General features: G+C 43.0%; 2 protein-coding genes across 2 annotated transcripts in view; one reads left to right on the top strand and one right to left on the bottom strand.

Moving 5' to 3' along the window:
• Window positions 1-1,015: 1,015 nt before the first annotated feature.
• iqsec3a (IQ motif and Sec7 domain ArfGEF 3a) lies at window positions 1,016-54,170 on the top strand (the record flags this gene model as incomplete). Its single annotated transcript, XM_083757506.1, has 12 exons — window positions 1,016-1,357; window positions 2,183-3,153; window positions 13,522-13,683; window positions 17,160-17,282; window positions 25,258-25,424; window positions 27,116-27,255; window positions 37,522-37,647; window positions 40,073-40,172; window positions 42,435-42,593; window positions 46,497-46,589; window positions 46,959-47,002; window positions 54,035-54,170. The coding sequence occupies 12 exons, from the start codon at window positions 1,016-1,018 to the stop codon at window positions 54,068-54,070; spliced, it is 2,463 nt and encodes an 820-aa protein (XP_083613632.1). The 3' UTR covers window positions 54,071-54,170.
• Window positions 54,171-67,504: 13,334 nt separating this feature from the next.
• The window catches only part of LOC310853606 (sodium- and chloride-dependent GABA transporter 1-like), a gene marked incomplete at both ends in the record, with an annotated part of 22,589 nt that continues 18,004 nt past the window's right edge, over window positions 67,505-72,089 (bottom strand). The window contains 2 exons of the mRNA XM_083757999.1: window positions 67,505-67,606; window positions 69,785-69,952. Of these exons, the coding sequence (XP_083614125.1) occupies window positions 67,505-67,606; window positions 69,785-69,952 (270 nt within the window). The remainder of the gene's footprint in view (window positions 67,607-69,784; window positions 69,953-72,089) is intronic.

The following is a 72,089-nucleotide window of genomic DNA, read 5'->3' on the forward strand; positions in this document are numbered from 1 at the left end:
TTTTTTTTTTTTTTTTTTTTTAAGTTAATAATATAAATAACATCAGATGGTACATTTCTCATGTGAAATTGCTGCAAAGGCCCCCAAAATGTCCCCCAAGGTCCTCCAAAATTCTGGCGCGCGCTATTGCGCGCGCGCAGTGTGGCCTGCCAAGGGCGTATAACTCCCGGCCTGATTTGGAGTTCCACTCCGGGCCTGCACTCTGCACCCCATTATTGGTTGGGTGGAAGGGGATCTGATTTGTATAAGCTTGGCTTGACCATACTAAACGGGCATAGAGCCCCGCTCTCCGAAGGACGCCGCGCATGGGACCGGACCTCAGTCTTATTCCAAAAAAAATTGTGGACCTTCATCATTTCTAGTTGAGGACCCCTGCTCTATAACATTTGACAAATTAGACCCTTCCTCACCCAGGAGTCAGCCCAGTTCCTTATCCAGACATCAGTCATATTGAAACTTATACCTTATGTAACTCTCTCCTTACTGGCCTACCCACGTGCGCACTTAAGCCTCTCCAATTGATCCAAAATGCCGCAGCTCGCTTGGTCTTCAACCAGCCAAAATTCTAACATGTGTGTCCCCTTCTCTGCTCCCTCCATTGGCTCCTGGTCGCCGCCCGACATTCAAAGCAACCAAAGGTATGGCAACCCCATATCTTGCAAGTCTGATCGGACCCTACAAACCCTCCCGCGCACTCAGATCAGCCGACGCAGGGAGGCTCATGGAAGTATCTTCGCTAAAAACGCTGGGACAACGCTCCACATGTCCCAAACTCTTCTCCCTTCTCGCTCCAAAACTATGGAATGCACTTCCCATTACAATCAGAACTGCAGACTCACTCCCAACCTTCCGTCGTAATCTGAAAACCCACCTCTTCAAACTCCATTTTAGCCTGTAGGCAACTTTCATATATTTGTTTTTGTTTATGTTTTCTCTCTCTCTCTCTCTCTCTCTCTCTCTCTCTCTCTCTCTCTCTCTCTGTCTCTCTCTCTGTATCTCTCTCTCTCAGATCGAAATGTTAGAGCACAAGTACGGCGGCCACCTCATCTCCCGGCGCGCCGCCTGCAAGATCCAGACCGCCTTCCGCCAGTACCAGCTCAGCCGGAACTTCGAGAAGATCCGCAACTCGCTGCTGGAGAGCCGGCTGCCGCGGCGCATCTCGCTGCGCAGGGCGGTCCGCGCGCCCAACGCCGAGGGCTTCTCGGCCGAGCGAGCGCTGGCGGAAGGCTGCAGCAGCGGTGGGGGTGGCGGCTCCTTGGCGGGCGGCGGGGGGGGCATCCCCCTGGTGCGCTCGCCGTCGCTGCCCGCCACGGTGGGCGGCAGCCTCACCGACCTGGAGGATTCCTTCACCGAGCAGGTGCGGTGCGGGCGGTGTCCATTTAGTCTACAGATGCACGTCTTGCGTGATATTGAAATTGTGGCCGATAATTATCACTGTCCGATCATATGCAGGGTCAAATCGTCCCATATACAGACGCCGATATATTATATTATTATTAGGGGTGTAACGATACATTTGAACAGCGATACGATATGTATTATGAAACATGGTCGACGATACGATACATGAATATTGGTTCATTATGGCGATATGATACCATTCAATGATTTGAAATCGACACAGTAACTATTTAGGAAATACATAAAATGTGTGTGAAACTTGTGGATAGAGCAGATTTTAGTACTAAGATTTAGTATTATGGATTTAAATTGGAAGTAAACACAGTGATTCTCTGGCAAATGGATGGACATTGTATTTGAACACATGGACAAACCCACGCCTTGAACACAGAGAATACACACATTTTCGACAGACCAATTGTACCAATATGGAATGGAAAAGTATTTAAACCCATCTTTTTATTTTTTCTCCTTAAAATTGCTATATCCAATGCACTAGTACATAGTATTTATTATACTGTATGTATTATTTGCATTGCAAAATGATTCGATACGGATTACAAAACGATACAAAGTCAAACGATACGATATTTCTGTTTACATACGCTGTGACGCGTTGTGAGCTTGTAGCTCAGCTATTTTCAGCATGCAACCATGCAAGCGTAAAATCAGGTATTATACGACGCCCCACGCCAATAAAATATATATTTTTTAAACATTTCAGATGACTAAAGTACGACGAAAAAATAAAATGTCTGTTTGTCAAAATTGAACACTGCAGGTGCAGTCTCTGGCCAAGTCCATCGACGATGCGCTGAGCAACTGGAGCCTGAAGACCATGTGCTCTCTGCAAGACGCCGGCGCCTACCAGTTCAGCGCAGAGGCTTTCGGAGCTGCCGCCGCCGCAGCGGCAGCGGCGGCAGAAAGAGAAGGAGGCGGAGCTACAGAGCCGACGCCGCCGGTCCTCCAGAGCACGGCGGCGGTGGACCCCGGCGAGCTGTCACGGAGCGCCAGCAAGCTGATGATGGCGTTCCGCGACGTGACTGCGGTGCAGCTGGACGGCCAAAACTTCTCCGTGTCGTCGTCCTCTGTGTCGTCGGTCATCCTCAGCGGTTGTGTCCCGCAGGGCGGAGCCTCCGCCGTCCCCGCTCCGTCGTCCTCCGCCTACGTCACGACGGAGCCCCCCGCTGAAGCCCCCCCTCCCCCTCCTCCCCACCCGGCTGCGGAGGAAGTCCCGGCGGAGGAAGTGCCGCCGCTCCCCCCGCGAGAACCCCCGCCGGCCCCGCCCGAAACCAACGAAGGAGGAGGAGGAGGAGACGAGCCGGAGGCTGACTTCCCCGCTCCGCCTCCCTGCGAGGAAGAAGAGCCCGTTGAAGAAGAAGGACAACCTCCTCCGACTCCTCTGGACAAGATGGCCACTCCTCCGCAAGAGGAGTTACCGCCGCCACCGCCTCCTGCTTCCGAGCCCCGAGAGGCCCCCCCCCTCCTGGAGGCCCTGGAGGCCAAGCGGAGCGCCTCGGAGACGGCCAGCTCGGAGCAGATGAGCAGCAGCAGCGTGGCGTCCACGGAGGCGCGCTCGGCGGCCTCGGAGGCCTCGTCGTCCAACAAGGAGGCGTCGGCCTCGCTGCAGGCCATGATCCTGAGCCTGCCGCGCTACCACTGCGAGAACCCGGCCAGCTGCAAGTCGCCCACGCTGTCCACGGACGTCATGCGCAAGCGGCTCTATCGCATCGGCCTCAACCTCTTCAACGTGTGAGTGTGCTTTTTGTTTGGTTTTTGTTAACCCGCTTTAACCCATTTAGGACTGAGACCAGATTCTACCAAAAGTGTCTTCTAAACCCTTTCATTATCAGTGGTGCTCAAACTTTCGTGTCAAGGACGTGCAGAATTATATGTAATTGGCCGCCGACCCCCTGAAAATATGTTGTTCCAGGGACCCGCCAGACGCAAAGATTTGAGTTAAAAACTAGAAGCTCGTAGCGCGACACTCGGTGAGCTTGTAGATCTGCTATTTTAAGTATAACACAATGCTTAAAACACCAAAAGGAGTTCCTGTCCTGAATGGCTTGAGACCTGTGAATGCGGCTGTGCCACCTTATAGTTTTTAACCCCTTTTAACCATTATTAAAAAACTTTAGCGGTTGAAAAATATCAAATCTACAAGCTCGTATAGCGCGGCTATTTTTTTTAATTTGCCCCTTGGAAATGCAGGTTCCACACATACAGTACACACTCTCTGCATAAGGTCGTGAGTGACCAGGCTTTTCTCCTCGCAGATGAGGAACGACCGTGGAACGGGGCTACGCCGTGACAGCACATATACACAAGCTTGCTTTCACAAGCTGGTAGAAATACTCTCCGACTCAGCCTTTTATACGGCAAGTTCGACGCCGTGTTTGGAGGTGATGATAGCGACAAAGTCGTGCTGATCCTAAAATAGCTAGCCAAAGAAGTACAGTACACATTGTGCAGGGCACAACGTTAGCACGCATGCATGCAGCCTTTTGTATCCCGAGTGAAGACGGAGAGAATAGAGTACAATAGATTACTTGGAGAGCCCACCCCCTCGCACACACACACACACACACACACACACACACACACACACACACGCACGCACGCACACACACACTCATCTGCCCAGAGATCATTGAAGTTTAATGGCTCTCTCTGGACGCAGCAAAGAGCTTGGACACGCACTTTTTCACACCATTGTGTGAGCCGAGGAAGGGCCGAGGCTGTCAGTGGCTCCGTCTTTCTGCGCAGAGAGAGACATGAGTACAAGCAGTGTTGCCAAGTCTGCTTATTATAAGCGTCTTTGGGCTTTTCTGTAAAGTTGCGTGTAAATATTGGTAATGTAGTTGCGGGTTGCGTTTTATTACTATTTTTGAGGGGCGCTAGCCCCGCCTATATTAGGCTATAGTGTAGATTTTCGTCTTACAGAAACATTAGATTTCCATTGACAATGAATGGAGAATTTACGTAATTATGTAGACGAGCAAATTGGCTATTTTAGTTCTACACAATGATTTAATTCCCATTGACAATGAATGGATGATGTACGATGATAAGAGCCCCCTCACTTCACACGTCTGTGATTTTTCTATTTATTTACTTGTTTCTAGTGTAGTTGCTTATTTGGGCTGATTTTCTAAAGTGTAGTTGCTTATTTGGGCTTGTTTCTAAAGTGTAGTTGTTAATTTGGTCTTGCTTCCTGAATGTGGTTTAACTTTAAACAATTCGTTCTAAAGCATTTTCATGTCAAGGACACCCATATTGTGGACAAAATGTATTTGTCCACAGCCCCCCCCCCCCCCCCCCCACCTGACAATATTTTGTGACAGGGACCCCCGTACCAGATTTGTGGGGTTAAAATATTTCAAAAACATTCTAAATGTTTCACTTATTTTCCTTTTTTTTTAAATCAAGATTTTAATCAAGATTTTCTTTTGAAAATATCAGATCTACAAGCTCCCAACGAGTTGCTTCGCAACGTGTTGTGTCGTGTCGTGTGTTTTCAAATAGCCGATTTTTAAGCGCTCATATGTGGCCTATAGTCTCTTTTGGCCTCGCTGCTCAGATCTTTCGCAAAATCTGGCAACAGTGAGTACAAGAGAGCAGAGAGTGGAGGGGTGGAGATGGAGTGCAAGGAAGAGGAGATGAATTATTGAGGCAAAGAAGAGTGTCGAGATTGTGAGTGAAAGAGGGATAAATAAAGCCATGAGAGTGAAAGGGTGGAGAATAATCTCGTCTAGACGAGTGAGAAAAACACAGCATCATTGCTCGCTTAACCACTCAAGCCAGTGGTTTTCAACCAGTGGTCCAGGGACCACTAGTGGCTCTTGAGGGGGTTCTGGGTGAGCCCGCGGCGCCTGCGGGACCCAACGTATATGTTGGCGGGCGGGCGGGCGGGGTTAAAATAAATGCGGGCGGTCACGGGCGGTCAACATAAAACCCGCGAATCCCGCATCCTCCTGCAATTAACCAGATACAGACTAGAGCTTATATACAAGCACCGTGAAGTCTCACTCTCTCCAACAGACATCTTCAGGCACGCTCCCAAAGCGGCCACAACTGTCAGTCATTAGTAATCACTGTAATCACCTGTCAATCATTAGTAATCACTCTGTGAGAAGGGTGTGTTTTTCCGACTGAGGAGTTTATTTTCTCGCTTCTAAACCCCTTTTTGCTTTTCCCTGGGTGCGTCACTCAGCAATAACGTGAAACAGAACACAAAGATGATTAGCCTACAATTTGTTTTATAACCAGTAACCTCTCTCTCTCTCTCTCTCTCTCTCTCTCTCTCTCTGTCTCTCCACCCATTGTGTGCGCACTGCTGTGCAGTGTCCGTGACACAATATAATATTATTTATAGCATAATAGGCCTAATATAACACTTTGCCTCTATCTGTGACTGTGATCAGCTCCTCACACAAATGCATAACTCCTCTCTCACCTGCTCAATCTCAGCAATGGTGTACATGTAGTGTTGAACATCAGGTGTTGTTTGATAGATTCGAGAGAGCAAAGTGTATGTATGAGATTTTGAATGAATAAATGTGAAGACGGATGTCTTGCATTGCAACTTAAAGAGGGAAGACGATCTTACAAAACTATAGAAATTGTGCATTTTCTGTCAGAAAGAATTATTTATCCATATTAGGAGAGGTTAGCTTGGTAGAAACTTTTGAAATGTTGACAGCAGTATTTCAATGTTTTGCATTCGCAGCAATTTATATAAAAAAATAATTAAAGGTAGTTCCTCTGTTCATATGTACTATATGTATTATATATATGTAGGTCTTTTGGTGTAAACAGGGCAGAAATAACACAATGATTTATAGTCCTTACTGTATATCTAGAAATATGTCTGCCTCCTCCCTAATTGGTCCTGAAGGATTTTAGTGGATAGATCTTCTATAGCGCGGGATTAAATCTGCTGACTTGCATTGAATACATAGTTTTATTTCGGTCTTAAGCCATGTACAGATTTCTTTTTTAAACATATGTTTATTGATTTATTTTACAGTACAAAGAAGTATTTTCAAAACAATTTACATATATTCCCCCCCCCCCCACATCCCCATGGCAGCACAAATACAAATAAAATATTATCACGAAATGTTTTGACAATAATAAATACAGAACACAAAAATAAATAAATAATGACAAAACGAAAAATAAAACGAAAATAAAACACATTACATACAGTTAACCAAACAAATACACAATCCATGTACAGATTTAGTCACAACAAACATTACAAAAACAATACGGTAGCTGCCTCACAGCTAGAAGGTCCTGGGTCCGATTCCCGCTGGGGATGCTGTGGGCGCTGGGGGTGTGTTCTCTCCTCTGCGTCATCAGTGCCCATACAGTAACATAGGTGGGGTTGGCAAAAGGGCCGTTACGCTACGTCCAACCGAGGAAACTCCCCCCTGTCAGGTGAAAAGTATCAGCTTGGCTAGACTGAAGCCGTAGCTTATAATGCCTACCCTTTATCTGTATACCTTATAATATAGGCATATGTACATAAAACAGAAACAATCAGAATAGCAATACAAAAGTGTAAGGTGTAATTGGGCAGGTTCTCGGGTACTGTCTGTAATTGGTGCGTGCGTTAGGGATGTGTAAATGTGTCAAAATGAAAATCGATTTGTATAATTCAATATTAACGATTAATCGATTAATCGTTTTTGGGGGGGGGGGGTTTACTTTTTTTTAAATTTCCTTTTTTTTTTTTTTTTTTTTTATGAACCCTACAAATAAAAATCTTCCCCCAAGGGGTACCTAAGTCAAAAAAGTTTGGGAACCCCTGATGTAGTTGATTAACAATAATTGTAACTCTTGAGAGTTAATAAGGGTCCATTTGGTTACTAACTCCATCTTTTAAATGAGGACCACTGGTGGTCCCTGGACCACTGTTGATCCAATTGATCACCATAGCAACCTCAGCCTAGGCCTGATTAGGTAAATTCCCAACACCTGCTAAATCCTCCAAACCTGTATCTTGATTGGAATCAATCTCCACTCACACTCCTCTCAGTCATGCAGCTACACAGACACATCCCAGGCACACTTTGGTAGGCCTATAGACCTGTCCTGTTTGGATGAAAATATTGCCTTTCCAACAGATTTTCATAAAATAAAATAAAAAGATTATCGATTATTAATTTTCATAATCGATTTCGGGTCCTATCAACGATAATCGATTAATCGATTAATCGGACCCATCCCTAGCGTGCGTGCTTGCATGCGTGCATGCGTGTGTGCGTGCGTGCGTGCACAAGTCCCTATAGTTCACCCCTCAGCATGTCTCCCCGAGTGGCACTTAGTTTAGCCAACAGAAAATAATTATTAAACGCCGGAATACGCCGGAATAATGTGCTCAATTAGCTTTTTCACCCTCAGAACCCTGCATGTCCTCATGGGGCCACTCCCCACTGTGAAAGTAAACTGTGGAGCATTTTCTGCTTAAACACATGAAACACATTAAGAGGTGAGTTCAACCACCGTCAGAGCAAACACAAAACCATCCGTTGGAATATACACAGGCGGAGGGAATCCAATAGAATGATGGCGCCGATCCACAAAGCCTGAAATTCTCATTAGTTATTCCGTTGCAAGTTGGCGGGTGTGTAATTAAGAGTTCCTCCAGTGATGCAGGAGCTCCTTGGGAAATATGGGAAGAAAAGTTTGTGAACATTTCAATCCAAAACGCTTTCTCTTTTTTCCCCACTTAATTTTGTTCTTTTTCAAGAAAATAAAATAAAATATAATAGCCTATTTCCTGCATTCCAAAACATATTGAGACTTAGAAATACAACAAGTAGATATTCATTTCCCTAGGGGAAGAAAACTCTAAAATAATTTATTTATATATTTCACCCAATTAAGCTGTCTCACACAAAGTCAGAACATTGATGCGGCTATAAACCAATATATTTTTACTCGCTGCCTGGCCTCGGTGACAACACATCAACATGAAATGTGAAATGGCTGGATGCGAATGAGAGAATGCTGTGCAGTCACTGAATACCAGTAATAAAGTACATAACCCCTTTTGGTGTTTTACCCCTTCAGGACGGGAACCCCCTTTGGGGTTCTTGTTGCTATGCACAGTATATTGGCAGCATAACATTTTTGGAATTCTTTAATTAATATTTGATTTATTTCTGAAAACTTAGGCCAGTATTTAGAAGGCATGTTTAGAATCGGAAAAGTCCTAAATGAAATGTAATGTAATTAATATAGGCTACCTTAGAGTTGAAGTACATCTTTGTGAGTTGTCACTGAGATGTACTTCATAATGTTACAGATATTTTTCAGACCTTCTAGGCAACACAGAACTCTAAGTAGTACATAGTAAAATGTTGAAAATGTACCGTAACATTGTACTGTAGACAGAACTTGAGGAAATGTACTTACTTACTTTTCATCACTGAGAATGACAACGCTGTGCAGTCACTGAATACAGTTGAGGTGCCGTAGTCTCGTCACCAGGGGAAATTGCATGTCGCTTTTTCCCCTCTTTGTAGTTGTTTATGGTGTGTTGTTGTGTAATATGTAAGCTCTCATCAGCTGTAAGTATTTCTAGTGAGTATCTTGACGAGTAATGGGAGCGTAAAGTAGGTCCGGGAGGCAGTTGTGACTTGAAGACTAGAAGAGGGTATGTGCGCATGCTTAAAGTGAATGGTACTGTACATCGAGTGGCAAATCGAGTGACAAAGCAACATGCAAAGTGAGTTTAACATTGTTTAACGTTGTTTAATGCAATCAGATATGACTTTTATGTTTGGATGTATGGGCTGTCAAGGCCAGAAAGTAGTTTTTTGCCACTCAGTAGGCATTCCTGCATAACTTCCGGGTTTGGTGATGATGTCACACGCATACCCTCTATTTTCACATAGAGTATAATGCCGCCATTAAAATGTCAGTGTACTGTAACTGTAATGAGACCGGCCACGGATGTTTTCAAGAGTACCGAAACATGATACTGTTATAGTTTTTAAGTGAACCGTTACTCTGTAGTACCGACGTGATGTGGTCAAGTGTCACGGACCCTGATGGAGGTCCCTGATGTAGACCCTAATGTAAACAAGTCTTAGTGCTTTTTCTGTTTTATCCTCGTAGCGGTTTTTGTATATTCATTGAAACGTACGCATTCTACATTTATTATTAGCATTTAGTCTTCTAAATGTAGCATTTAGCAGACTTACAGTAAGCAATGTAAACACAATGTAATTCATCAAATCCATAAACCAGTAAGACGCCTGAGGGCCAAAACTAAGCGTGCACGCATCCGCCTTGTTGACGGCAGACTGCTGGGCTGGCGCTTTGGCATCGGGGGTCAGATCAACATGGAATGAATTCTGTACTGGCCATAGGAGCATGTCTTGAGTGTACAGGGTTTGATGAGGTCAGATCAAAATATGGAATGTCAGAACAGGCCAGCTATGGAGATCTAAGGGTGGTAGCGGGGACATTCTCTTGAGTGTACAGCGTTTGATGAGGGCCCAGGTAGGGCCGAGCCTTAATTTTCGGGCCTGTTGAGAATAACTTTGGGGCAGGCCCATCTAGAGTTTGAATGGACAGGTGGGCCTGTTGAGACCGGCTGCCGGGCACGGCTGCACTAATAACAGGTATAAGTCAAAAGGGAGACATCGAAGAGGAAGGATGGATGGGAAAAGATCAACATATGGAATATCAGGTTCTGACATATAACCATATATGGAGATCTAAGGGTTTGAGGTTTGAGGTCAGATGTAGAGTTGCTGGCCAATAGTGATGACACCAGGGATCTATATGGGCTTACTATGACATCAGGGTCTCCACATCTCCATCCCTGATGATGTCACATGATGTCACGAGACCTGGGCACCATATATGGTGCTTGACACACTGACGGGAAATGCTTGATTCCATAGTTAACTGCGACCTTCGGTCGCAATACATAATCTGTACATTGAAACTATACACAGCACTACAGGATGCCAGGTCTACATAATTAACCTGGCATCTGTCCACATAACATGCTAATCTAAATTATATTTCAACCTTTACCTTTACATTTAACCTCTGTTTATGGTTTACTAGTTCCAATATGTCCCTCTAATACCTGGGCCTGTGTGTAGCATCTTAAACAGGACTATTTCTCTGCATGAATGCGCGCGTGCTGTGTGCTTATGTGCTGTGTGCGTACGTGCTCATGCTGCAGGCACGGGGGTACGTCAACATTAATTAAAACAATATATCAGCCAAACCTGTCCCAACTGTTCCACCGGGAGGACCCGAGGCTGTGAAGAAGAGCTCACTATGAGTGCATGTGGACACGTGTGTGTGTGTGTGTGTGTGTGTGTGTGTGTGTGTGTGTGTGTGTGTGTGTGTGTGCGTGTGTGCGTGTGTGCGTGCGTGTGTTTGAGAGAGAGAGAGAGAGAAGCAGTAATTTCTGCTTTAGTAGCAAAGTAACCCAACGACAAATTGCTGATGGCAGACGGGGTGGGTCGTTTATCACACCTCTCACTAAACCACCTCTAACCCCTCCCGTATACCACGTTATCTTATCCTCTCTTATTTAACCACTGAAATCTGCCACCCGTAGCTTCTTTCAGCGACTAAAACCCTACTTTAACCTTGAATCTCTGTCGGGTGGAAACCTCACATGTCCAACAGGAATCAAATTCAAATAGAAAAACAATCTAGCTTGTGGATCCGTCACTTCTGATGCTTTTGTGTGACACTGTACTGTAGGATGTTAATTTAAGAAAGAAAGAAAGAAAGAACAAACTCAAAAAGTTTGAAATTATGGAGATAGGAGGTTTTTGCCCGCATTTCCGTACATACATACACGCCTAGAAAACCCATGGACTGTGACGGAGTGGCGCCGTCTCTACCGCACGAGCCACGAGAGACACCACTGAGCGCGGCCAAAGCGTGTGAGTTGCCGTGTCGAGTTCGGTAGAGCCGACTCAGCCGACCCAATAGCACAGAATCGTAAGTAATGTCAAACCCGATCTCACCCAGTCACGGTGAAATAGCACAGATTGGGCAATTTCGTACATACAGTACTGTACTATACTAGTTAAAACCACGACTTCTGTCGCGGTCAACACAGTAGTCGTGTAATACAGTATGTACGTATTTTGGTGTTTTCAAGGTGTGTACGGAATTGCCTGTGTGTGCATGCGTGCGTCTTAATCACCCCATTCTCCTCTGCATCCGTCTTGTCTGTTACTCCCTCCATCTCTCTCTAACTCCTCCTCATCTCCTGTCACTAGAGAGAGAGAGAGGAGCAGAGTCTTCTATTATCACCAGCTGCTAATAGGACTAGAAATAGGGAGTACTGCAAGTAAAGGAATAATACATAGATGAGTAAAGTCTCTGCAAAGTGTGTGCGTGCGTGCGTGCGTGCGTGCGTGCGTGTGTGTGAACATTCCATTAGTGATACACAATAGTATTGGTAGCGTATCGATAAAAAAAAAATTCACAGATATTTTACAGATATGGACTGATAATAATAATAACTTGAACTGCACTCTGTCGAGTTCCTACTTGCTTGTTGCACCCAAGTAAACCATAAATGGCCTACTAGTGCGCAAGCAGAGCGTGCAAGTACTGGTATAACTGGCTCTCAATGGTGACGTAATAAAGATATTTTTCTGTGTCGGGTGGATTAAGGGAAATGCCTCTGTAATTTGTAAGTTGATTAGCGGTATACTGTGGTTACTTGGGTCGTTTGATGCGTATGTCCCGTAGCAGCATATGACGTGATGAAGATATGTACCAATGCCAGGGTATAACTGGTATAACTGGCTCCCAATGGTGACGTAATAAAGATATGTTTCAGTGTCGGGTGGATTAAAGGTAATGCCGCTATGTATATATTTCTATGTAATTTGTAAGTTGATTAGTGGTATACTGTGGTTACTTGGGTCTTTTGATGCGCATGTCATAATGACATAATGATGAATTTTTTTATTGATATGGCAGTGGTGTCATATTACATACATAGGGGCATTATACCTTTAATTCAGACACTGAAACATCATTACGTCACCATCGAAAGCCAATTATACCCTGGCATTGGTACATATCTTCATCACGTCATATCATATGCTGCTACGGGACATACCTGCACCTGACGAAAAACATTACTTGCACGCTCTGCTTGCGCAAGTAATAATATGTCAGTATTGACCGATTTGACCCTGCATATTATCGGATATCGGCCAAAAGTTCAATATTGTGCATCTCTACATTCCATAGTTTCTATTTGGCCTACTCTGCAATTCAGTCCAGTTCACTTTTGAAGAAAGCTTCTGCCAGCCCAAGAGTGCCATAGCTTGGAAGTAAAACAAATGATATTCACATTGCAATTCTCGGACAGCTCAAAGAGTGTTGAGCTGTTTACAAGTTGTTAATGAACGTCATAACTCAGCCTGCTCAGTATCCTGTCTGTTTTATGACTCCACCTTCAAACGGTCTGTTTTTGTTCTATAAGTGCTCGGTCTCCAGCTTTTTTATTCTTTTTCTTTTTCATTTGAGGAACCTCATTACAGCCATGCATCATTTTTATTGTTTATTTTTATGAGCCCTTAATGTGCTCTCACTGTGGTTATTAACAGAAATATAATTGCTCCACTCCATGTGTCCCCCTCCAAATGATAGTGTTCCACCGGGGAAACTACACTCAAACATCTATTCTGTATGTAACCCCTGAGATTCAATGGTGATTGATTGATTGATTGATTGATTGATTGATTGATTGATTGATTGATTGAATTAGACTGAAATGTTACTGCACATGGTACAGTAAGACATTAAGGCCTAAAGGATATCACAAAACAGCCCTGGGGACATAATTGCTTCCATTTTGGTCTTATGTATTCAATTCATCAACATAGCATAACATATTTTACACAATGTATTGTATTGTAGCTGTTCTGAGTTTTAAAGTAAAATGTTCTAACCAATATATGCATTTTTTTTAATAGCAGATCTACAAGCTGACAACTATTTTTGTCATGGTTAAGTGGTTAATAGCTGTACCTCAGCAAATGATCATCTCATTCTGTTCTCCTCCATCCATTCATTCCATTCTCTCTCTTCATCTCTTCTCAGGAACCCCGACAAGGGTCTTCAGTTCCTCATCTCGCGAGGGTTCATCCCGGACACGCCCATAGGCGTGGCTCACTTCCTGCTGCAGAGGAAGGGCCTGAGTCGGCAGATGATCGGAGAGTTCTTGGGCAACAGCAAGAAGCCCTTCAACAGAGACGTCCTAGAGTGAGTCTCTGTCAATATTTGACACATTATCTTAGAGCATGACGTGTTCCCAAACATTTCTCAGGCCAAGGACCCCTCAGCTGAGAGAGATCTGAAGCAGGGACCCCTATTCCATTATCGCTGTTGTCGGGCAGAAACCTACCGGTATCTCCATATTCTAACTTGTTGTGGTTTTTCATTAATGCCCTTGCCCTACTTCACGCAGCATCACTCAAAAGCTGATTTTTTTTTGCAGATTAATGCCCTTGCCCTACTTCATGCAGCGACAAAAGCGTCAATTTTCTTTTCTTTTTTTTTTCACCATCACATCACATGCAAGCCATTTGCATGTGATTAGTTGACTGGTGCTTTTATTTTGTGCTTTTAAGTAGCAGATCTGCTACTTCTTCTTCTTTTTTGCAGATTAAACTGTTTCATAGATTTCATGGATAGACAGACTTGCTTGACACCACTATCATCAGGGTTGTGTAAATTAATTTACACAATGCCTTGGCCCCACCGGCCCAGTGGCTAATCCTATAAAATATATATATACTTGCTTGTAGATCGGCTATTTTCAAATATCCGACGTTCACGTTCTAAAGTTTTTTGGGCTTGTTTTCATAGACTTTCCTGTTCATGTTACCTCATTAATTGTCCCATTTTAATCATTGACTGCAAGGTGACATCATCTTTCCACTTCCCAGCCGTGCCGATAACCACCATAAAGATAAAGCACCACCTTCAATCATTCTGTGTTAAATCTTTAGTTTTATTTTTACGACGTGGCTCTGCCGGAGACTTGCCATCTATAAGTGGGTATTATCAGAATATAGAGCTATTCAACACTTATTTTAACCATAGAGAATCACTTACCCGATATTTAAAGTTCACCTCTCTATATTATGTTGGCAGTGAATATGAATGGACGGATGCTTGTGACTTCAAATGTATTACCGAGGGAGATTTAATCCGGTATTAGTGCTTGCATAATCCACTTCCTGCTTCTGGTTACTATTTTTGGGTTTGTTTAATTTAATAAATTATCCAATAATGACAACCACGTTCATTTAGTAAACACCTTTTCAAGGTTTCAAAGTCAGTCAAATCTTTTTTTTTAAAGATATGTTTTTGGCTTTTTATGCCTTTATTGATAGGTTGAAAGTAATCTGACAGGAAATGAGGAGAGAGATGGGGGGGGGGGGGGGAAGACACACGGCAAAGGCTGTTGGGATCGGGAGTGGAGCCCGAGGCACGCCGCCATGCCGGCTCAGCAGCCTACAGTAGGTGCCCAGACGGTTGAGCTAACCGTCTGGGCCGGTTCTAACTAATTAGACTATACTTCTCGGCCTGGGGCCCATGCCATGAGCCACCTTTTTCCTGACCCATTTAGTCTAGCCTACGTTGGCTCTGGGTAGAAGACGGGGCTAAGCAATTGAAAATGGGATTGACATTCAGAATTGTAAATGCGGCTTTACCCTCAATGCTAATCATTCTTTGTACTAGCACCTGAATAAAAAAGGCTTAACCCATTTCGCGCGGGAACACCTTTTGGTGTTTTAACCATTATTATAAACTTTAGCTATTGAAAAATAGCAGATCTACAAGCTCGTACAGAGTGCCACGCTACAAGCTCGTACAGAGTGACGCGCTACGAGCTTGTAGATTTGCTATTTTTGAAAAATTGTGAAAACGTGTGCACATCTTTGAATGTATATTCTTTCACAGGGAATGTTTTAAACTCATACGTATGTTTGCTTCTGGGGGGTCCCTGGAACAACATATTTTCAGATGGGGGTCGCCCTACACATACCATATAATTCTGTGGGTCCTTGACATGAAATAGTTTGAGAACCACTGACATAGAAACATGAGGTTTTTCAGAAAACTATCAGGATTTAGAAGGCATTTGTAGAATCGTCCTCATGTCTAAATGGGTTAAACTGCCCGAGCTGCTCCAGTGTCTATCCCTTCTTCTGCAACTGTTGTCCCTGCTCCTGTGGCGCATTAGGCTGAGGCGCGCTGGTAGACTCCCTTTGCTCACATATACATTAACCACTTCAGCCCTGTGTACATTTCGGCCATTTGAAAATAGCTGATCTACAAGCTCACAATGTGTATTTTATACATTGTAAACATTTGAAAACTTGTGAAACGGGACATCCTGCATAATGAGTACTATCTACTTTTGCTACTTTAAGTACATTTTGACGGCAATACCATTGTACTTTTACTCAAGTACATTTTGAATTCCAGAAATGTACTTGTAAGTATTTCTACATTGCAGTATTGATATTTTTACTTAAGTAAGAAATGTGAGTACCTTATCATCACTGCTGAATTTCACAGTGTAGCTCATGTTTTATTCATAAAATACATTATACATTTGCATTAAAATAGTAGTACTGTTAAATAAAAAAGGAATTTGGTGAATCTTTAAACTGAGCCTGCCTGGATAATATTAGTTTACATTATTAATTTCAGAAACACTGACTATCATTCCATATTTAAATGTAACGAACACATTAAAGCAAGGAAAACTTTCAAAATCCCTCAACTCAATTTCAAAGTCATCTGTTCATTTTATAGGAATCCCATCCTCAATTTAAATAAATTCCAAAGTTCTAATTATCCTCCCAAATCTCATTGGAGTGGATTTTTTTCCTCCTTCTTTAATTAAAGCCACTACTAAGCTTGGCCCAGTATTATCCCTGGTGTGCGTGTGTGCACCCGCCGTCTCTGAGCGTGTGTTCATGCGTGGATAATAACTGCGTGATACTACATTTCTCTATCTTTAATTAACCCATTTAGACCTGAGGACGATTCTACAAATGTCTCCTAAATTCTGTTTGTATATCAGTCGTTCTCAAACATTTTCATGACAAGGACCCCAAAAACTATTACTATGTAATTGGCCGCCGACCCTCATCTGAAAATATGTTGTTTCAGAGACCCACCAGAAGCAAATATTTGAGTTAAAAACGTTCGCTCAATACGTACAGGTTTAGTTCATGTGGCTGACCTGGTTCTACAGAAATTGCGGACACACAGGTTCAGTATTCGTCTCAGGGGTCTTGCTGAGTTGCCGTGTAGTGACAAGGGACAGGGAGTGCAATAGAAATAGTATTGACAATCGTAAATCTAATCGGTATCAGTATTGGTGAAACATTGACAAAACTAGAAAAAGTGCCCTTCTGGGCACAGGTCTCCACCAGGATAGGAATGTAGGACATTGCAGCTTGCCTTCATCTGGTGGTTGGATAAAAGGGCAACAAAAGTAATTTGTGTTGGGACGATATAGTAATTGACTTAATCGGATAAGTCAATACCAATGCTAAAATATATCTTTATCTTTGGGCCATCTCTCTCTCTCTCTCTCTCTCTCTCTCTCTCTCTCTCTCTCGTTCCTTCCTTCCCATCCTTCACTTCACACTCCCCACCAATCTTGCATCTCCATCTGACATCTTCTTTTCACTGTGTGCCTTTCTGCCGAGCAGCTGTGTGGTGGACGAGATGGACTTCTCTGGCATGGAGCTGGACGAGGCTCTGAGGAAGTTCCAGGCTCACATCCGCGTCCAGGGAGAAGCTCAGAAGGTGGAGCGCCTCATTGAGGCTTTTAGGTGAGTATTATGAGAAGAAAGACTGTTTTGTTCTGGGTGTCATTAGACCAGAAAAGAATATGGATAAAGGGAGCCCCATTGGGGATTCAAATTCAGCGGAGCTTACTTGGCGCCTGCATTAGACCCAATAAACAACACCCACGTATGGTGAACACAAATGTAGACCCTGGACAATGTAATTCAGCTTAAAGGCAACTGTTGTATTTGTGGGCGGTAGTGGCTCAGGAGGTTGAGCGGTTGTCTGTTTGATCGGTTTGATGCTGTCTTTGTGGTATAGTGCCCTTGGGCAAGACACTGAACCCCTGAAGGCTCCCGATGAGCAGGCTGGTGCCTTGCATGATGTGTGTGCGTGCGTGCGTGCATGCGTGGGAATGGGGTGATTGTAAGTTAACACACTTTCTGAAAGGCTTTGGATGAAGGAGCAAGTGCACCATTTAATGGGAAGCTACACAGTAATTGGTAGTTATTCACATCAGAGAGTGACAGCCCACACATTAACTACTAATGAGTGTCTGGGAAAATTATTGTGGAGAGAAAGTAAGAGAGAAGGTGTGGTTAGGTTGGATGTAAATATTTGATATCTCAATGTTTCACGCCAACTAGGTTATCCGATGTCGTTGTATACCGACAAAAAAATCAAGTCTGTGCATGCTTACCTTTTAGCGGTTTTGAGCGGGTTATCCATGCCTTTATTTCTACGCGGTTGGACTACTGTAATGCACTTTATGTTGGTTTAAATTAAGCCTCCCTTGCTCGACTCCAGCTAGTCCAGAACTCTGCCGCACGTCTACTAACAGCAACTCGCAGACGTGAGCATATCACACCTGTTTTGGCCTCCCTTCACTGGCTCCCTGTCCGCTTTAGAGTTGATTTTAAAATTCTATTGTTTGTTTTTAAATCAATTAATGGTTTGGCTCCTCTATATCTGTCTGACCTTATTGAGGTTTATACTCCAAGGTCACTGCGGTCACAAAGAAGACCCGCTTAAAGTCGAGAGGCGACCAAGCCTTCTCTGTTGTAGCCCCCAAATTATGGAACGCGCTCCCCTCCCACGTCAAGTTGGCCCCTTCCATCGAGATTTTTAAATCTCGCCTTAAGACCCACCTTTATACCCTCGTTTTTAACCCCCCGAGAGTTTCTTCGGTCCTTGTAAATGTTTTGTTTCACTGTCTGACGTTGTTACGTCTTTTCTGTGATGTGTCTCAGTTGTTTCACTGTTTGTACTTTCTTGCTGTATAGTTTGTTCTGCGTGGTAGCTATAGTGTATTTGATTTTATTTTCTCCTGTACAGCACTTTGTAAACCCTGAGTTTTGAAACGTGCTATATAAATAAAGTGGATTGGATTGGACATAAAATGTGTCTATTAAAAATGGTGTCAATATTCCATGAGAGCCACGTCACCCATTTTAGGAACTATAGAGTAGTTAGAGAAAGTTAGCGAAATGTGTGGCAAACAAAAAAAATGCACTAGCTTTCTTCACAAATGTGTTCATAAAGGTGTCTACTATTACATATCAATTTGTTCGACAATTACTTCTTTTTTTTCGACCAATGACAAAGCTTCTAGGAAAATCTTTGAATGCAGATTGCAGACCCTAGTTGTGTCACAGAAACAAATTTTTTGGGTTGCGTTTTACCCATTGCTGGTTGAATGAATACCAAAAAAAGGTCATTACAATTTTGACATATTATTGCTTAAAGCAGCTTTAAGTAGCATGTGACGTGTCAAACTAGGGGATTTTTCATTCTGAATCCATTGCAAACATTAGTTTTGCACGGAAAACACTTCTTGGGTTAAATTCGGCCATAGCCACTTGCCCAAATGTTCCCAAATGGGCTGACCTCATCACATTTGTGATGACTGGCCATTTTTAGGCGAAGTGTTTTTCGTGAAAAACTAATGCTTGTAATGGATTCAGAATCATGAAAACCCCCTTTGACACGTCACATGCTATTTAAATAGCTATAGCTATGAAATGGCATATAAGCTATAAATATCATCATTGATGTTAATTGTTTAGTCTTGCAATGCCATTGGTCAAAATATCATCTAAATCTCTGGACTCTACCATTTTTAACCTTTCACCTTTAACCCTGAAAAAAGTAAGTAAAAGGCCTGTAATATATTTATTGTGATCATTAGAATGTCTAGAACATGTACATTTATTATTGTGAAAGATATCCCCCAAATGTAAATTATTAATTTATTATTATTATTTTAATAAGTATTATAAATGTTAAGTTTTTATTTCGTTTTTTTTAACATAATTTCCTCTGCAAATCCTAGTAGTACAAAGTAGTAGTGAGGTTGAAATCTCTTTTTTTGCAAGTAGAAATAGATCCGGGTCTTGCAGGGTTAACATTGATCCGGTTGCTAAGCAACGCCTCCGTCACCACCAGCTATGGGATCTTACAACTACTGTAGTTTCAATTTAGTCTCGGTTCAAAGCAGGATTTTCAAAGCTCCATAACTCAAAATCTATACGAGTGCTGTCCTTGGTGATCGTCATCCATCCACATCCAAAGTTTGGATGTCATTTGTGACTTTGTCCCAGCATGTAAACGTTTCTGGCGACAAGTAAACAGTGTGCGCTAATGCTAATGATATAGCCAATGGTTACAGTGAGTGTGGGGGGGCTACAGCGGGGAGGAAACTGATTCTCTTAAAGGGAACGCAGGTTCTGGCACAGCTTAACTACATTTATGCTACAAGCTAGCAGCACAGAAATAATTTCTTCTTCCACACACACGCACACAGACACTGTTTTCTGGCTGGCTATGTGCTCCACCGTCCCATTAAACATTAGACAGCATGCTATTTCCCGGTCATAATTTGTGACGGGGAAACGATTTGTGCTGCAGCAGCTGTGGCTCCATATGTGTTAACGTTAGTGGTTCTCCCCAGACCCTCTGCTGTGTAAAACAACCACCTGTCATATTTGTCAAGGTGCCCGGGCCGGCGTTGGAGAGAGGAAAAGTCGCAGCCAGCGGGCAGAGAGAGGGCGCTTTGGCACCGGTATTACTTGCCCATGGATGGTGTGTTGGCACAAAAGGGTGGAAATGCTGGGCGGATGAGAGGTTACTGAGTTAAAGGGACACTTCACCCTTTTTGCTAAAATATATATGTTGATGATGTTTAGAAGATTTAGAACACTTTCCTGGGGGTCTTTATGTGCGTAATATGTGGTTTTAGATATTTTTGATTTTAGCAGTGAGCCTAGTGTCTCTGATGTCATCGAGAGTGAGCTCACTTCCTTACTGGACTACAATTCCTATAATGCTTTGGTGCACTGCTCCTCCTTGTGAATAGGGGGAGGGCTGTCTTACTGAGACAACATGTAGTCCATGAAGTAAGTGAGCCCAGTGTCCATGACATCAGAGACACTGGGCTCACTGCTAACATCTAAAATATCTAAAACCACATATTACACACAAAAAGACACCCAGGAAAGTGTTCTAAATCTTCTAAACGTCGCTCTTTCACATATATATCTTTTTGCAAAAAGGGTGAAGTTTCCCTTTAAGGAGAGGAGAGGAGAGGAGAGGAGAGGAGAGGAGAGGAGAGGAGAGGAGAGGAGAGGAGAGGAGAGGAGAGGAGTGCAAAAGGAAGGAGTGTGGAACATTTATAAATAACCACCATTGCGTAACCACCCCCACACACACACACACACACACACTCTCTCTCTCTCTCTCTCTCTCTCTCTCTCTCTCTCTCTCTCTCTCTCTGCCTGCAACGGCGCTTCAATAAACAAACATTCTCTGAAGGGGAATTTGAGGATGGAGAGAGAGAGAGAGAGCATCCTGGAACAAAACAAACTAGATAAAGTGCCAATCGGCACAGGTCTCCACCAGGATTCTTCCTCAGCCTAGTGGGAATATGCGTGCACAGTTTCATCGCAATCGGACGCTGCGTTGAGGAGTTGTGGCCATTTGCTACTCCTGAAAACTGTAGGAGCCAATCGTGGCCAATCAGGATGGAATATGAGAAATCAAACAAACCCGTTTTGATCACATGACTATGGAGATCATGTGTACCGATTTGCGTGAAATTTGGATAAAATGTGAAGGAGTAATAATAGAAAATGTGTTTTACATATGTCGGCCTCCTGGTGGCGCTATAAAGAGCAGATGTGAAAAATTCCAGGCAAAGGTTTTTCCTTGGCCTCTAGGGAGTTGGCATACAAAGTTATCCACAGATCTGTGCAGTTAGAGGTAAAACACTTTTGGGCCAGTTATAGCGCCACCTTGAGGCTGAGTTGAAATTGTTCATGTGGCATTTCGTCCTCGGCCTAGTGGGAATGTGGGTGCACAATTTCAGGGAAATCACGCGATGTGTTCATGATTTGCAGCATTTTGTTTGAAACTGAGCACTCCTGTGAATTTTGGAAGCCAATCTTAACCAATCAGGATGGAGTCTGAGAAATCTGAAATACCGGTTTGGTTGAATGGCTCTAGAGAGACTGTGTACCAATTTGCGTGATGTTTGGACAAAATCTGTAGGTGTACTGTGCAAAAACTTGTTTTGCACAAAGCGGCCTCCTGGTGGCACTATAACAGGCCGTTCTGGAAAGTTTGGGGCAGAGGTTCATGGTTGGCATCCAGGGAGTGTGTGTGCAAAATTTGGCATCGACCGGGTTAACGGTGGCCGAGATTAGCTGCTCACGGACGGACGGACGGACACACGGACACACGGACGGACGGACACACGGACGGACAGAGTGCAAAACATACTCTCCCCCATGCCTTCGGCTGGTGGAGACAATAAGTGAGGAGAGATGTAACATATAAAATAAGCAGGTGGCTGCCTCACTGCCTCAGCATCTGCTGTGTCAGGACTCATGGATCTTAATGGAGGGACAAACACACTCAGCCTGTTCTTCATGACTCGTGGATCTTAATGAAGGGACAAACACACTCAGCCTGTTCTTCACTGGGAACCATGCAGCCACCATTACAAGCTGTATGGCTGCTACGCTGTATTTTATACACTTTTTATCCAGCAGATGTAAAAATCAGATCTAAAATGTTAGGAAGGGACTAGTGGAGCGTCTGCTTGAAATGTCACTTGTGACTTTTTGTTGTTGTTAAGAAGTTGTAATTAGTGTAATTTCATTTGTATCTGTTATTTACTTTACATTTCCTAATATTTTTCCCAAGGACAGCTGTTAATTCCACAATATTAGAATATTACCCCCGACACGAGGATGTAATTATGTTGACTCAAGGCGTTCAGATGGGAGGCTCTGAATGTGCGTGTGCGTGTGTGTGTGTGTGTGTGTGTGTGTGTGTGTGTGTGTGTGTGTGTGTGTGTGTGTGTGTGTGTGTGTGTGTGTGTGTGTGTGTGTGTGTGTGTGTGTGTGTGTGTGTGTGTGTGTGTGTGTGTGTGTGTGTGTGTGTGTGTGTGTGTGTGTGTGTGTGTGTGTGTGTGTGTGTGTGTGTGTGTGTGTGTGTGTGTGTGTGTGTGTGTGTGCGTGCGCGCGGACGAGCGTGCCCCTTTGTGCGATGTAGCTTCCAATCATGCGGCTCAATGGGCTCATGACTCGGGGGAATAAGGCCCCCACCCCCTGCTGTACCCAGAAATGATGACTCATTAATGTAAAAATTACAGTTCACACTTCAGCAGAGGGCCTATGCACACACACACACACACACACACACACATACACACACATTTCCCATTTAGTTGACACTGTTAATTCAAAGCAAGAGTGATGTGTGTGGGGGTAAGGGATCAGTTGCTCGAGGGCACGTTGGCAGCTCATGTAGTGTAGTAATGGAACCTGTGACCCTCTGGTTCCACTGTTGTCTGTTTGGTATGAAATCCTCTCCCTGATGAATATGTTTTTGCTATTCAGACAGCCAGCAATGAGTAAAACACTCCCAAAAAATGTAGACTCTGTGACACATAGGGGCCACAATCTGCATCCATGATGTTCCTAGAAGCTTTGTCATTGGTCAAAAAAAAAAGAAAAAATGGTCGAAATGGCTAACCAATCAGGAAGTAGACAGGCAAATCGACCAATGACAAAGCTTCTAGGAAAATATTTGAATGCAGATTGCGGCCCCTAGATGTGTCACAGAGACTAAATTATTTTTGGGAGCCTTTTACCCATTGCTGGCTGGCAAAAAAAAACATTTTGACATATTATTGCTTATAGCAGTTTTTAAACTGACTGGTGTTCCCCAGACAAACAAATGTCTTTGTCGAAAATATGTGGTTCAACTACTTTCAACCCGAGTGGAATAGTAAGAGAGTGGCGACACGCTTTGATCTCGCCGGCGCTAAGCGGGTGCCTATGGGCTATAGTTCCAAACATTGGAACTATCCCATTGAGATGGAAGGAGCACTAGGAGTCAACGCTAGTCGTCGTCGTCACTATGCCTGTGTATGCGTGTGCGTTCTTGTGGTACTGTATGCTATGCTCTAGGTTTCTCTACATATTTCATAACAATAGCCATGGTTTATTTATTGGAATAGCAGGGCTCCCAAGATACACACTCACACACACACACAGTGAGACACCTGGGTGTTTGTGTGTGTTTAGATGCATAATTGCATATGGGTCTGGTGTTTCCTGCTTCCCCAGCAGTTTTTCTCCCACCTGCTCTCCTTAGATTTAGAACGACGGCTCTTTGGGATTTGTCCATCGGCGTGCGTGGGTCACATTCTGAGCTGCTCATATAGTGCTTTCAGATTCCACTGCCTGTATGGAAGTTTGATAGCCCAAAGGAGGAGTGGACATACTGTAGCAGGAGTCTGCTGCTAGTCAGGAGTGTTGGCCAGTTGGCCTAGACTTAGTTATAGCAAAGTGCTCCACACAACAAACACAAGTACCAACAACAGAACAGTTCCAACTGTATGTAATGTGTTTTATTTTCGTTTTGTCATTATTTATTTATTTTTGTGTTCTGTATTTATTATTGTCAAAACATTTTGTGATAATATTTCAATCAATTGTCAATTGTGTCAATTGTTTTGAAAATACTTCTTTGTAAATAAATCAATAAACATATGTTTTAAAAAAAACAGAACAGTTCCACTACTCCAGTGAACATTGTATGTGCCGATAGCTGCTCTTACTATCATGGTGGCAATCTGCGTCTGGATTAATCAAATCCTGTTTTGAGGATCACACAAGAACGGCATGCACTTATAAACAAAGTCCAAACCCAGACACGTTAATGTGACACATTCACGTTGTGACAGCTTGTAGATCAGCTTTTAATTTCCCCCGTAGCATCAGCAGTTTTTTGGAGAAGAATGAAAACAGGAGAGGGTCAACTAAGGGTTGAAGTGGTAACTATAGTGAAAAGGAACGAAAAATATGGATTGAGAAATATGAGGAGGATAAAGAGGATTAGGGAGAGCGTGTGATACATGAAACACTAATCCACAAACACAAGCACATACCAGAGCACAGTTGTCACCCAGCATGAGTTTATTGCACTGATGAGCTGGCAACTAGCGATGTTATTGGACATACTGTATGAATATGATATCCTAAAAGGCGAGTTGTAGCACAATATAAGCTCTCTAAATAAATAAATGTGCTCCCATTAACTGTTGTGGTATTTGACAAGGAGGAGCAGTGATTCAAGTCATTCTAATTAACTCCTCTTGGGCAAGCCAAGACCTTGACCTTTGCTCCCATGCCGTCACTATAGTACGGCTTGAGAGGGAGCATTTCGGCCTCTAGTGGCTCCAATTGGGGTGGTCTACACTGCGTGAAAAGAGGAGTTAACGGGCAATTATGGCCACTAGACTTGCCCGTAAACCTCAAGTTTAGCAGGCATATACAGTAATATACGGTAATATACAGGTGTGATGGTACAATTCCAGAGTTTCCCGGAGTTTGTTGGAAAGTTTAACGGGAGTTTCCTGTAATATACACATATAACCATCTTTGCTCTTGCTTGTCCTCTCTCTCCCTCCACCCCACCTCCCCCCCATGCATTGTTGCGCCGTGTGGTCAGTCAGAGGTACTGCATGTGCAACCCGGACGTGGTTCAGCAGTTCCACAACCCGGACACCATCTTCATCCTGGCGTTCGCCATCATCCTCCTCAACACGGACATGTACAGCCCCAACATCAAGCCCGACCGCAAGATGATGCTGGAGGACTTCATACGGAACCTCCGAGGTATGTGCACTCGCTCTCGCGCGTGTTACTGTCATTCCGTTACCGCCCAAACAGCGATTTCGGTGAAAAAATAAACAGGAAGTGGATCAGGGTCTTATTTTGCGATGATGTCATGTTACGTTTCCTGTGGGACTGCGAAGTCTCCGGTGTTTGCACAGTAGATGGTGCTGTTCACTGACATTATGAAACCACCCCCCACAAAAAGATGCTCTTCTTTTGAGTTGAAGGGCTCCAATTTTGTCGCCGCCTTTACCCGCAACGCGGCCCGCAATTCAGCCGCTACCTGAAAATTATATAGGAGCTTTCTCTGTCCCTTAATGGTATTTTCACCCGCTATCTTTTTTGCAGACACCAGTATTTGCGCCTAGAGGTGTGTTCATGGGCGTGCTGGCACGCTTTCCCTTAAATTGCTATTTTGGTCACACACATAGAGGCAGGCTGCGTCATTTCTCTCTCAAGTAATTTAGGCATAAGGTGTTTAGCATGGATGAAAATGGAGCCCTTAGTCCAATGTTGTATTGCACTTTCACTAGCAGCGGAAATTAAGCTAGACGGACAGAAAGGGACTATATGGAGGAGACCTCTCTGAAGTAGGCCTACACTTCATTTTATTGTCCGTTTTCCTCTGCGTAAATGTATATGTAAGCAACAGTTTGCATTGCGTGGCCTACCCGTTGGAACCGCAGCAGGTGTTTGTATTTGAACGTGACGTGGCATGCTGCCGCTCATCGTGCCGCTGGTGTATCTGAGCAGCTCTTTCGCAAAGTTCGACACGAAACCTTTTCTCATCATCCGTCTTTGTGAAATGGTCCCAATCCGAGCTACCGCCTGTGCGTTTCATTCGCTATCTCTCTCACTTTCCAGTGTGGTAATTATTATGCAAATGAACCAATGAGCCGATAAGAATATTCAGGCAATATTTAATAAACGGGTTAACCCGAATAACTCTCTCTGAGGTGGATGCAGAACGACTTCAATAGCCTTCGTCCGTACACTTCCCCACGTTTCAATTAAGTTGAAAAATCAATACTGGCATCCCATGCAAATGATAATATGCCACTCCCTGTGTGTTTGCATTTCATCTCTCTCTCTCTCTCTCTCTCTCTCTCTCTCTCTCTCTCCAGAAATAGTTAGGAAAGTTAGGAAAGTTTGGTATAAACGTTTGAAACAGTTAACTGCAATATTTATATCTATATGTTTTGCATTCATTTGCTATAAGACCAAGAAGTACTCTGCACACATGACAGGCCATGTAACTTGTGATGCAGTGTTGATTTCGTTCTCTAATACTATGACCATGACATGATCGTCGACTACCTTTTTTCGAATTTATGATGACTAAACTAAGGCTAAATATATTGACAATTTTGACAACAAATCAAAACTAGACAAACATGTTAGGGAGGGACTAGTGGACAACAGGTACAGTATAAGTCATATTATACTTGGTGCATGCTGAAAATTGACGATCGGCCATTTTCAGCCAGCGTAAAATCAATCATTACGATGGCATCAAGGCCAAAATGCATTTTAGTCGACAAAATCAACTGTGGATTGTCGACTAAAATCTTATGATATTTAGTCGACACTAAAACATTCCAGGTGACAAAAATGTGACTCAAACTAAATTAAAACTATTCAAGAGACCGTGACTTAAAACAAGACATGTGATGCCGCCGCTTTCCTTGCAGGTGTGGACGACGGCGCCGACATCCCGCGGGACACGGTGGCGGGCATCTACGAGAGGATCCAGCTGCGGGAGCTGCGCTCCAACGAGGACCACGTTACCTACGTGTCCAAGGTGGAGCAGTCCATCGTAGGCATGAAGACGGTGAGAAGAAAATGTAGATTTTAGTTTTTGGTCAGTCTTTTTTTGTATAGTTTTCATTTCATTTTTAGTCACATTTTAGTCGCCCGGAATGTTTTAGTGCTAGTCTGGTTTTAGTCGACTAAATGTGACTCTTGTTGATACAGAGACAGTCATGGCCGCAAGACTGTCTGTTCAGGGGCGCCCGCTGGCCTAGTGGTCCAGGCACATGCCACATATGGGCTTTGTCCTGACAGCGCGTTGTGTGTTTGAGTCCCGTTCATGACGACCTTTGCTGCGTGTCTCTCCCCTTCTCTCTCTCCCTCTTTCATGTCTATCTTCACGTGATACTATCAAGTGAAGATAACTTGATACTTCTACCCCGGATTTGAGTTGAGTTTGGAAGCGCTCGTTGGAAATCACTCAACCGTCCTGCGTACCACCTGTTTCTAAATGTCACATAATGCAGGAGGCAGCAAAATGTTGTGTTATTGAAAACAAGCACTTCCAAACTCTATATAAATATACTCTATATAAAAATAATAAAATGCATGGCATTTCTTGACAGAAAGTAGCTCATAACGTTTCTATGGTGGATTTTTATGAAACAAAGACTTTGCAGATAGAAAGAGGATAATTCAAGCTTTTCGTACAGCTGCAATGTTGGTGCGTTTACCATTGTTTAATGCAATCAGACAGGACTTTTCTGTTTGGACGAATGGGCTGTCAAGGCCAGAAAGTAGTTTTTTGCCACTCAGTGGGCGTTCCCGCATAACTTCCAGGTACGATGATGTCATGTGCATACCCTCTATAGAGCCTGCCTGCTTGCTCAGGGGATAAATGTCCTTTGTCTAGGTGAGACGTGACCTTTGACATGATCTAAATATCTCAATAGAATACAGATTGGACCAAATTACATTTTATTCATTGGGAAAAGGTTACATAGAGGCAGGCACGGATTGAACATGCAGCTCCACTGTACTGGAGGGGGCTGGAGGAAATTGTAAGGGGGCGACTTCCACAACAATGTTTGGACAGCCGAAATGTATAGAAAACGATCAGTAACTACTTTGAATGAGGGACGTTGTGGGAGACACAACACATACTGTAGGTGCAGACTACAGAGAGCAGTCTGACTGAACTGTTTTGGATGACGAAATGGTGTTGGTTTCATGGTGCGACAGTTGTAGTTACTTAGTAGCGTAGTGTTTCAAGTAGTTTTAAATACTGAAATCTGGGATTTTTTTTTTTAATGTTTTTTTGTGGCTTTCGCCTTTATTTTATATTTTTTATAGAGGGACAGACAGTAGGCTGACAGGAAATGGGGAGAGAGATGGGGTGGTGACATGCAGTAAAGGCCGTCGGGATCGGGAGTCGAACCCGCAGCACACTGCCAGACTTGGGCTACCGGCCAAGGTGCCTGGACCGCTGAGCCACGGCCCAGGCCTGTAATCTGGGATTTTGCATGCCGTCATGTTTGATGGGGCAGTCGGGGCATTTAGGGGGGCATTGCCGCTGGGGGCGTGTTCTCTCCTCTGCGTCATGAGCACCCAGAGGGGTTAGTGAAATGGCCTTTCTGTGTGGAGTCTGCATGTTCTCCCCGTGTCCCCTAGGGTAGGTACCCTCACAAAAAACATGCAGTAATCCTGGTCACTATACTGCATCCCCCTGGTTAGCTGGAGTGTATGATGGAGGGGAAATGAACTGGTTGGAATAACGTGTTCCTTCCACGCTCTACGTACAACCGGGGAAATTCCCCCCTGTCAGGAGAAAAGAAGCGGTCCTGTTCACTCCTTTCTTTCAATCATTTTATTTTTGGTACATAGACCTATACCTATACATACATTATACATGCATACGTCCATACATCATCTTCTTCGTACTACTTATATATTCATATACTGTAGTCTTCGAAATCATAAAACCTTTGTACTGAACAGGAACCTGCTCACTCCTGATGCATTGAAGGAAGCATGAGATCAGTTCGGGGCTCTCCCCAGGTTGGCAGAGGGAGAGCAGCGTCCATGCAGGATTACAGCTTAGGCAATTGGCACTGGGCGAAAAATGGGTTACACAGATCGTGGGATGAAAATGTATTTAACACTAGGAAGTCTGAGCAGCCGTTCTGACCGAATTTGAAATTTCAACGTTTATTTTCTTAGCCCATGGAGTCCAGAGAAAGTTCCCCTTGCATGACTTTGTCTAAATATTCGGTTGAAATCATCTCTGTTTTTTTTTCCATTTGAAACATTTTGTAAATATGATTTTAGGCATATATCTCTTACTCAGTCTGACTATAATCGGCCCAATCGACGGCCGTCACCCTTTCTCCCCCTCTCGTCTTTTGTTTGCGCTGCTTGATAATGGTGTTAATGGTGATTCCCCGACATTTCCTTTTCACTTGATATCGTTTCGTAGAGAGCGCCTACACAACCGATTTATATACCAAATGAAAGCCCCAATTCCATAGTTTACATGGTATTTTGATTTTTTTTAAATGAGCAAAAAATGAGCGAGTTATGGTGGTTATGGTGGTAGGGGTGGAGAAAAAAAAAGAACACACAAAAGACAGCTGGAGACGGCATTGTTGTTGTTCAAGCCTGCATTCCATGTCCAACGAATTAAATCATATACGTTTGGCTGGTTAATTAACTTGGAATTTGTTTATTATTTTGATAAGATAATAGGAATATGAATAGCCTACAATGATTATTATCATTGTTATTATTATTATTATTATTATTATTGAATGCTCGGTTAGACTCGACCCGACATTTACTTTCCATGAAGCGAGAACGCTTGCCGATGCGCGATACAAAATAAAAAGTGTTTGAATAATTCCAACCAGATAGACCTCCCGAACCGCTAAATGTTTTGTCAGTCAAAAGAACAGTTCTTTCTGCAAGCGACGTGGAATTTATGTAGGCATGCTGCTGTGGATTAATTTGTTCTGGCATATAGGCTCAATATCGCCAGCTCTTTGTCAGTCAAAAGAGTTCAGCTTGTCCGTCCTTCTTTATCTGTAATCTTTTTCTCTCTCTCTCTCCCTCTCAGGGAAGCATGCAAATGTTCATGAATTCAATAACTGCACGATGTTTTATAAACAGCAGCTGAGCTGGTGTTTCTCCTCAACATGCAGTGCATTTCACGTGTGGAGTTTATTTTTTGTATCACCAGGCTGCAGGCTTTCTATTTAGTGTCTATTTAGTGTGCAAGGCTTACATCCGGTAAGCCACTGTATGCGCTGAGTTCCATACACAACACATACACGAACCGTATCCTCTCCTCACCGGATGTTGAATTCACAGTGCTAACGGCCGTATTCTGAACAATGTTTTTTTATTAATTAAACTGATATAACAACATAACGTGGCTAATAATTGTTTATTTGGAATGTACTTTGGCTGGTAATTTAGGTAAATATAACGCGACTCACTTGTATAAGTAATTTACCGCGGACAGGCCGCATTTAATGCAATACATTGGCTTTAGTAATGTTGTTAGCTTATAATATTAGCAACTGTAAGCTAACGGCTGGAGGACTACGGACAATCCGGTCAATAACATCATTACACTTAAACATTAATACAATTATGTCATGTTTACATGCCTAGTCAAGCAGTCTGTACATCGCGTGGGGTGACATATATTAATTACATCGATAACACACAAGAAAAGACAAGTGATCTTGCTCTTTTGGAAGGAAAAAAATAACAACAAAAGGCAGCAACGTGACACTCTTCCATGGCTATGTTGCAATATAGTACTAACGGGCAACGGCAAAATATATATTTTTCACATGTAGGCCTATTATTAGTTTTATACATTTTAGGAGTGAAAACATGTGTTAAGAAACATATTATGATTTAATTCGTTGGAAATGGGATGCAGGCTTGAACAATGTCTTCTCCAGCTGGAGAGGGACGTGTGGGGGAGAGAGTGGCCAATCAAATCGCACCAAAAACACGGTCCCCCTGACCGTTCAGCCGACTGAGTAGTAGTGATTTTTTTTCAGACTTCGTAGTGTTAAAGAAATAAAGAAAAGGTTACATAGTGAAAATAAATGATGATAAATGCACTCACTTGTGTAAAGAGTGGCTCATTAAATCTCATAAGCTTCAATGGCACATTTGCATTTTTTGTTGCATTTCGTTCCGGCAAATTTGAGCAATAGAGTAATAGACTTGAGAGGCCCTCGACTTATTTGTGCTCGCCAACACTAGACAGGAAGAGAAACCAATTTCTGCATGCTTTGACTGAGAAGATGTCTGGTTTCTTCTCAACTGCAATCTATTATTCCCCCCAGACTGACTGAATTGAAATCCAACCAACGTAGTCAGTGGCTTGCTTGCTTATTTATTGATTTATTTGTTTGTTTGTTTATTTCACTGTTGCTTGTGATTTTTTTAGAGCGATCGGGAGCAGCCAAATACATGTAATGGACCCTGACATGAGAAGGTTTTTTTTTTAGAAAACGTTTAAGATGTGTGATGTGATGTGTGACATGTTTAGGATGTGTGACATGTTTAGAATCAGCCTCAAGTCTTAATGGGTTAAGTGTCTGTGAGAGATAAACGAGTGTGAGACGTCGTTGTCACGCTGATAGATGGTTTTAGAGACGACCATCTGCACTGTCTGGGTGAAGAGACGCTCTGATAAGTGCTGCGCTAACTATGTTTTCTATTATACAAAAAGAAAAGAAGAAAAAAAGAATTTCATGGAAAAGTCTGCTGACTGTGGCTTAGAGAGTCTGCACCACTTTAACTCATTGGTTCCCCCCCCCCCCCATAAATTAACACCCTACTTGGATCGCACTACACTGCATCGTCGCACAAAAGCATCTAGGTAGCAGATCTACAAACTCAAAAAGCGTCACAAACCGAGCTTGTGGATCTGCTACTTTTGAATTAGAATCCTGAAAAGTAACAGTTTTTGACATCATGAGGTTTCCACCACAGAGATGATAATGTGATAACAAAATGGTACTTATTTGGACTATAGCGACTGAACTGTAATAGCGGTGTTCCTCACAAGATGGCGCCACACGCCCATTGAACTCTATCCTAATTCTCATCACCTTCTCAATTGCAACCGAGCGCATTTATAACATTTATAAAGTAGCAATGGTTATAGCAAGGTCTTGCTATATACAGTTATATTCAAATTGGTGATATGTTGATTTGATTGTGTATAGCTTTTGTCCTGAAACACTTCTGTTCACAAGTCTGTGCAGCGTTTTAGTCTCGGATTGGGAAGGTCAAACGGAGACCATCCATCTTCTATCCACCAACCGCTTATCCGGAATCGGGTCGCGGGGCAACGCCTCCAGCGGAGAGCTCCAGGCTTCCTTTTCATTAGCCACTTTCTGCTGGGGAATCCTGAGATAATCCCCCCCATCTGGTCCTTGGTCTGCCAGTGGATCTCCACCTAGGGCGTCTCACTCTCCACCTAGGGCGTCTCCACCTACTGTAGGGGGCCTCTTCCCAGGACCTCCCAAATAGGGAGACGTTCAGGAGGCATCCGTACTAGATGTCCGAACCACCTGAGCTGTCTCCTTTCCAAGTGAAGGAGCAGTGGCTCTACTCTATATAGCACTATAATAAATCCCAGATATTATTATCTCCAAGGAGATTATCATCAAAGGAATGTCAACTCATTCCAGCCGCTTGTATCCGCAACCTTATTCTTCCGGTCATGACCCACACTTCATGACGATAGGCTTAGAGTAGGAACGGAGATCACTCAGTACATCGAGAGATTTGCCTTCTCTCTTTTCGTCACAATGGTGCGGTACAGCGACTGCAAACGCTTCTTTCATTTTTTTCCCCCGGAGTAACATTACATTCAGTGTGCAAATGGTTCCCCTTGATTTCTCTGTAGACACAGCCGTTAGGCTATTATCACATAATCATTATGAGCACTGACATTGTCCTGCAGAAGAGGGGACCCAGCTGCCAAATCACATCCCAGCCCGGCAGGGACGGCATTTTGGCAAAGCAAGACGGAGCGGTTGTCTCCCTCAATCACTCGTCCAGACCTTACAGACACATCATTGGACGTTAAGTGAAATGATTTCCCCATTTCTTAAAACATCTGGAGCTCAGCTGTTGTTACTGCAGTGCAGTGGTGGGAAAAGTATGCACTGTTTATTTTACTTAAAGTATTAAAAGTAGAAAGTAGGGTAGAAGTTTTCAAATAATTGTAGTGGAGTAAAAATTGGCTATAATATTTGCCTCTGATAATGTAGTGGAAAAAGCATTGAAAATTGGACATACTCCGGTAAAGATCAGTACTTCAGTGTAAATTATTGGTGGTTGCTGGTTGTGTGTTTTTGGGCTTGTTTCCTAATGTTGTTTAAACCAGTGTTTCTGAAATATTCATGTCAAGAACCCCCCAAATTAAATTGTATAAATATATTTACCCTTCTAAAAATATTTATGCCAGGGACCCCCACGTACCAGATTTCTGTTGTTAAAATATTTCCAAAGTAAAATAAAATTAGATTTTTTTTTAGCAGCTCTATAAGCTCACTGTGACAAGTTGTGAGCTTGTAGATCAGCTATTTTAGCATATAGTTTTAAACTGCTCATGTGGCCTATAGCCACATGAGCAGTGTTGTTTTAGGTAGCAAATTTTAATTTTAGTCATAGTCTTTTGAATAGTAATTTTAGTCACATTTGAGTCACATGGAATGATTTAGTGTTAGTCTAGTTTTAAATAAATATCATAAGATTTTAGTCGACTAAATCTACAGTTGATTTAGTCGAGTACTGAAAATAGATATACTAGATCGGCTATTTTCAGCATGCAACAAATATTGTAAAATTACCTATACTGGATCTCTTGTACACTAGTCTCTATCTAACATTTTAATCTAGTTTTTATTTGTTGACGAAATTGTCAGTATATTTTGTCTTAGTTTTAGTCATCATAGCTTAGTTTGTATATAGTTTCCATTTAGTTTTCGTCAGTGGAAAAAGGTAGTAGCCGAAAAAATCAACACCACTATAGTATAGTCGCTTCTTTTGGGCTTGTTTTCATTGACCTGGTTGCTTATTTCTCTTGCACGATCTGGCAACACTGAGCAAGAGCAGAGTCGTTGTGGGGGCGAGCGCAGTTCAGGGCTGGTGATGTCTGTGCGTGTGTTTGTGACATTAGCCTAATGAGAGAGTGGAGCGCCATGCAGTAGTGCGCCTACAGAGATAAAGAACTAGTGGGCGATATGGGATCAAAACAGCTATATGGAGGTGAGAAGAGACCCTTTTGAGAAGAAAAACAAGAGCAAAAGTTTCCAGCTTGAGGGAGGTGAACTGTAATGATTTTCAGCAAGCAGTTGACAGTGGGTGGAAAACGGTACTCAACCCCAGTATTGTGTCAAAGTGCTGACATCAGGCCAGTGCTTAACTCAATAAGCGTCTATAGCTGCCCTTGCCAGCGATTCAGAGCGTTTTATTCAACTTTGAAAAATCATAGAATTATTTTCTCCACAACAATCCACCCACGGTTGGTCTCAAAATACATAGTCATGATAAATCCATTCAATAGTTATTGTCAGTTCAAAGTAGTTTGTATTTGCCAAAAAGCAACAGAAAGCAGAGAAAAATTGTGTTGCAGTTTGACCCCCAGGCATTGCAATTATATACTCTTGTCACCTAGACTCAGAGACTCCTGTAAAGCCATTTATGATGTATACCTGAGGGGGACATGGGTTTATTATTGTCAAGGTCTTGTTTAAATGGAAGAAAACCAGTTGTATATGTCACACACATGGGTAACAAAAGTGTGTGTGTGTGTGTGTGTGTGTGTGCGTGTGCGTGTGCGTGTGCGTGTGCGTGTGCGTGTGCGTGTGCTTGCGTGCCTGTATTTACTTACCTTTACTTACTTACCTTTTTTTTTTCCTTTAAATTTTTATCCCACGATTTTGTAACCCAGTTTTCTTTTCACCCAGTGCCAATTATCTAATGTAATCCTGGGCGCTACACTCGGACTGACCTCATGCCTCCTTCTATGCATGAGGAGTACAAGCTGCTTCTTTTCACCTGACAGAGGGGAATTTCCCCGGCCGGACGTAGCGCGTGGAAGGGACACGTTATTCCGACTAGTTCCTTTCCCCTCCATCAGAGTAGTAGAGTACTTCCAAGGATCAGACATCATTTACTCATCGGATTGACCCCAAATATGACATAACAAGCAACTGCCTTCATTAATTAACTATGTATATTAATCCACTCCAATAAGAAAATCAAGAGGCATTATGGCATTCCCTTTACTGCAGTGGTTCTCGTCATCAGCATCAGAACAATTTTTAACCACTTCATCCATTTGTGCGTTGGCGATTCAAAGAATTAGCAGATCTACAAGCTCACACCGTGTCACTTTGTGTCACACTATGTGCTTGTAGATCTGCTGTTTTTGAATAACCATGAACATGTGATATCAAACAGTGTGATATCAATTATCAAAACATCCATAATCTGTCCATTGAAACTATAATACACACTATAGGATACCAGGTCTACAAATTAACCTGGCACATGTCTACACAATATGCTATATAAATTACATTTTAGCCTTTGCATAACCCTTTTGGTGTTAGCATTATGTTATGCTTTAGCTATTGAAATATAGCAGATCTACAAGCTCTACGAGCTTGTAGGTCTGCTATTTTTGAAAAATTGAAGAACGACTGACATAGAAACATAGCTTTTTCAGAAAACTGTCAGGATGTAGAAGACATTTTGACGTCAAAGTCCACTAATCTGGCAAAATTACTCAACAGCGACATCCACCGGCAAATTGGTCTAAATGTTTTCATTGCAGCTGGAAAAACATCAGAACACAGAGAGAAAAAACCCTGCTGGAGTGGATTGTTCTGTATAATACACGTTTGAAGGGCCATGATAAAGACTTTCAACACCTCACATTTAAGCCCTTTAATATATATTTCGGCATCGCAATGAATTGTGTAGATCGGATATTTTCAAAAGATGTTTTTTACTTTATTTGTGGTACTTTGAGTATATTATGATGTCGCTTTTACTCAAGTATTATCTACTCTACTGTACGGTATTGATATACCTCTACTTAAGTAAAACATGTGAGTACTTCTTCCATCACTGGTTTAATGACACCTTTTACTTTCCTGAGTGAACTTTCGGTCCTCTGGAGTCTGGACTGCAGTACATATGCCCTTGGTGGTGGCACAATAAAAAAAAACATTGGATGTCGTTATTCATGACATGATGATAACTTTGCCTTTAGTGGAGATTTAAACCTGCAGAGACGTTAGTCACCTTTCTAGATGTCAAATTGTGGTTAAAGTGGTTGTGTTAAATTGTGGCTGTAAAGATTCTGAAGGCAGCAATGCGGTGGACAGTAACAACATATTACTTGATTATTGTACTTGAAGGGATATTTCACTTTCAAACATGTCTGGGGTCATTTTGTGAATCACCTGCGTGTCTAAGCAGTCTTTCTGACCGGTTTTGAGTTCTTGAAGTCAATTATCTTTTGCTCATGAAGCTCTCAGAAGTTTCCCCTTCCATTACTTTTCCTAAATCAAGCCAAATTACCTTTTTTGTTGTTAAATAATTCATAATAATTTATCTATTTGTTACAAATACATACATTTTTCGGCTAGATTGACCGCTCTCACCCTTTCCCCCTGCACGGGCAGAAGGTCTTCACACCTCCAGACCACCTGGAGTCTGGAGACGTGTCATTATTCTAGTTAATGGAATCAATTTGCATTTCAGCTCGGAACCTGGCAAACATAAAACAAATGTGATCTATAATCTTATAATCATGCCAACCCGAACCTATAACTAAATGTTATATTTTGTCTGAGCAATGTGGCTGCTGAAAACAACCCGGCCTGCATGCGTGTGGCTCAAAACGAAGCGACGCAATATTGGTCATTACCTAACGTTGAAGCATATGGGCTGATGGGCTCTAATCAACAAAACCATATTTGATAGACATACTGTAAGTATCACCACATGTTACTGATTATGGCAAAAAAAATAATAATGGGGGGGATACTTTGGACGTTCTGCACCGGGCCGACTCCCAACACACGCACTGCCGCCGTGTGCTTGGAGTGAGAATCCTTTGCCATTGTGCCATTCCATATAAAAGTGACAGTGTTTGAAATAACTCCAACACGGTCCGTGACATTTTGGAGCACTTTTTCTAGTGGCATAATCGTGCCACTGTACTGTACATTACGCTAACAGTATAATAAAGTGAATCAATCAATCAATCAAGCTCCATCTCTCTCTCTCTCCCCAGGTGCTGTCAGTCCCTCACAGAAGACTAGTGTGCTGCAGTCGTCTGTTTGAAGTGACAGACGTCAACAAGGCCCAGAAACAGGCAGCCCACCAGAGAGAGGTCTTCCTGTTCAATGACCTCATCGTGGTAAGTTGTCCCCCCCTGGTATTTTGTGCCAGGGACCCCCATAAGAGAGGATCTAGACCAGGGGTATTCAACTAGCGGACCGCGGTCCGCGACCGGACCGCGGACCACCTCTTTGCGGACCACCCAAAAAAATAAAAAATAAATAAAATGGTATACATTTCTCATGTGAAATTGCTGCAAAGACCCCCAAAATGTCCCCCAAGGGCCCCCAAAATTCTGGCGCGCGCTACGCGCGCACAGTGTGGCCTGCCAGGGCGTATAACTCCCGGCCTGATTTGGAGTTCCACTCAGGGCCTGCACTCTGCACCCCATTATTAGTTGGGTGGAAGGGGATCTGATTTGTATAAGCTTGGCTTGACCATACTAAACGGGCATAGAGCCCCGCTCTCCGATGGACGCCGCGCATGGGACCGGACCTCTGTCTTATTCAAAAAAATATTTGTGGACCTTCATCATTTCTAGTTGAGGACCCCTGATCTAGACTCTAGAGAGCTCCACAACTGAAGTAGCCTCGCAGTGGCCAAACGCGAATCTGCCGGTGGCAAAAAGAAAACAAACCATTCCTTCGACATATCCACACGAGTGTGATATGAGTCTGACCAAGAAGCCAGGCTGCAACTGACGACCACTACATTTTATGAAACGTTGATATTTGGAAGTAGGCCTACTGCAAAAGTGTACATTAAAATCTCTTTGCCTTTTAGGGTAGGAGTGAATGTCGGAAGTAACACGATAAAATTAGGAAAATAATTGCTAATGTCTTTTTGCAATTGCTATTTTATTTTAACATAAATAAACGGGATTGAAGAACATTTACCTTGTCTATAGACAATGAGTATTTAATAAAGAGAAATGCAGATAGCGCACGTCTATTTGACTGTGAAATCATTCTCAAAAACCTCTTTTGAATGAGCAGTAATTCAGTTAGATATGAAGGATATGTAGCAGCCCAATCAATTATTTTAATGATGGTTCAAATGCACTCATTTTGGAGCCCCTAAGAGGTTATCTTCTAGTATTAAACTAGCCTCGGAAACCCAGACGTTTAAAAAAAAATCACACACGTGTGAACTGAGTGGTGCAATCCCCCCCCCCCCCCCCCCCCCTCTCTCTCTCTCTCTCTCTCTCTCTCACTCACTCTCTCTCATTAGAGTCACTACCCCTCTCACTGTTTCTGGCGCCCCCTACTGCTATTATTAAGTCACATACTCATGCTCACACAGACAGACAGACAGACACACACACAAACAAACAAACAAGTACAAGGAAGCTGGTTGTAGGAGTGGTTTGCACCACTCAAAAAATAGCAGATCTCCAAGCTCGTAACGTGGCACTCGGTGCTGCGCTATGAGCTTGTAAAAAAAAAACTAAAATCACAAGAAGTTGAAATATGGAGAAAAGAGGTTTCTGCACTAATTAATATTTCGGCAACATATTTAATATATGAAGCAACATTGGGTTTTCAGAGAACTGTTCTCAGGAGGTCTTAATGGGTCAAAGAATTGCAATAGTAGGTATAGGTCAAAAGGCTTATTTGGAAGTAAAAGGGGAAGAACATTTTCTCTTTTAACACAACCGTGGGATTTTTCTTCTGACAGTATTGTTCTGCTCAGCAACATTGCTCTGATTCCTGCTGGAAATGCAGGGCAAAAATGCTCTTTGAACATTTTTATAGTAGGTAATGAAAATAATATATGTATGTATAATAATGTATGGGCCATGAGGACTTTTCCTTTGCAGGTTATATAGCCCGCTGGCTTTACTGTATAGCTTTTCTGTACTTTTGAGTGCCTTTGTGATGTATTGGTTTAATATGTCTGCCTACTAAAAATGTATAGTGCTGTGCAAAGCACAGTCTCCTTCTCAAAGGTATAGTTCTTTTAAGGCATGCATATTCAGAACGCTGCAAACTCACAACGCGGCGCGGCAACGTGACACACCGCCGCACGAAACGGTGATGAATTATGAACATTATGAAATGGTCGTTATGCCATGTTTTAAAGGTCATGGTCCGTATGAATATTATTTCTTTGATCGGCTCTGGATGCTTTTGTCATGCTCAAGCAGTATTTATTTGAGGGCCGCCCGGGTGTCACTGAGGTAAAGTTAATGCCCACCACCATGCAGACTGGTGTTCAAACAGGCAGCAAGGAAGCTCTGCTGGATTTGAGCCCAAAAACGGAAATCGTCATCAGCATACAGTAGATGATCATCTAAGTAACTCATTCATCCATAGGGGTCACAGTGACTATGGGAGAATTGGCATAACAACAAAAAATTGGAATACAATAAATATTGGGAAAAATATTTTATTTTGAGTTTATTCTATTCTAAGATGGCATCATAGTCCCATAACAAGAAGGTCAGTGTATAAATCTGATCTAACATGGTTATTTGATCTTTTCCACAATGTGATCTCTATCAGATCTTGAAGCTGTGTCCAAAGAAGAAGAGTTCTGCAGCCTACACCTTCACCAAAGCCATGGGTCTGTTGGGAATGCAGTTCCACCTGTTTGAGAATGAGTGTAAGTCACCACAGCTTGACTGTAAAATGTCCTATAAATACTGGATTTTGGTTCTGCGCTTTATTTTATTTTTTGGGGGGGCTTGTTTCTAAAGTGTAGTTGCTATTTCAGCTTACTTCCAATTTTTGTTGTTATTGTTATTATTGTTTAACCCATTATAGGCTAGAACCCCTTTTTGCTTTTATACGGGAACCACTTTTGGGGTAGTTGTTGCTATGTACGCTATATAGCAACATACGTTTCTTTTGTAATGTTTTAATAAATATTTGAATGTTTTCAGAAAACTTAGGTCAGGATTTAAAAGGCGTTTTTAGAATGGGCCTTAGTCCTAAAGTCTTCTTCAAAATAATGTTTTCATGTCAAGGACCCCCAAATGTATTTGTCTGAAATGATAATTTGTGCCAGGGACCCACGTACCAGATTTGTGTTGTTTTAATGTTAAAGAAATATTCCACATTTTCCACTTTCCGTCTTTTATGTGTGTTTCTTTTTGTAAATGGTAGATGTACAAGCTTGCGAGAGCTTGTATAGCTTTAAAGTGCTGCAAGCTATTTGTCTTCTGAAATGTATAATGTATACGATAAGAGTCTGCAAGAAAGTATACTTACAATGGACCTTGGGATAGGTCTCTCACTCTGTTATGGATACTAAGTACTCCATCGAGGGAGCAAATGTGCACCACTCTGGGACAGCTTTGCGTTAACTCATTTTATAGACCTGAGGCCGATTCAACAAAATTGTTTAAACCAGTGGTCATCTCGTAGATGTATTTATCGATTCTTTTCAATCTATGAGAGTCTATGGTTTCATGCCCCATGGTGAGGAGCCTCCGTAGAACACGTACAAATTGCTTACCCTGCTGCCCCACCTGTCTGGTTTATCTATGTTTTATTTTTTTTATTTTTTTTGATTGGTAAAAAAACAAAACAAAATAGCAGATGTACAAGCTCGCAAGAGTTTTCTGAAAAACGTATCTAAAACGTATCTTCATATCTTCCTTTAATGGGTTAAATGTATAGTAGTACCGTCCAAGACAGGGATTTATAATTAATCTGTGGCCGAGACATCGGAGGCCTCGGATCCACAATAGAAAAAGGATTCCAAAGTCATCGTCGAATTTAAAGCAGGTTCCCATCCGCTCTAATCTCTCCTTGTACCAGGACCAGCCATTATATAATAAATTATACAAAACTGACCTGCCATAATGTGCTCTGTTCCCTATTTCTGGCCGTTGCTGTTAAATGATAAATACTGTACAGCCCCAATAGCACCCGTTCCTTCTTGTAGCCAAAGGCCAAGGCTCTTCAATGTTTTTCAGACCATGGAACGAATGAATCAGCGACCCCCACTACATAAAATTGTGTTGCAGATTTAACTTTTTCATAGATTTCATAGATATAGACTTGTTTGACTATGACAGCACTGCCATCAGTGTATGTTGGATTCATGTTAATGTGTATTTTCAGACATTTAACCACTTATATTTGACCTTTCACTCTCTATTTGGTCTTTTTCCCACTACACCAAACCCGCTTGGCCAAAAATAGCCGATATACAAGACGCTCCTCAGAATAGTGATGCTATAGGGTTCAAGTGGTTAATGTAAAAACAAATATCTTATCTATCACACAAAGATTTGGCGAAGTATATGAAGTTGACGTTAAAAAGATATTAAAAACAGTAAATAAAATAGCAAGCTTCCAGATCACCTACTTTTGTTTGATACTGACATATGAAAAAAGTATAAAGTTGTTGGCACTAGCATTAATTTATGGAAAGAAAACAAGGCAAAAATGAAATACTCAGGGGTGACGGTGGCACAGTCGGTAGTGCTGTCCTGCTAGAAGGTCCTGCATGGGTTTGATTCCCGCCGGGGACGCCGTGGGCGTGTGCTCGCATCAGTGCCCATACCCGAGGCGGGGTTGGCGAAAGGGCCTTTCTGTGTGGAGCTTGCATGTCCCCTAGGGTAGGTACCCTCACAAAAAATGCAGTAATCCTGGTCTCTAAACTACCTCCCCCTGGTCCGGATTACATTAGATAATTGACACTGGGTGAAAAAAATGGGTTGCAAAATTGTGGGGGGAAAAAATGAAATAACTTTATGGAGATGAAGGACAGCTACAATTATGCTCTCATGGACATTTTAGTGTTTAATGTCTGAATCAAACCTTTGAAGGTTTTCAGTAGCTAGTTCTCGATCATTCTTCTTCTTACCCACGTCCTCTCTCTCTTTTTCTCTCTCTCTCTCTCTCTCTCCTTCAGACTACCCCCACGGCATCTCCATTCTGTCACCGTTCGGCTCCGACAAGAAGCAGGTGCTGAACTTCTGCGCCCAGAGCGCTGAGGAGCTGCTCAAGTTCATCGAGGACCTGAAGGAGTCCATCGCTGAGGTGTCGGAGATGGAGCAGATACGCATCGAGTGTGAGTGCCTGTCTTTGTGGGTGTGTGTGTGATGTGTGTCGGCGCTTAGCCGAAAGGTGGAAACGTTCGTTTATTGGTGTGTGCCAATAAAAAAGTGGAACTGTGAGTACTTTATCCTCCATGTATATATTATATTTTCAATTCCTATTTTTAACATGATAGGATTCAGTAATTTAGGAAAAAGCAATATGGGATCTTGATCCAACATTCTACAGTTGCATTAGTCATTCTGTGTGTGTGCGTGCGTGCGTGCGTGCTGTGTTTTTTTATACTGTATATATTTTTTTACATATGGTATACATAACATAACATACTCTTCATTAAAATGTTACCACCATCATTTCCTGACATCAAAACTGATACGCTGTCAACTCGATTATTGATGCTCCAAATACCATAACTATTAACATCAAACACTGAGCAGATCTAAATACTGATTCTCATCAGCTCTGTGTGCGTGTGTGTGTGCGTGCGCCTGTCTCTGTCGGGTGGAGAACCTCCTATGTCCAAAACATAGGCGACATCGGCAGATCCACGAGCTCAAAACGCTTTGCGCCACATTGCGAGCTTGTGGATTTCTGCTACTTTCGGTGATCTTGTGTGACGCTGTAGTGTATAGTATGATCAAGTAGGGTGTTCATTTAAATGGAATTTCCGTACACGGACAAACAAATGTACGGACAATACATTCTTCACAATTTAATATTTCCTGAATGGGTATGAATTAATAAGTGTCGGGATGACACATTACATTCTAGTCAATAATTAGCCTACCACGCATCAATATCAGAACACCTTTGTGTTTGTTTGCCCCACGCATACCGCTTGAAAGCAACGATATTTGACTAAATGCATGTTTTCTGCCATTAAATGTCAAATGGATATGAAACTAGAGGACAATTAGCTGACCCCAAGTTAATTATTTGGTAACGATGAGGGGGGCCAGGCCGGTTCCGGCGTCCCGCCCTGTGTCCGAAACGGTTGAGAAATAACAGAGTTACCGTGTGCAGGTCCCTCTACTGTACTGTACTGTCACTGTACTGTACAGGCACACCCAAAATCATCATATATACGTACAGTTAATATGTGCGTGTGTGTTTGTGTGTGTGTTAGGTTGCATACAGGTGGTGAAAAACAACCAACTTGTGAAAATAGCTGATCTACAAGCGCATGTTATTTACATCATAACAAATAGCCTGGCTATGGTATAATAGTTGGCCAGATATCCTATTGGCATGTCTTCCCCATTCTCTGCCTATGGTTTCTGGTTAGTGAGTTGACCACTTATTTTGACATAAAAATGTAATTTTGAGAAAATGTCCACCCCAAGATGGCATGGTGGACTGCACAGTGCACACGGCTGGGTTTTTCTTTTTCTGTTTTTTATGCGTCCAGCCTGCAAGGACATAAGGAGATAAGAGGTTTCTTCCTGACAACAGCGATATTATGGATGTTTGCGCACCAGAGCATGCACGTGGTCACATTGGCGTGCGTGCGTGCGTGCGTGCGTGCGTGCGTGCGTGCGTGCGTGCGTGTGTGCGTGCATGCGTGCATCAAACCATGCGCCTAGGAGGCATCTGCCGTGCTTATCAGTGTAATCCAGGTTGCATTAACCTCCATGGTTCCTATAACGTCATATCTCCTAAACTCTCCAACAGGGGGCAGGGGGAAAAGTTCCCTGCGCCACAGCAGAGATTTAACGGTTCAACAGACAGACAAGGAGAGAAAAGCTCCTTTGAGGTTCTACAGAGGCCAAGAAAATAGCTGGGAAAGTGTAGTTTTTACCTTTTCGGAGGATCAAATTGGGTGCGTGTCTTTCTTACTTTCTTACAGTGACACTCGTGTGTGTGCGTGTGCGTGCACGAGTGTGCTTGCAGACTAGAGTATTCCGTGTTCAGTTCGTCATGTCTACCATGTGAACTATAATATTTAGTATATTGCTCCTGTACCACAGCTTCTCCCAGTTTACCTTCAAAAGGTGGTTAAGGTACACCACCTCATTAGGTTTCACACCAGGCCAGTGGTCTCTGGGGGCCCCTGGGAGCTTTACAACTATATGTCTAGGGGCCCTCAAATTAGTTTTAGTCATATTTTAGTAATCTGAAATGTTTTACTTGTAGTCTTATTTTAGTTGACTGATTATCATAAGATTTTAGTCGACTAAAGTCTACAGTTGATTTAGTCGACTAAAGTTTATGCCGACGGGCCTTGATGTCGTGACGTCATAATGCTTGATTAATACTTATAGCTGTGTGCCGAAAATAGCTGATTTTCTTTCTTTCTTTCTTTCTTTTTTCCAGTATTAAAAAGGTCCTTGAATTGGCACTTCCCAAAAAAATGTTTGAGTACTGCAGTAAAAAGGGAAATTGTGAACCGAATAGTGTCTCTTTAAGGTGTTCTTTGGTGCTGATGGGAATGCGGCAACATGGTCATTAGAATGCAGGTGATGATGGGGGAAAGGAGGACAACTCTTTGATGACTGTGATTGGAAATGTCACACAATTACCATCAAGCCTGGAGTGTAATTATAGAGAGACACAGGGGGTGAGGTGTGTGTGTGTGTGTGTGTGTGTGTGTGTGTGTGTGTGTGTGTGTGTGTGTGTGTGTGTGTGTGTGTGTGTGTGTGTGTGTGTGTGTGTGTGTGTGTGTGTGTGTGTGTGTGTGTGTGTGTGCGCACAAGCGCAGGACTGAGTGGGAGAGAGAGAGATGCTGAGAGTGAAAGACAGTGAGAGAGAGAGAGAGAAACATACACAGATAGATACCTTTATTGATCTCGCAGGGGAATTTCAGTCGCCCCGGAGGCAGCACAGCAGTTAAGAGTTACAGGAACAGAGTAAGTAGTAAAGTACGTACGTAGGTGTCGTATACAGAAATACAAAGGCCACAAAAAATGCACTGTCAAGGCCGAACAACTGTATAATGTATAATTATGCAGGTAATCTGCACTATGCAGAAAAACAACATCAAAAGGTTACAGTGTCCTCACACCGTGTCCATTTCCATCAGTGCAATGCAACAGACAGACAGACAGACATGTGATGCTGTCTTGGGTGATGTTATATTTTTATTTTATTTTATGTTTAGCTGATGATTAAGATGTAACTGTGTCCATCTGTCCGTTCCCCCTCCCATCTCATTCCATGTCCCTTCCAGTGTATTCCTCTGGCCCTGATTGGTGGTGGTGGTGGTGATGATGATGATGATGATGAAGATGGGAAGGAAATAGGGGGGGAAAAATCATCAAATATTTGTTGCTCGAGGGGCACGGTGGCACAGTTGGTAGTGCTGTCGCCTCACAGCTAGAAGATTCCCGCTGGGGACGCTGTGGGCACTGGCGGCGTGTTCCCTCCTCCGCGTCATCAGTGCCCATAACCGAGGCGGGGGTTGGCGATAGGGCCTTTCTGTGTGGAGTTTGCATGTTCTCCCCGTGTCCCCTAGGGTAGATACCCTCACAAAAACATGCCGTAATCCTGGTCTCTAAAACTACCTCCCCCTGGCCAGCCGGGGCGCCTGATGGAGGGGAAAGGAACTGGTCGGAATAACGTGTCCCTTCCACGCGCTACGTCCGGCCGGGGAAATTCCCCTCTGTCAGGTGAAAAGAATCAGCTTGGACTCCTCATGCATAGAAGGAGGCATGAGGTCAGTCCGCTGCCCCCCCAGGTTGGCAGAGGAAGTGTAGCGCCCAGGATTACATTAGATAATTGGCACTGGGTGAAAGGAAAACTGGGTTACAAAATCGTGGGATAAAAATTAAAAAGTATATATATATTATTTTGTTGCTCTGCTGTCAAACAACCATTACTTCACCATGATTACATCAAATAAAAAGGAGAGAAAAAACTAAAACAAAAAAACATGATGATGACGACGATGATGACGATTTCTGTCATGTCTACCCTGCAGGGGAGTTGGAGAAGCAGCAGGGGGCGAAGTCGCACCCCGCGAAAAACAACAGCACACAGTTGGAGCTGCGAGGCAAACAGGCCTCCCCGTCAGGTGTGTGGGTGTGAGTGTGGGTGCGTGCGTGCGTGCGTGCATGCATGCATGCGTGCGTGTGCGTGTGTTCAGCATGCAAACAAGTGTAAAATGACTCATACTGGATCTCTTGTCCACTAGTCCCTTCCTAACATTTTAGTCTAGTTTTTATTTGTTGACGAAATTGTCAATATATTTAGTCTTAGTTTTAGTCATCATAGCTTAGTTTTCATTTAGTTGTCGTCAGTGAAAAAAGGTAATCGACGAACATTCTTTTGTCATGGTATAAGTCGACAAAATTAACACTGGTGTGTAATATGTTTTTAACGAGGTGATACACCGTGTCGCCATCTTTACATTCTCCTCCTTGTGCTTTATTTCCCGGTACAGGAAACCATAATGCAGATGACAGAGGCGGACCCAATGCAGTGGAGGTAAGTCTGTCTTTGAGGGACGACGGTCGGTAAGTCAGTGTGTTTCAGTGTTAGGTTAAGGTAGAGGGCTAGCCATGTCACAGTACAGCACCCGCATATCGTTAAAGGGGCATATATATTAAGTTATCATAATTAATTAGCATTCAGCGGCTCCAGCGAGAGAGCAGCCATCTTAGTTTGAACCTTGCTTAATATCACATTACGGACACACAATTTACAATTTCTGTAATTTGTGTGTGTGTGTGCGTGTGCGTGTGCGCGTGCGCGCGCGCGCGCCGTGCATGTGTGTCTACATTTCTGTGAGGGTGCATATATTCACACTTTTAACACATTAACCAGCAAGCTGTTAAATGGTATGCTCATTTGACCTGCTGTTGCACTCACAAATTATGCCATCATTCCTCTCGGGATCAGCTAAGCATTTTGTGGTTTACATTGCCCACTTCAGTCACGTCAAATAACATCTGTGAGACTGAGAAGAAGTGTCAGCGAAGTGGTTGGTGCGTTGCCACCAGGGTGACTTGTCTTTAAGTAATATAATAGTATTACTTTTGGTGTAATAAGTAACTAGTAACTTTCCCAACACTTTGTACACCTGTACAGGTGTAGGTGCTCTAATACAGTGGTTCTCAACCTTTTCAGACTTTTTGAACTGGGGACCCCCCAAAAATAATCATATTTTAACTGTGGACCTCTCAAAATAATCATATTTGAACTGCAGGGGACCTCCCAAAATAATCATATTTGAACCAAGGACCTCCCCAAATAATCATATTTGGCCAATGTTTGACCAGCTTTATAGTAGTTTGTTGATAATGATGTTTGTTTTGCTTGTCGACTTTTGATGAAGTAATGCTTTTAAAAATAAATAAAAATTAAGTTCCTAAATTGACACTTTACTGTCATCTGGGGACCCACACGTTAAGAATCACTGTTCTAATGTTCAATGTCATGTCCAGGGCACATCAGCCAGGATGGTTAATGGCCGTCTTTGGAACTCACTTTGGCCGCACGCCATTCGCTAAAAAATGAGATGCTCTGCAAACACAATGTCCTTGGTTATTCTCCTCGGCGCTATACTTTTCTGTCAATAAGCTTTTTGCGCGGGTCATCAAAATGATAAATATCCTCAAACCGTTTTTTTGTCTTTGTCCAAATAACATTTCATAGACAAAGCAACCCCACAATGACAAAAAACAAGTGTGGCAGCTAACGTCATCTGGGCTAGTTATCACACCTTCAAGATTTTTTTTTTTTAAAGAATAGTGGCAGCGCAGCACAAAGTGACGTGCTGATAGCTTGTAGATCTGCTATTTTTGAGTGGTGCTGGCCACTCCTATAGACAGCTATGTGTGTCCCTGGCTGTGTCTGTCTGTCTGTCTGTCTGTCCAGCCAAGTACAGAATTAGTTTGTTGACCACCAAGTGTCACTGCGCAGCCGCACGCACACACACACACACACACACACACACACACACACACACACACTCACACTCACTTCAGACTGGTCTGATTTTGAATACCCAATTTCTAAAATCTAAAATGGACACGGATGCTTTCCCGGTTTTAATGGCTTAAGAAACGAGTCAGAGAACAATATGCAGAATGGGTACATTTCAAACAAAAGCACACCTCAATACAAAAACTGTTACTGTGGATGACACACTGGTAAAGCATTACACCTGTTTACAACAGGGTCCACCATTTTCAATTCATCAGAACATTTAGTCTTATTGGCTGTTGGTAGGGCGTTCCATATTTTAGTGGCATAGGAGCGGAATGAATTAAATCCCTTGTTTGAGCCGAATCTGGGTTGCACGTGGTATGTTGACCTCCCTCTGGTGTTGTGAGAGTGGACTTCGTTGACATTAAGGAAGTATTTAGACAGGTACATGGGTATCTTGGTGGACCATTGCAAGATGCTGTACTCTTGTCGTCAAGCCATTCTAAATGGTGTTGAGTTCTTGTGCGTGTGAGCGCATGCATGTGTACGTGTGAATTTAACTGAAATAGATTATTACAATTTAATTAAAAAAAGACTTGATGGATGACTGTAATGAAAACATTCAAGTTTATTACCCACATTAATCATCAGTAAAGTGCATCTTAATCTTGCAGTATTAATACAAAATAATTACAAAATACCATATCTTAAATAGTTTTAAAGTCATTAATGCAAGTCCAATCAAACATCATCTTGGAAGAAATTAAAAATTGTGGGGGAAATAAACCTCTTACAGTAATGTGTGAATCTTCCTAGCGAAAGAAAGATGTATTTTGGCGCTGCACTGTGGCGACATGGACTAGGGCTACGCTTATGCGGGCCCTTTGTCTAAGACAAATGTCTTCCTCGGGAGACTAATAAAGTATATCTCTATGTGTAACTTTCCTTGCGGCGATAATGTGATTAAATGGCTGTGATGGATCTCAGAGTGAAGGATCTATTTTTGCATGCATGGTGCGTAGGTATGACAGTCAGAGGTTTCAAGCAATGCACTTCTCTCTTATTTACACCTCATGTCTGCCTTCAGAAACCTTGGCTCCTTTGTACCGTGCTGCCTAAAATGTCGCGGCGGGATGGCGGGCGAGACGGTGGTGTTAACTGTCCAAACACATTTAGGTCGAGGTATGAGTGGTTCTCAGGCCGCGACCCTCCCAATATAATCATTATTTGAACAGGGGACCCCCCCAAAATAATCATATTTGAACAGGGGACCCCCCCAAAATAATCATAAAAAAAACGTCAGACCTAAATAAGTTAATGGAGTGAAAAAGAAAATGGACCCTGTGATCCAGAACATGTTGAGATCCACTGCTTTACTGTGATGCCACGGCCCACAATTATGATGTCACAGAAAACGGTACGCAGAGGACGGTGAGATGAAGCCATAACATACTGTAACATTACCTCACTCAAATATCACATATTGTCCAAAACTGTTAACTTTCAAGATTTAAATTCAAATACTTTTGGTGATTTTGCGTGGCGTTGTAGTACGAGTAGTGCATTAAAAAACACAAGAAGTCAATTATGGAGAGGTTCCATGCCTGACAACAACAGTAATTATATTATTTTATACACAAAGTAGCCTACATCTTAAATGATCTTGTTGAAATGGAACCTGCGTCGAGTGAAAAGCAATTTGAGAGCCACTTTGGGGATCGATACGGCTGTGTGTGAGTAATGGGTTCCTTCTCCTGGCCCGGTGGCGTGGCTGAATGATGGCAAGCTAACGCTCACGGTCCTACCGTCCTCCCAGTCATATGGTGGCGTTTCCAGAATAATAATAAGGATGTTTTTTGAGCATTTCATTAAACTTTCGCAACATGGTAGTGTATCACAGTACAAGGCACTATCAAAGGATGTCCGCGGGTGTCCGCGACCCCTAGGGGGTCATCTGAGTTACTACAGGGGGGGGTCGCCAAATCTTTGTGTGAAGGGAACCTTTTCTTCCCTTTTTTTACATTAACCACTTGAGCTCTAGCATCAATATTCTTTAGCCGAAAATAGCCGATCTACAAGCTCACAGTGCCTCGCAGCACGTAGAGGTTTGGTTTAGAGGAGGAATCGCTGGCCGTGTTGGCTGCGGGTGTGTTTATTTTGTATAACTTTTTTATAATTGATGAATATTGTACAACCTTAGGTCGTTGTGGAGAGAATTCCACATTTTGACTTTGACACACATCTGCTTTTGTTTGGTCGGTCCTCTCTCCCTCCCAGTCCACTATCCTCATGAGTCATGGTCGTCCTCAGAAATAGGTCCTCTTCTTAGGAGAGTTATGTGCACGTGTTTCCACAGCAGCTAACGTGGACGATTTGCATGGGGGATAGATCCTTGTCCTGTTGCCATGCCGACCGATTATCGTGTCATCACTTCAACTAGAACTTTGCAGACGAAAGAGAGAGAAAGAAGTGTCCTATTTTCTCCTGTAGAACATGATGTTTCAGCCCCCGGTGGCCTTCATCAGAACAGCACTGTCACGCCGCTTCTTCAAAGAGTCATTTATAGATTGCTAGAGTGTGGCAAATAAACATGTGACTATTATGCCCTATTTAAAGTAGCATAAATAGCCTTTCTACAAGCTGGCAGATCGTTTCATGTTCAGGATTCTAATTAAAAAATCTACTTTTAAAGGTATCTTCAGTGATTTCACTTAATGCAAATATCACTTTTCTTTTTCTTTTTTTGTGATAATCCTCCCTGCTATAGAGTGTGCTGACCATACAAGTAAGACGCGCAAACGCGTGAAGCGAACGCAGCTCGTGTGTGTGTGGTTGTGTGTGTGTGTGTGTGTGTGTGCTACAGCTGCGCCCTGTGTGTGTGTGTGTGTGTGTGTGTGTGTGTGTGTGTGTGTGTGTGTGTGCTACAGCTGCGCCCTCTGGTGGCGGGCCGGTGGTGTAACAGCGTGACACACACACACACACACACACACACAGACATTCAGCCCTTGCTGTCATAGTAAGTGGCTCACTGCGTTCGCAATAAGGAGTTCCACCCTGTCCCCAGTTAACCCCTGGGGTCAAAAAAGCTTAGGTTCCATTTTTGGCTAGAGGTCCCATCCTTCATCCAATCAGGATAGAGAGGGGCCTTCCTCAAATCATGATCAAGCGGAGGCGGGCCTGTAGAACGTGTGCATGTGCACATCTTGTTACCGGGGCGGACCGGAGGGTTTTCCAAATAACCCAAATCACTGAATGCTCCTTTAATGCTGCTGTGTGACGCTGTATAAGTGTTTATGATCAAGTAGGGCATTAATACCCCCCCTCCTCAAAAAATGAGAGGTTTCCGCCCGACAGCAATGATACATAGTTTACATGTAAAGTCTGACATGACGGAGATGCTTTCTCGGATTGAATGGTTTAAAATAAGTGAAAGCTATTATTCTCAAGAACATCAATGTTGGCTTTCATCAGCTTGTCACAAAACATTCTGGGGGCGTTGAAGTTGGTAAATAATACACTGTCTGATGTGAAAGTTTTGTTTATTGTTGTGTCATTGCCTCGTCACGTTCGAACAATTAAGTGTTTTCCATTAGATACATAGTTTTCTTTCACCGAGGCCACTTTTTCTCCAAGGAAATGTTGGTAGACTTTGCAGGAGCAAAAGATGATACATTTTACTGAAAGGTACAAGGACATTATAAATCAGCGTTAATGTCCTGTGCGCTTGAATAAGTACTTCAAAGTTTCTCTCACCAATATATCGTAGCACTATACATTTCATAGAAGATAATGTGGTAGTTTGGAATATGTAAAGTCTTCTTCAATCTGCACTTGAACTAACCAAGTTAACATAATGTATAAACTATTAATTAATAGGCACACTGTCACCGGCAATATGAACATACATCAATCTTCCAACATACACGTACCGTCCACATATTTAGTATGTTCTGTCTCTGTCTGTCTGTCTGTCTGTCTGTCTGTCTGTCTGTCTGTCTGTCTGTCTGTCTGTCTGTCTGTCTGTCTGTCTGTCTGTCTGCCTGCCTGCCTGTCACATGGAAAAACAACAAGCCCTAAAAATGAATAAATGAATAAAAAGCATAAACCAAGGTAAATCAAGATTTAAATAGTAGCATATCAAATGGCGGGAGGCAGGTCTTTAGGCGGTAGGTAGTACTGCAGGCAGGTAATGTGTGGCGGTGCACAGTAAAACCTGGGAATGTTGACTTCAATCTGAAAGTGTAAACATGGACCTGTAAAAGTCAATATGATCCGTCGCAAAGCAGCGCTGCGTGCTGAAAATAGCGGACCTACAAGCTCACAACGCATCACATCACTTTTTGGTGCCTTTTCCACCCGGGTTTCCTCTGAAAATGAATTGGCTCAGGACCCTAACAGTTGGTTCGGATCTAGAGACAGAAAGTTCTTGCGCCACCTCTTACCCCTATTGGCCATTTTAATAACTATTTGAAAACATTTGAAAATGGTTCAACTAGCCGATCTACATCGACACGTTGTGAGCTATTTGAACTATTAATGTTTAATGTTTTAGGGGTGGTGCAAGATAATGCATAGTGGGCGCGTCACTCACTATTCTACAGGTTGGCAAGATGACAGAAGCAAGCGAAAAATTATCATAAAAAGAGAGAAAAGATTGACTTTGCGATTGACTTTCCCCAATGAAACGGACACTTTGACCAGTCATATTGGACACATTGCTAGCCAGGCCTGGAATTGAACCTGGTGGAAACGCAAGCTATAGTTTGTGGCCAGTTCCGTGAAAGCACCAATAAGGTTCAAATAATCCAGTCTCCAGTTGTAGAACTTATTTTGGTGGAAAAGGGTCCACGGTAGAGCCCTGCATCGGGAGCGGTATCCCGCGGTACCCAAGCAAATGTTACGGGCGCCGGCGGTATTTAAATACCTGCGGTCGGGAACAGGCGGTCAAGATAAAACCAGCGGCGGGGGTGGTCAGAAATCCAACGAGAGCGGGCAAGAGTGGGATAAACAAAACAATCCCGCGCAGGGCTCTCTAGTCGACGGCGAGACACCGTTGTGCGATGAAGTATGAAGTATGAAGTATGCACATAAAGGTCTCAGAGTGAAACGGTGTACTGTATGCACTGCGATGACTGTTTCCTGTCCAGTCAAGTTCTTTGGAGCTTCCTGTCTTCCTTCTTCGTTGTTTGACCCTCGTCTTCCATGCACCCTGTCACCACCCCCCCACCCCACCCCACGTCCACAACTGTTGTCACAGTGTCACCTAGTGGTTTGGAAGGGAGACACGGGGGGCCCTCAAGTGTCTCACCTTTTGGAACTACGGACCCCCCCCCCCCCCTGCACCAGTTAGTAAATATATGGGGACGGCACACTCAAACGCTCACACGCCTAAGCCTCCATGCATGCCTTGCCATGTGTATGTATGTGTGTGTGCGTGCGTGCGTGCGTGCGCGAGCACTGTGTGACCCCCCCCCCCCCCCCACCCAAAAAAATTAAAAGAGGGCGTGGCGTGGACGTAGAGGAGGTCTGATAACGTGTGATTGCTGTTCTTCTTGGCTGTTTTCTAAACTAGGTGTCAATTCACAACAGGCTTCAGACGTACCAGCAGCCACTCAGGAGCCCTGAGAGCGGCGCCGACGCCCCTCCTCCTCCTCCTCTCCACCAGCGGGCGGAGCTGGTCCAGCAGCAGCAGCAGCAGCGCCAGGGGCCCCACCCCCAGGGACCGCCGCCACCCCCGCTGCAGCACCCTCGGGCCCTGCACCCTGAGGGTGCAGGGCCCGAGGGTGCTGCGGCGGGCGTGGGTGTGGGTGTGGGGGCTGGCACCCCCACCACCCACCGCCCCCACCTCTACCTCCAAGCCGCCGCTCACCACCGCCACCACCTTCTTCGCCCAGCGGCAGCGACGGCGGTCGGCGGCGGCGACCTCCAGGACGACCTCCGGCGGCGCGCAGACGCGCTCGTCCGCTGCCAGCAGATGGTCAAGGTCATCGTGCTGGACGGAGGCGGCGGGAACGGCGCCGGCCAGAGCCCCCGCGTGGAGGCCTTCCTCGCCCAGGCGACGACGACGCCCGAGACCGCCGCGCACCACCTCCTCCATCACCAGCATGAGCGCCATCATCATCATCACCGCCGCCATCATCATCATCACGGGCGCCGGCAGCTCAGCCAGTCGGCCATGTCCAGCCCCGTCCGGCGATGCCGCGACAACGACGACTATGACGACCATCAGCCCCCGCTGCCCCCGCCCCCGCCGCCCTACAACCACCCCCACCAGTACGCGGCGCCACTGCCGGACCTCCCCCATCGGCTCGGCCTCCAGCGGACCTCCAGTGGCTCTCGGAGCATGGTGTAAATAATGATTTAAAAAAATTATAATAATTAATTAAAGGAGAAAGAACTACAGACACCCCCCCCTGCACTGCTCACAACCCCCCCCGAAGCCGGATTTTTAAGCTTTTTCTTCTTTTTTTTGACGGCCGTTGTTTTTTGCCGTCGCGCCGGCTTTTTGCGAGAAAGTATGAATCGCGCTTAAAGGGGTAGTTCACCCAAGAAATGACTTGTCTCTGACTCGTGCAGAGTTTTAGCTTGTGAAACATTCCTTAAGTTAATTTTCTTCTTTGGTGATATTTCTCTGGAACGTTTGTTAGTGAAATTTGGTACAACTGAATCTAAAATGATAATATATGTGTTTTTTGGGACTTTAATGGACAGACATTTTTTATATTGTTTAGCTTTTTACGTGGAGTTTAGGAATGTTTTACAAACTAAAACCGACTAAGACAACACTGGGTAGGTGAACTTTAAGTTAAACATGAAGTAATTTATTGGGTGTACTACCCCTTTAACAGTACATAATGTACATATTTATATATACTGTATACATATTGAAGACAGAGCTATAACAAACAAAAAAAGAAACATATATGAAAACACGTCTATATATGCATATATTTAAGGATATAATGAATACAACAAAAAGAGAATCAAGGTTTAAAAACGAGGGAGACCCTTGTGTAAAATGAAACGGAGACAAACGGTTACACTTGATTCCACCACGTATTTTTAAATATTACGTAGTTTTAACAAAATTTCTATAACTTTTTTGTCCGGTTTAACTCTTTGATGCTAGAAGAAATGGGGGGGAAAAAAACAACAGGAGGATTCGTCCTAGCACACTACACTTATTCACCAACCGCACGCATGCGCCCACACACACACACCTGATCCCTCCATATTTTTACTGGATTGTTATCCAGAGAGAACCTCTCACCCACTGTACTGTAGCATTCTGTGTGCGTGCGTTCGTGCGACCATGCATGTGTGCGTGCGCTCACGTGTGTGCGTGTGCAATGCAGTTGACACTGACGGCGAAAGTGTGTGACAAAAAAGAGCTCCACTGAAAAGTGATTACTTTGCACTTGAATTAACACTAGGGCTTGAAGAAAAGAAAAGAGAAAAGAATAAAAGAAAATAAGAGAAAAGAGGAAGAAAAATAAACCTTCTTTATTGCATATTGTCACTGTCGGGCAGAAATATCAATATTTTAACATTTGTGTGATTTTGTAAATTTTCGGATGCAAAGCTTTTGAATTTGATCCCCGACAGTTTTGGACAAATGAGATTTACACCCGACATAGACTAAATGGTCCTTGCTTTAGCACACACACACGTCACACACACACACACACACCGTGCCACACGCACGCACGCGCACACACACACACACACACACACATCACACCATCCCTGATATGTTTGCAGTGTTACTGGTGTATATTATTTATTACTCTCTCTCTCTCTCTCTCTCTCTCTCTCTCAGCCAAGGGGTTGTTTGTCTGAAAAACGTTGAAGACCCCTGGTCTAAATAACGTGGGGACAGTTTTATCCAGATAAATCCATCTGATGTGACTACTCCAGGGTTTTGTGTTTATACTTCACGTTGCTGTTATATCTGTATCCACACATTTCATTTTAAAACTCTGCAGAATAGTGGCGGTGTAACAGCGTTCCCACATGCAGGGTTGGATTTGTGAGCAGGGAAATAAGCAGGGGGGGTGCATGGGTGGCATTTTGTTGTTGTTACAAAAATGTTTGCAGGGAGGTTGTGGCCACGGGCCTCCGGCGTGGTGGTCCGGGCACCCGATCCACCCGACCTTTGCTGCGTGTCACTCCCCATCTGTCTCCCCATTTCCTATCAGTCTACTGTCCTATCAATAAAGGCATACAAAGAAAAATCTAAATTGGGGAGGTTGTGGTTAACACTCTTATCGCCCAGCGTCATTTGGGACCATTAAACAGTGCGCCCAGCGATTTGCAGCTTGAAATGGGCTCTTGATATCATAGCATGTAGCATGTAGCTATATGTACATGTATATGTAGCTATCATAGCATGTAGCATGTATCATGAAATGGGCTCTTGATATCATAGCATGTAGCGGATGTAGAGGATCGACAACCACCGGAGGTATGATTACTTCTAACGCGACAAGCGACGGGACCGCGATGTGCCGTCAAAAACACAAACTTTTGTTAGAATTGGAATCATTGATTTAGATTAACGTATTCACGTTTTAAGATTTTGAATGCCATCCATTAACCACTTTGGATGACGGACTAGCCGGAAATCACATTGAATGTTGCTCAATAGACGCTCCCAGGCTGTAGAGCGGTGCGCTCTGTTATGAAACGAGTAATGTTCCGTCTTTTGATTAATCTCCGTCTATGGTGATGGTAATTATTTAATAGGACGGAGACCTCCGTCTGGGGTGATAAGAGTGTTAAGGTCCTTGCACAAAGAGAGCTTTTTCAGATTTTTAGCTGCGTTTCGCCATCGGTTTTCTGAAAAACGCGTCCAGTGTGCAACCACCTTTAACGTGGTTAATTGATATTATCAAATATAAATATCAAACGTATATGCCGATGAATCATATCCCCACCGGCCATTTCTTGTATTTAAATACCCATACGGCGAATCTTCGATCGGGTCATATATCGTGTTTGATGTTACCAAAAAAACTTAACTCGACATCGTAAACAAAACAGTGTCACGTACCTGACAAAATCGCCGGGGCTGATTTGTTTATCTTTGGAACACAGTTATCGATAATACGACACGACACGTTTCCCTATGGGGATCTTCAATAGAAAAGACCGGCGACCCAGGGTTATAGCGGGAGTGATGTCAGGGGATATCAGGATCAGAGGCATGACGGGCCGTCTCCCCCCGAGCAAGTCAAACCCTGCTTTCATGTGCACTATCATGTGTGTGTGATTCACTGCAGCGGAGACGGCGCCGTCTCCTGTTTGATACAAATCCCCTCCTCGTGTTTCTCCAGCCCCTCGGTCCCTCTCCCCCTCCCAACGGATAACCTTTCAATCTGACATTTTCCAAAACGGCAAAAAAACAACAACAGATGAAACACAATCTCCTGATCGCTCCGGGAGAGATAGAGAGAGACACACACACACACACACACACACAGTTCCCGTTGTCGCTGACGCTGCTATAATCAGTGGTGTTGCTTTTGTGCTGCTGGCTAAAGCCCCCGCTTTAAATGAGAAAAGATCGAGTGCAGGGTTTTGAACGCATATTTGATCTCTTGCTCTATAGCAGCAGACATTGTAAATATCACACGCGATGCGTGTCGTGTCGGGGGGGGGGGGGGGGGGAATAAAAAGGCAAAGCCAAAGCTATACCTTTTAGCCTCTCTCGAAATGCTACAGCCATATTATAATACCTTTCCTCTTGAAATAGGTCATCGGCTGCCCCTGTCTGAATGCACCCATCATCACTAAAATATGCCCCACAGGGCAGGCAGTCAACCTGTGGATTGGATGCTGGGCTAGCGCCGTCTGCTCGTCTATCTGATTGGCTGGTTGGTAGTCACAGAGTCACGTCTCTGTCTTGTCTCGTAGGCCCCTTTTCCCACCACGGTATGAGCCAGGTCGAGCTCCAAAATTGGAATGTTAAAGGTATATTCAGTGATTTCACTCAAAAAACCTTAGGTTTCGTTTTTGGCTGTAAGACCCAGCCTTTCGTCCAATCAGGATAGAGAGTCAAAAACGAAACCTAAGGTTTTTTGACCCCCAGGGGTTAACTGGGGACAGGGAGGAACTCCTTATATGGCCAGCACACTCTATAGTAGGGAGGATTATCACAACAAAACAAAAAAATAAGTGATTTTAATTAAGTGAAATCACTGAATATACCTTTAAGAATTGAGTGAACAAAACCACCTATATTAAATTGTTTATAGGTCATTATAAGTAAATTAATATATGATGACCTTTCCACAGTAGTAGCCATTTTACATTTTTTTGCACATTTTCCTATTTAATGTCTAATGTGCATATTCAAATGTACAATTTCACAAAACTTGTAATACAATAAATCATTGTCTTTGTATAGGCCTCTGTAAGTAATCAACTGGGGAAGTTTCATGGTGATAACTATTAATTCAATTTGTATCTATTCACCTATCCTTATAGGTGAAAATAACAAAAGTGATAAATATGAAAAAGCTAGTCCTGTGGAAGGGTTATCATATTCATTTAATTATATTGATCCTATAAACATTTTAATATATGGTTTTGCTCACTCAATTCATAATTAACGTTCCAATTTTTTGGCTATGGCTCATGGACTAAGAACTGGGCCGGTTCAACCCTACTGTACTGTACTACACGTTGAAAAATATTTTCAAACTAAAATAATCCATGGCAGGGGTCTTCAACAGGGCCGTCTGGGACAATTCTTTCTACATTCTATGGTCTAGCTGGGACCCCTAGAGGGTCCTCAGAGGGGACGCCCCTTCACATCTTTGTGTGATAGGAATGATAGGAATTTTTGAGTGGCGCAACCACTCCATTACGCTAAGCTGTGTTTGTCCCTGGGTCCCGGCCTGGGTCCGTCTGTCCTTGCACGAAAATCCCCCACACAGTAACTCTGTCATTTCTCGACCGTTTCGGACGTGGAGCGGCTCGCCGGAACCGGGGCGGCACCCTGGGCTCGTTCCTGTAGGTCTGGACGTTCCGGGGACCCCCACATGGCACCACTCACTTCACACGGGTGTGATTTTTTAACTTGAACCATCCCTTGGACATTAGAGACGTGAGCTTGTCGGTCGGCCATTTTCGGCAAAGTGGTTTGGTGTAGAGGGAGAAAAGAGCAGAGAAAATATATAGGCCTACAAGATTTTTATTTAGGGTGTAAGTGGTCAACTGTCTGAAAATACACATTAACATGAATCCAACACAAACTGATCTGACAGTGCTGCTGTCAAACACGTATATGAAGCTATCTATGAAATCTATGAAAAAGATCAATCTGCAATACAATGTGTGTGTGTGCGCCCCGAGACCTATTCATGAGCTCAAAACCAACCCCTTCTTAATCTTCATTTTCTTGTCTTGTTTCATGTATTAAACAGATTAATCAATGACATTAATTATAAATTTCAAACATAAGAACAAAAACATGTTCTGATATTGATTGAAGACTATAACTGATCATTGAACGGAAAAATGGTGTGTGTGCGTGCCTGCGTGCGTGCGTGTTTTTTGATATGGCATTCAGAAGGAATGGCATTCCATGAAGGAATGCCCTTCATTCATGCATGATGTGGCTTTGTGCGTTTTGATTGGATGCCTAAATGAGCTGTGATCCCGCAAGTCTTGAGTTTGTTTTGTGCATGATTGAATTTTGAGTGCAGTGCAGAGAGACTCACCTGTCTTAAGTTATTCCTCGGGTCTCTCTGAGAGACTCACCTGTCTAAGTTATTCCTCTGGTCTCGCTCGCAATGATTATGAATGCAAGTATATTATACTTTGTTTTTTTTGGTGTGTGAACGATTATAGGAGAGAATTGGATAAGAACATGGTACATGTTTTTGCTTTGACCTCTTTCTGTCCCTCTGCGACCGCATAGCAGAGAGCAAAAATGAGTTTTGCTAAAATGCAATCAAATAATCTTTCCTTTCATTCTTTCCAGTCTTGACACTTTGACAGTTTGTTGAGTTCCTCCTATTTGTGTTCACGTGCAGCAAAATAAATCCTCAGTTAATGTGAAAGTCACATTGAGGATCATGAAAGATGTGTTGTGGACGATAACGGAAAATAATGTAGCAATGACGGATGACGCCGGGATGCAGCAACTGGCTAATATTATAAAATACAGACAAAAAGGGCTCTGCCATGCCAAATGCACTGCTTCTAAAGCTCCCACTTGGTGAACGTTGCTTTTAAGATGTCGACTTTTTTAGACGCTGCTCGGTCGCCCTGCCAGGTTGCGGCACAAACATTGTGCTCGGAACGGCAGTGGTTCCCAAACTGGGGGTCGGGACCCCAAATGATTAGCTTAATGTGCATCATAGTTTTCTCACTCAACAGTAAACAAACCACCATACAGTCTACAGGGTATATCTGCACATTTCTAAAGTGACAATTCTAAGACCTTTTTAATACCAAATTGGCCAAATTGTCACATATTATGTAAGAAAGAGGCAAACTACCATAGGCGAACTTACAAGCTCTCATTGTCTCGGCGTTGAGAGCTTGTAGTTCGACTTTCACAATATTTATCAATGGAATAAAGTCAAACTAAATGCAATGTCTATACAATTCCAAGTGCTTGTGGAGGGGGTGGGGGGGCGCGGGGGGGCGTCCCCTGTTCAAATATGATTATTTTGGACGGGTCGCGGCCTCACGTTTGGGAACCCTTTGCTCTACTGGTCATGCCAGGTCGATGTGTGCAAATGCCAACCGTGCATTTTTCTAAATCGATAAATAACCGATTTCCATAGATTTTTTGCTTTGTTGACGTCAATCCCTACTACATGGGGAAATGGTATCGTATCGTATATCGACCTCATGTGAGCGTGTCGGAGGTGCGAACAAAGGTGCTTGCGTGGAATTGTCTCCTTTTAGTGGCTCCATGGGGCTTCAAAGAACACACATTTTGACATCCCCGTCTTTATTTTCCACATCGCCGGTCCCTGCACAATGATACTTGAAGTGCAAGACCACTAAAGGTTTGGGTTGTGTACTTGCCTTGCCGTGATATAAATAAAATAAAATGCTCCAGTGATTCGACATTGATCATTCAAAAAATAATGCTCCTCATTGACTTACATTGTACGCTGAAACAACTCTCAAAGTCACTCCTAGTACATAAACAAACACAAAGAAAGTTGATTCAGACAATATTGAACATCATCAAAACTCATATTGCTTTATTTTTAAGGGGCACTAGCCCAAAACAGCTTTTGTCCCCACACGTCTCAAGATTTGCCATTGACAATGAATGGAGAAATTACGTCAGAATTCCGCTAAATATGACTTAAATTAAACATCAAAACATTAAACGCCATTGACATTGAAGGGAAAATTGACATCATATGTAAACGAGCAAATCAGCTAACCAATCACATGGCAACAGGCATTCTGATTGGCCAGTATGAGATGATGCATGATGATGTATGATGATAAGAGATGATAATTCTTCTAAATATGACGTAAATTAAACAAAACATTAAACGCCATTGACATTGAAGGGAAAACTTAATGCAAGTGGATGGAAGGAGAACTCTCTATTCATATATACTCTAAGGTTGTACCCGTGTCAGAGTACCTGTTCCACCCACCCGTGTCCCTTTTATGCCCATGCATATGGATATTTCTGTATCTGTCTCTCTGTGTCCCTTTATTCCTATGGAGTTCTGTGCCCAAATAAAGAGTGTTGTGATGTCAGAACAGGCCAGCTCCATATGGAGCCTGGGCAGGGGCCCTTTGTGGTGGTTCTGGACAACTGTAGGGCCGGCCGACTCGACACCGGCACTGAACTCCCTGTGGGGGTGTGGAACGCGTGTGTCGAATTTGAAGTCGGTGACGGTGGGGCGAACGATTATTTTGAGTTTTACGAGTTACGTGCATTACAGCCGTACACATGTACTGTACGTATAGAGACAGATAGAGACGTGGAGCAGTAATGATGGAAGTTGGAGATCCATGTGCCCCACCCGGCTATGCAATACCTGTTGTGCCAGGGACCCCCATACATTTGTGTTGTTAAAATGTTTAAACAATATTCAAAATATATCAATTTATTCTCAATATTTTGAAAATAACAGAGTTTTCATAGACCAGGCCGCTTGTTTCTCTTGCTAAATCTGGCAACACTGGTTACAGCAGCAACAGGAAGAGGAAGTTATGCACACCCCAGGTGATGTTCCATGTGTTTTTTTTATGTAGGCCTACTAAAAGAGTGACCTTCAGAGCTGTTTCAGCGTACAATGTAAGGCAATGAGGAACATATTTTGAATGATCAATTTCTAATCACTGGAGCAATTCATTTTGATTTCTTCTCCACATTTGGAGTTACATCATTAAGGATTAGACCTAGAATGTCTGTGATCATTCATATACTTCTATATGATCTATGTCTGTATACACAGACACCCGCTCCAGGTAAAAATTAAACATGCGTGGCATAAATGTGATAAATTCTTCGTTTGTACTCACCCATTAAATAATTCCAAAGACGTGGAGTGAAATATTGTCCTCTAGTTTCATATCCATGTGAAAGTTCTGGCACAAAACTTTTATTTAGTCAATTATCTCCACTTTTTCACGAGCTGCATGCAGACAACTTTTTCTCCGGGCGAGGGGCCCGGAATGATCGATGGACAATTCCTGTTGATTACCACAAACGTCATCACACATTGACAAATTGCACTAATGTTTGGGGCACACAATTGGCAGGTGGTGATTAATTACCCAGGACCTATCACAAGGCACCTGCCAATTGTGTGCCCCAAATATTTGTGCTTCCCTGGTCAATTGGCGATGACGTTTGTGATGATCAAAGGAAGTTTGGATTAATTCAGTCCAGCTGTCATTCCGGGCTAAATACAGGTTTTGTGCCAGAACCTTCACATGGATGTGAAACTAGAGGACGATATCTCACTCCACGTCTTTGGAATTATTTAATGGGTGAGTACAAACAGAGCATTTATTCCTGGCTTTAGCCAGATATTGTTTGCACCTTCAAGACGATAGGGAAAAGCGGTGGTGGCCATTTTGTGGTTCCCCAGATAGAAAGCCCATTCTTTTTTTCCCCATAGACATTTCTGAAAATATTTATATAGATTATTTCAAGCCTGTAACCAAGCCATCCAGGCTCTTGCTGAATCATAAAACATTTGAAAATAAATGTATTTGAATATATAATTAAAATATATACTATTGTGAAATAAATACCCTTTTTGCGGTTTACAAATGATGTTCTGAATCACCAGGAGCCTGGGTGGCTTTGGTTCCAGGCTTAAAATAATTTATATAAATACATTCAGAAATAACCAAATTCGTTATGCGCACGGCTAACCTCAATGGTCTCAGGTCCACTTCTGACAGCAGGTCTTCTGTTAAAGTGAGGTCAAAACAAATACAAGTAATGCTTTTGTTATTTATTCGAGTAAATACATTCAAAAGTGTTGCATGCATATAGCCTGGCTGGCTGACCAGCATCCAGGTCGCTCCCTATAAAGGCAAATTCACCCTCTACAACCAGGGGTCATCGCCATGTCGGCTTGTGGTGGACATTTTTGTCAACATTACATTTTTGCCACGGACATACAAAAAGAGTGGACAATAATATTAGCAGAAACACATGAATAGATAGCCCTGAATGACCATAACAGGTCACCATGGACCCAAATGATCCCGTAACGGGTCCATTTGGTTCCATTTGAACACACTAAGTTAAGGGAGTTAACAAATAAAACATTTGAGAACCACTACTAGTGGACTGCTAATGTGTCATAATAAATAATTGTCATAGTTATTCTGAAGGAAACCTGGAGTCTTGACATTCAGTAAGTGGGTGTTATGATCAAAATAAGAACATTATAATGTGTGTAAAACAAAATCTCAAATGTGCCATGGACAAACAAGACCAAGTCTTTGCCACGGACACATTTGTCCGTGTACGGACATGTTGGTGACCCCTGACGACAATGCTTTGAAAAGGATGAAATGTATTTTGTCGTACGGTAAAATCAAACGATGCATTTTCTACTTTTGCCGCCTTTGTCGTACGACACGGTCGTTCGCCTCAAGGGGCGATGCGTGGAAATCTCTTTATCACTGTGTTCTCATTATACTATGAAAAATAAATAACAATAATAAAAACAGGAGGACATTTTTAGGGGTATAAAATGCATACTAGATTTATGAAACACCATCTCCATCTGCTGGCTTAGTATCCCTCTGTACTGTAACTGTCTGCAGTTATCAACCTGCTATTAAAAATATTTCAGTTTATTCACCACACTGGCTTGGCCTCTCTTTCTGTGACCTTGTAGATCGGCTATTTTCAAATGGTCAAAATGTATAGGGTTACAGTGGTGGGGCTCCGTACGATAATGTATCTTTTTTGTTAATCAAACCACACTATGCTTTTTGTTGATTTTAGTTCTGCTTTCAACACCATTCAACGCCATCACAAGGAACTGCATCACCTCAACATCCCTCCACTCCTCATCCACTGGACTCAACTTTTTGAGTAATAGAAAACCAACAGTTAAAGTAGGTACATCATTTTCATCAACTGTTATCACCAACACAAGGGCCCCTCAGGGTTGTGTCCTCATCCCTTCAGCTCACACACCAACATCACAAATACGGCATACTGCTCCATGACAATAACTATTACGGATCAGAACACCATTTTAACACTTACTGTACTGTAACCCACTCCTACTGTATGTTAAATTATGTAAATATTGCATATCATGTTATGATATGGCATGGCGGTTACAATTGAATGACTTTGCACGTCCTTCTTTGGCGTTGCTTACAGACCAGAACTAACGTGCATAGCGTGTAAAAACAAAGCAAACTAATGAAGAACATACATGGAGCAACCATGTGGATTTTAGATTATCAACCTTTAAATAAAAGATTTGTAGACGAAAGATACTCAAGCTGAAGATTTTTACTCCATTTGAGAAGAATCAGTTTTCCGGCAATAACTGTTTCTAGGATGAATGAAAACACTTTAAACGTCCTGGACACGTTCAATGTGTTGCTGTACACATACTGTACATACTGTACATGCTGTACACATACTGATGCGACGACGTCATGGTAGCATTGACCAATCAAGATATAATGTTCGCGTTACAACCATGCCGCGTTACGAACAAAGCGGCTCTCCCCTATATCTATCCATTCACGATTTCAGCAAAGACTCTATGTCATCTATCCATTCACGATTTCAGCAAAGACTCCATGTCATCTGTACATTAAGGCCATTATCTGTTTCCCTCTCATCTTCCGTTATTATTGTACAAAAGCATTATTCAACCTGTTCTGTTGTACTGTACCTGTAGTCTACCGCATGTTTCTACATACTGTCCATGCCTAACGGAAAAACACTTTTCAGTATTACCCTTATTGCTTCCAAGATCATCGGACTTCCTCCACCCACACTTTCTGATGTGACCAATAAGGCCATCACGCGGTTATTAATGGTTATCAAATGACACTGATCATCCCCTGTATCGCTTTTTCAACCTCATGCCATCTGGACAAAGTTTCGCTTTAGTGCAACAATGCTGTTGTCGGTTGCATTTGTTTGTTTGTTTTTATTGAAGTGAAACATTTTGTCAGAGTATCTCCTTTACATAATGCTTCATACAGTACTGTAGATCCACGAAAAAATAAATGACAAGACATAATATCGTATCATATTTTCACTATTTCATCCTATCAAAAACATGTTGCATTGAATAAAAAAGGTTTTCACTATTTTTAAACATTAATATTTACAGCTCACTCCTATTTGATTCCCTTGTACATCCTATAGCAACATTTATGAATATAGAGCATTATTGAAACATTTTAACACAGTAAAGCCAAGTTAAATCATGCGTACGTTTCTTCTAAAGCAAATAATCGTCTCTGTCGAACCTCATAATGTCAAACTGTTACATTTCAGGATTCAAATAAAAAAAAGCATCAAACGTAGCAGATCTACAAGCTTGTATTTGTGTGACACACTGTGGTGTGACCCAGTAGGACGTTGATTTACCAAAAAGATCAATCAATCAATCAATCCATCCGAATGACATGTGTTGTTGACACCAGTGGTGTAAAGCAACCACCAAGTAGATTTACTTAAGTACTGTACTTTTTTATATATTTTTTATATTTTATTTGTACGTCAAATTTTCCGTACATTTACTTGAGTACATTTTGAATATGGGACTTATGGGACAATTGAGTACTTTTTCCACCACTGGTTGACAGTCTATAACGTGTGTCACATGATGCCCCATGTACCGTAGGTGAACGGCAGTGGTGGAAAAAGGTACTCAAATGCAATGCAATGTAGAACTACTCCGGATTTTTATATGTATATGCATACTGGTCTCTAAACTATCCCCCACCCCCCCCCCCCCCCCCCCCCTGGCCAGCCGGGGGGAGGGGAAAGGAACTGGCTGGAATAACGTGTTCCTTCACACGCTACGTCCAACCCGGGAAACTCCCCCTGTCAGGTGAAAAGAAGCGGCTTGGACACGCCCACGCCTCAAAGGAAGCATGAGTTCAGTCCGTTGCTCTCCCCAGGTTGGCGGAGGGAGTGTAGAGCCCAGGATTACATACAGATAATTGACACTGCGTGAAAAAACGGGTTACAAAACCGTGGGATAAAAATGTAAAAGAAAAATGAAGAGGCCAAATTTCTTTCCAATATGGCTTCTGAGATGCTTTGTCTCTGCAATTTGAATGTAGTAAACGTTCCTTCTCCCATCGCCGTCTTCGTTCCCTTGAGGCATTATATGATTTATTTTAATCTCATTACGAGATGACCACAATAACAAGGACGAACAGTATTATTAGTATTGAATGAACAGGACGTACTAATTTAAATATACATATAATACACTATAGTACATTCCAACCAATGTTTTGAGCTTCGACGCAGACAGAGAGAGCGGAAAGTCAAAGTTGGAGAGGAAGAGGAAGAAGCTGAATGAATCATGGCTGGCTGGTCTCTCTGCGCTAGACGGCGTCTTCCCCCACACTTGCCGTGTGCACGGCGTCCACTTGCCCCGCCCCCGATGGCTTCGCCGCCTGCCGGGAAGTGGTCATCACCAGCCAACGCTGTGTGTGAAATGGAAAGCAGAGAGGTGAGGTCGGTACAACTTCATATTAACCGTTTGACCAACAGGATTAATTAACTATTCGCTGTAACTCACGCCAGGATTTCCCCCCGTTTTACCCTTATTTTGAAGAGGCAAAAAACGCGCCTGGATATAACACATTATGTTACTTCCACTGTGTGTGGTGTCGGATCCATATCAGCTCTCCCGCACGGCGATGAGAAAGGATTACCGCAGCGACAATCTGAATCCCATCGGCAAATAAAGGAAAAACAGCGCCCCCCTGTCAACAGTCTGTCTTGAGAGACTATCGCGACCAGAAATGCCATCTGGAACTAGGAATTGGAAAGAAACAGATACAGTGGGTGAGGGTGCGCGCAAAATTCAAGATGGTGTGCTTCATTGCTGTTGACAATGCATGATTCTAAACCACGTCCGACGAAGACCCGCCCTTTGTAACCACCCCGCCTGCCTCTCCTGCCTCTGATCTTCATCGGGTCTCAGAGACCTGATACATTTTGTTTTCTGTTTGATCTGCAGCACTGCATACATCATTTATTTGTATAGTGTAAACTTGAAACATTTGATTATTATTGTACTGTAAAAAGGTCTCTTTTCCCTTCATCTTTATCCTTTTTAGTATAATAGTATTAGTTTACTATAATTAGATGAATACACGATAAGCAACACAAACACTTTATTTAGAACACACCCAAATCAAATCATATTACGGCGTACTTGTTCAATAAATTATTCAAGCTAAGCAAACAGCATAAACAATATTAGTTTGCCTCTAAAAGTTACAAGGTTGCATTCTGGTCATCTGTCGTACGCACCAAGCTGTCAGTCCCTTGTACTATAATGCCTTTAGTCCGTTACCGTATATTGTATTATTTCCCACCACAGAATAACCTTGCGTCATTGTCACCAGACTATCCATCATAGCTATCCACCTCGGAGTAAAATCTGGTAAGACGGGCAGTGTTGGACTGTCGGTAGGCCAATCAGAGGCAGGCAGGGCGTTACCATGTCTAGAAACGGACGTAGTTTAGAATCATGCGTTGACAACATCACCTAGCAATGCAATGCTAATGTAATTAGTATTACGACGTGATCGATCATGCACATTGCACACTATACAAGACAAATTGCAGTACATCTACCGCAATGGCGGGGAGCGTGTTAACATCATAGATCTGCTACTTTTGATGCTTTTGTAGTACGATCAGGTATGGGGTTAATTTACATAAAGAAAAAAAATAAACGCAAAAAGTGAATATGGAGATATTGGGTTTGTGGATGTGATGAGTGTACCTGTTTGGGGGAGCCTTTGGTGGTGCAGAACAGGTAGATATTGGGTTTGTGGATGTGATGAGTGTACCTGTTTGAGGGAGCCTTTGGTGGTGCAGAACAGGTAGATATTGGGTTTGGTGGATGTGATGAGTGTACCTGTTTGGGGGAGCCTTTGGTGGTGCAGAACAGGTAGATATTGGGTTTGTGGATGTGATGAGTGTACCTGTTTGGGGGAGCCTTTGGTGGATGTGATGAGTGTACCTGTTTGGGGGAGCCTTTGGTGGATGTGATGAGTGTACCTGTTTGGGGGAGCCTTTGGTGGATGTGATGAGTGTACCTGTTTGGGGGAGCCTTTGGTGGATGTGATGAGTGTACCTGTTTGGGGGAGCCTTTGGTGGATGTGATGAGTGTACCTGTTTGGGGGAGCCTTTGGTGGATGTGATGAGTGTACCTGTTTGGGAGAGCCTTTGGTGGATGTGATGAGTGTACCTGTTTGGGGGAGCCTTTGGTGGATGTGATGAGTGTACCTATTTGGGGAAGCCTTTGGTGGATGTGATGAGTGTACCTGTTTGGGGGAGCCTTTGGTGGATGTGATGAGTGTACCTGTTTGGGGGAGCCTTTGGTGGATGTGATGAGTGTACCTGTTTGGGGGAGCCTTTGGTGGATGTGATGAGTGTACCTGTTTGGGGGAGCCTTTGGTGGATGTGATGAGTGTACCTGTTTGGGGGAGCCTTTGGTGGATGTGATGAGTGTACCTGTTTGGGGGAGCCTTTGGTGGATGTGATGAGTGTACCTGTTTGGGGGAGCCTTTGGTGGATGTGATGAGTGTACCTGTTTGGGGGAGCCTTTGGTGGTGCAGAACAGGTAGATGATGTGATGAGTGTACCTGTTTGGGGGAGCCTTTGGTGGTGCAGAACAGGTAGATGACATAGCCAGGGATGAGCACCATGGAGGACATGGCCATGAGCCAGCCGATCACCTGGCCCCACATCGGGTACACGTACTTCCCCAAGGTCAGCGGGGTCATCTCTATGGCGCTGAAGGTGAACACTCCCTGTAAACACCATGGCGAAAAGGCATGAAGAAAACCGTGTTCATTTCGACACCACATTTTGAATTGGTTTTAGTCATAGCCTTTTGAGTCAAATTGTGTTTAGTTTTAGTCTCATTTTGGTCATCTGAAATGTTTTAGCTTTGGTCCAGTTTTAGCCGACTAAATGTCATAAGATTTTAGTCGACTATATCTATATTTAAAAATATATATTTTGGCGGAACTTGGTGGAGCCGTAATGCCTGATTTTACTCGGTAAACTTGGTACACTTGGTTGCATGCTGAAAATAGCCAATCGACGAGCTTGTAGATCGTTTTCAGAGCTTCAATCAAACATAAAGTTGTCTTTTAGTTCTACTGGATTTCTTCTCCACTATAATCCCCCCCCCCCCCCCCCCTAACTACTACTAATTGTAGTCTAGTTTTTTCTGAAATTTAGACGTAGTTTTCGTCAAGGTAGTCAACAAACATTTTTCGGCTTAGTTTTAGTCAACTAAATTAGTACTGCAAGGCAAAAGTGTATCCTTTAAGATACAATACAATGAACTGCACATTGATTTAGTGAGCATCATGTGCAAACATGTTGGCCGTATATTAAAATCAAATCAAATAAAACTTTATTTATAAAGCACGTTTTAAAACAACCAAGGTTGACCAAAGTGCCGTACAGATCAGTGGCAAAACGGAGACAGGCAAGAGAACACAGAATGTAAACGAGAAACACAATCAGAAATGATGACAAAAATATCAGGTTAAAATAAGCAACAAAAAAAAAGAGCTAAAATAAACCAAAACCTAAAATGGACTCAAGAGGGATTGAAAGCCAGGGGGGGGGGCAGCCCATTTAAACATTTAAAAGTAAATAAGAGGACTTTAAAAATCGATTCTAAAATAAACCGGGAGCCAGTGAAGGGAGGCCAGCACGGGGGTTATGTGTTCTCTCTTTTTGGTACCAGTTAGTATATTTGATTAGCGGCTTTCAGTGCTGCACAGAAACCGACATTTATAAACTATAGGGCCATTGATCTCTGTCCAATTAGCCAGTAAAACAATAGACTGGGTATAAGCCGTACTTAGTCATCATGGCAGAATAGCTATGGGCCTAATAACATTCTGGTGATATAGCTTTCTTTAATGTAAATTTATTTTTAAATCAATGACAATATACGGCTTAAGTAGAAAAGGTAAATAAGTTGGCATTGTAAATCAACTCAAGACGGAGGCAATCAATTCAGTCACAACTAATGAACCTCAGCAACTTGGTGGACTCATGAGCAGTTTAAACATCAGTCATCTTATCTGATCAACATAGAGGCAACTGATGTTGTCGATGTCTATAGAGAAATCTCCATATCGTTGCTGCAGCTTTTTTTATTATCTCCGACCCCTATTCAGTCGTTATGCCAATTAATTCCTCCCCACACACTTCTGTGTTGTCAGTCACTAAATTACCTGCTTGTGACTAAATATGCTGGATCCATTTTAACACAGGTTCTCCTTTGTTCCACATCCTGAAAAGTATAATTGTTTTGGACACACACAAGGTTTCCACTCTACACTCATGAATGAATCTGTACGCGCTTCATAACTATCAGCCATCTTAATCCATTGGTGTTGATGTGACTAATGGTGCCGTCAAGGCCTCACAGATTGATCTCCATTAGAGAGTGAGACTGATGCCAATGATCCGCTTAAGTGATACAGTGAAGCTGTTCTATCAGTCATGGCCGTATAGGCTAGATGAGAGATGTGATCGCCATGGAGGTTAATTTGATAAGAAGGCTCTATCGACTGGCCAGATGGTTCCTACCCTGCCCAGTGTTGCCATGTCCGCTTATTACTATGCGACTATGGGCTTGCTTTTCTATAGTTTCTTGTAAATAGTTTTTTTGGGGGGGGGGCTTACTGCTTCATTCATGCGTCCTAATGATGTTCTCAAGCATTGTCATGCCAAGGAAACCCCCAAATGCATATAGGCTAAGCAATATTACACAAGAGGGTGTTCTTTATCATCATCGCCATTAATGCACGCCTGTGGTGCCGCAGGAACTCCGAAAGGCATCGTAGAAGTGCATCAATGACGATAAAGATCATCCCTTGAGTGTAATATTGCGATTATACAACAGTTACCCTTAAAACT

This window comes from Protomyctophum parallelum, assembly GCF_964188405.1.
Source record: "Protomyctophum parallelum genome assembly, chromosome: 22".
Classification (NCBI taxonomy): Eukaryota; Metazoa; Chordata; class Actinopteri; order Myctophiformes; family Myctophidae; genus Protomyctophum; species Protomyctophum parallelum.